Source organism: Accipiter gentilis, unplaced genomic scaffold (genome assembly GCF_929443795.1).
Source record: "Accipiter gentilis unplaced genomic scaffold, bAccGen1.1, whole genome shotgun sequence".
NCBI classification, from domain to species: domain Eukaryota; kingdom Metazoa; phylum Chordata; class Aves; order Accipitriformes; family Accipitridae; genus Astur; species Astur gentilis.
The window spans coordinates 703649-762254 of record NW_026061048.1 but is presented as its reverse complement, the minus strand read 5'-3'; the positions used below and the strand labels follow the sequence as shown (position 1 = coordinate 762254).

Genomic DNA, 58606 nt, shown 5'->3' with positions numbered 1-58606 from the left:
CCAAACCACGCTACACCCGCACAGGCTGCACAAACCTGAACGGCACCACCCAGCTGATCACTGCGCCCACCCCACGGCTGGACCTCCCAGACAAGTGGCCCCCAGCCCCTCACTGACCATCCCTGACCCGTCACTGACCCCATCCCTGACCCCCTCATCGACCCCATCCCTGACCCATCACCAGACCCCTCTCCCCCTCCCCTTTCCCCCTTCCTTCCTTCCTTCCTTCCTTCCTTCTTCCCCCGCTCCCCCGTTCCCGTCCCCTTCCCGCCCGTACCCACCTGCCGGCCCCGCCGCCGCTGCCGTCCGCCTTGCTCCCCGCTGCTGGGCCGAGCTCGCCGCAACGGCCCGACCCGCAGCCTCCCGCTGCCCACCGGCCTCTCGCCTCACCTCCCGCCCGTCCCCACGCACCGACCCCTCTGTGCCCACGCCACCTCGCTCCCGGCCCCACCACCCCGGGCGTAGCGCGTCCCCCAGCACCCCGGCCCGGGCCCCCGCGCCCGCTCAGACGACCCAGCAGGCCCGGGCTGAGCCCAGCGGGGGCGTAGGCCCCGGGGAGGGGGGGAGGGGGGACTCCCCCCCTCCCTCGTGCCAGCGAACGGCCGATGGAACCCTGCCGCCTGCCGCGGCAGCCGTAACCAGGGCAACCCAGCAGACCCCAACGGTCGCAGATCGCTGTGGCTGAGCGCACAGGAAGGCCTCTGGTGTCCCGGTGTGCCCACCTGCCTTCGAGCGAGGGGAGCCCGGCGGGCCTTGTCCTGCGCCTCCTGAGGACGAGGGAAGAGCCTCGGCGTGCCTGAGGGGCTGGGGGCTGCTCCCCGGCTCGGCCTGGCCATAGGTGGGGGTGGCACCAGGCTCTGGGAGGGAAGGGACAGAGGACAGAGGGGTGTCTGCGACAAGGGGGATGCCCCCATACAGACAAACCCCAGCCCCATAGCGGGAGGAGGAGGAAGAGGGAGCCAGTCCCGTCCCCCCAGGGCGAGGAGGGGTCCATGTGCTCCGGGGCAGCCAGAGGGCTTCTGGGGAGGGGGGATCAGGGGGCTTAGGGGAGTGACATTGGGGTACTTTGCGACACCCTGTGGCAGCCAGCCCTGCTCCCGCAGTGTCTGGGAGGACAGTGTTGGGACAGGATGGGAGCGAGGAGCCCCTGAGCACAGCCACCTCTGCCCCCACCACCCCTGGGGTGGCAGGGGGTCCTCCTCACCCCTTTCCTCCCTCCCTCCTGCAGGATGGCGGAGAGACCCCCTGGCCACGTTAGGCAGGCCTGGGTGGAGAAGGCTGGAGCTGCCCCGGCTCCCAGATCCAGGCCAAAGCCCCATGAGATGTCCGAGGTCCAGCTGCTGCGGGCAGGTGAGTGTGCGGGTGCTGTGGAGCAGGGGGCTCCCCAGCCTGCCCTGCCTTGTCCTGGGCCAGGCTCACATCCCCCAGCCAGGCTGGCATCAGAGCTCCCACAGCGCAGTGGCCGGGAAGGGAGCTCTGTTCTGGCGTTCTGGGACAGGGACTCTCCCTGTGCCCTGGTGCCAGCGCATCCCTTACCAGACCACAGCAGGGCCCCCTCCCTGTGCTGCCCTCCAGCATCACACCCTCTCTCCTGGGGCACACAGGGGACACCGGTGTCCCAGCCTTGAGCAAGGGCTTGTGGCATCCCTGGGAGCTGGGCAGAGGGCTCGGGTTTTCCCTGCTGCTTGCCCCCCAGCCCTTCCTGCTCTCTCTTGGCCAGATCTGTGCTGCTCTGCCTTGGCTTTGCCCAGGGAGGAAGACAATACCCTGGACATCATTCGAGCCTTCCTCAGGAGCAGACCAAAGGTATCCGTGGCCACTTCTATGAGGCTGTGCCCGTGTCTCCCAGCCTGTCTTTCGGCCCCTGTCCCGTGCTCAGGAGGTGCTGGGGGCTGTGCTGGGCCCCCCACCTGGCTGTCTCTCCCCCCTGACACTGTCTGTCTGTCTGTCTCCTCCCTGGCTGGCAGCAAGAGGCCCAGAAGCTGAGGTTTCTGGCCTCCATCTGCACCGTCTGCAGCACCACCAGCGTGGACTCCGCTGTGTGGGACATGCTTTACTTCTGCCAGCCGGAGGTGGTGGAGACCATCGAGGTGAGGGGACGGCCAGTCAGGCTGAGGCAGGGGCAGGGGCAGGGGCAGGGGCAGCAGGCAGCGACACAGCCCCGGGGGCAGATGAGAGCTTGGCCAGGCAGGGGGGTTGCGGATGAGCACTGCTCCAGGTCTCCATCCTTGGAGATGCTCCAAAGCCACCTGGGCGGCCTGGCTGGATGTTTGCAGGTCCCTTGGCCAGCCTGTGGCTCTGTGACGGGCACAGCCCTTCCAGCCATGGGGCTTGGGACCACTGGGTGCCAGGATGGGGGCACCTGGGCTCTGCCAGCCCCACAGGCTCTTGCTGGGCGAAGGAAACTGCCCCATCCTGAGCTGTCCCACGCTGCTGTGCTCCCCAGGTGCTGCTGCAAGAGGAGCCCGCTGGCCCCCAGGGCATTATGGTGCAGCAGCAAGCCATGCTGGCCATCATCTCCATGAGGTACCTGCCCCAGCCCCCAGCTTGGTGGCCCCGATGGCACCGGTCCCAGGTGGGGGGCATCCCCAGTCCTGGGTCTGAGAGGGAGGCAGAGAACAGGGCAGGGGGTGCCACAGGGTTTTCCCCGCAAAGGCAAGTGCCAGTGTGATGGAGGGTTGAGGGGTCCCCCATGGCATGGGGCTCAGCTCAGGTCTCTAAGCCCAGGGTCTGCCTCCTCCTCTGTCCCCGCAGCAGAGCGGGGCTGCTTCTGCAGGAGAAGAAGAACAGCCTCCTGTATGCCTGCTTCTGCAACATCTTCCACCTGCCTCCTCAGGAGGACACTCAGGGCCCTGATGCTTCACTCTACTCCAAGGTGTGCCAGGGGGTGAACCATGGGGAGTTCCCTGGCTGCGAGGCCCCTTCCTGGGCACCGCAGGGCCACGGCCGTCCCCTGCCAGGCTTCCAGGGCTGCCCCCAAGACTCTGTCCCCCTCACAGACCCTGGCCACGATGGACAGCATGCTGCAGGTGCTGGTACGCAGTGCCGGCACCCTTGGCATCGTGGAGCTGCAGAACATCTTGGAGGTCTGACCTTGGCACAGGGTCCCCATGGGCAGTGACCCCTGGCTTGAGCGGTGCCCACCCCCAGCACCTGGTGCAAGGAGGGGGGCAGGGAATGTCTCTCCTTACCAGCCATGCCCCCCACCCACCCCCCTGCCTCCTGGCTCCCGCCAGAGCCCCTTCTCCTGCCCCAGCCCACGCCACCTCTGCAGCCTTGCCCGCTGCCCGTCCTCCCCAACACTGCCTCCCAGATGGACCTGCCTGTCTGGCAAGGGGAGCCCAGCCCTGGGGCTTTCCCCCTCCAGCTTCACCATGGGCCATATCCCAGAGCCCCCACCACAGGTCCCCAGTGAGGTGGTCACCCCAAAGCCTTGGAGTCCTTGGGTGGGAGGCAGAGGGATGTTTTTTGGTGGGGAGTGAGTGAATGGAAGGCAGCAGAGGCAGCAGCAGAAGCGGGATGCAGTGACCTGCCTGCCCGCAGCAGGTTGCTGTGAGGGGCAAGAAGGACACATGCCCCATCCCAGGCACTGCCCCAGAGCAAGCCTGGCTGTGCCATGCTGTGCCATGCCACCTCCCTGGCACACCAGCAGCTTTTCTCCTCCCAGCTGCTGCTGCCCTTCACCGATTCCCAGCTGGCAGAGGTGCAGGAGAGGGCCATGGCACGGATCGCCAGGCTGGTGAACTTCATCACCACCTACTCCCTGCCGCAGGTACCGAGCTCCTGGTCTGGGCAGCCCCAGTGCCCTGTCCCTGTGCCCCTGAGCCCCGGCACCTCCCAGGGAAGCTGGGCACCCAGCCAGCAGGTCGGGAGCAGGGGTCTTTGCCCTGCCCCTGTCCTGTCGATGCTCTCTCCCAGGGCAGGGCAGGGCAGGGCAGGGCTGCCCCGGGCACAGGCAGGAACCTGGGTCCGGCAGCCCTGCCCTGCTCTTGGCTGCTGCCTAGCTGCTCTGGGAGCAGCTGGGGCTCCCGTTGTGCTCACACTGCCTCTCTTCCCCCAGGTCTGCCCCTGCTTTGCCCAAGCCACAGTCCGCAGGCATCAGTGCTCCAAGACACATCAGTTTGTAATGCTGGGGAAGCTGGTGGGGCACCTCACCCTCTGTTGCACCTGCAAGGACAAGGGGATGCGTCCTGAGGCTGCAGAAGCTCTCTATCACCTGCACACGTTTGTCCTGCAGCAGAGAAGTAAGACAAGCTGTGTCGGGCTGGATCCCCCAGGCATGGGCAGTCAGGGGCCACTCTCCTTGACGAGAGAAAGCCTCATCCAACCTGCCTGCCTGCCTGCAGTCTGAAAAGTCATCTTGCCTTGCCCCCGCTCACAATAGCCCTGGACCCTCCCTGGGTATCTGCTCCCTGGACCTGTCTGGTGCCCTTTTTCTTTGCCAGCAACTTTTCTGCCCAATGCTCTCAGACTGCACTTCCACTTCTGCACCCTCTCTCTAAGCACCCCGTTTTTGCTCCCCCCCAGGCAGGTGGCCCTGGCTGCATGGCACAGAGCAGCTGCAGCTCCAGGAGGACTGGCAAGCAATGAAGCCCTGGCAGCTTTTGAAAATCAGCCACACCCGCAAAATCTTCTTGGTAAGAAGTGCCTTTGGCTCAGTGTGAGTGAAGGGACACCCGATGCGTGGGGATGACAGGGGCTCACGCTGTTCCCTAGGCAAAGGCCCTCAGGGAGCTTCAGTCCCCTGCGGGACCCTGATGCCCACCATCAGTCTCCTCCCCAGCGCAGCCTGGCTCCGTGCCCCGCTCTCACTGCACAGTCAAGATGCTCTGGGTGATGCTCTGGGTGAGGCAACAAATCTCCCCTCCTCTCCTTCATCCTGCAGATGTTCACAAAATACCTCCAGTCCTCCGACCAGGCAGACATCATCCTCATGGCTATCAAGAGCTTGAGACACCCAAGCGCCTACAGCATCAGGCTGGCTGCCCACATGGTGGATGTCCTTGTGGCGGACCGTGCCTTCCAGCCCGGGCAGGTGAATAGCCCATGGGTGGCACAGCTGATGCTCCAGCCCACTGGGGGACTGTTCCTCCCCTGGCTCTGTGCCTGGCTAGCACTGACGCCGTCTCGAGCTGGCATACCGCACTAGGAACGGAAGCAGCTCCCAGTAGGAGCTGGGGAAATGGCCGCGCTCACCATGCTGACATCCCCACTCCCACCCGTGTCTCCCCTCCAGGTGCTGAACGTCGTGTGGGCCATCTACAGAAGCCGGCCCTCCGTCAGGGCGGTGGTAGCCCGCAAAAGCCTGGACAGGGCCCTGGTGGTGCTTGTGCGCAAACACCCCAGGGAGTTGGTGGCCAGCCTGCTGCAGTGCTCCCCGACGTGCACCCGGTAAGGGGACCACCAGCCTTTGGGGGCTCCTCTCACACTAGGAGAGGGGCCCCAAGACCCTCCCGAGGGATTTCAGCCCGGCCATCCTCTGGGGTGTCCCTGCTGACAGAGCCCCGTGTCCCTGCAGTGTCGCCAGGGCCATGTGGAGGGCGATGATGTCTGACCTCCGGGCTGCGGACAAGGTGCTGAGAGAGCTGCTCAGCTTGCTGGTGAACCAGTCACTGCGCAAGACCTCCACCTCCACCAAGGACAACCCGCGCATCCTCTCCCTGGCTGTGAGTTGCTGGACGAAGCCTTGCTGACCTCCGGGGCTGATCTCAGCTGTCCGGGGCCCCTGCTCCCCTTCCCTGCCCGCCCCAAGGCTTGACCTCCCCAGGGATGAGGGGACATCTCAGCGTCCGGGTGTCTTCTGCAGGCAACCAGGGCGATAAGCGAGATCCTCCTGCAGTCTGTCTGCCTCTGGCAGGTGGAGGCAATTTTCCCCCAGCTTTTCCTGGCGCTGCTTTTCCAAGCGTCATTCACCACGGAGCTGACGCTGCAGGAAGTGCACATCTTCTGGACGGAGCACCGACAGGATCAGCTCACTCCCATCAGGTGCTCCATCCCTTTCCTCTCATCCCTGCCAACCACCCGGAGCCAAGCCAGGGTGGGAGCTAAGCATTTCTCCTTGTGCAGGTCTGCGGTGCAGTCCATGAAAGTGCTGCTCTGCAGCATGGGCTTTGAGAGCCAGGTACTGGCCATCGAGGCGCAGGGTGGCTGGGACACCCTGCTCAGCTCCCAGACCCACCTCATGGGAGCGCGCATTATCGCCAGGTGAGAGCCCCTTCTCCCTGCTCCTTGGGGACAGGGTACCCCATGCCACCCCCTCCCTTGGGGCTGATGGCAGTGGGGTCCCCATTACTTGGAGAAAGTGGTACAGACTGGCGATGTCCAGGCTGGTGCAAACCCCCAAAAGATGTGCCTGCCTGGCTCAGGCCTGACAGTGCCTCCTTCCCCGTCAGGGAGATGATGAAGATGCCAAGGTGCCTGCGCTCCGCCATCTTCTGCCATCTGGTAGAGCTCCTCCGGACAGAGGACCCCACCTGGCAGATGGTCGCTACGGTCTTCTTCATTGAGGTGAGCCTGATGGCACCACTCCAAGCTCCCCCCGATGCTCGGTTCTCCCATGCCCACCACTGTGGGGAAAGCTGGGGCAGTGGGTGGGCTCTGGTTGGTACCATGGAGGAGCAGATGAGCAAGCAATGTGCTGTGGTGTGGGGCACGGGGACTCTCTGCAATCCCTGCTGCCTCTCTCTGTCTGGGCTTGGTCTTGCCCTGCGTCCTTGTCCTGAGCTGATGGTTGGAGCCAGCACCACACCTCAGCAGCTCCCACTGCCTGTGTTTCAGATGCTGGACTTTACCAACATCAGTGAAGAGCTGGTCCGTGCCCTGGAAATCTTCCCCATTTATCTGCAGAGCCAGTGCCTGGGGATGCCCAGCCTGGTGCTCAGGGCCATCCTCAGGCTCACCGAGAGGCCTGACACAGTGAGTAGGGGGCAGCCGGGACAGCAGCCCAGGGTGGAACAGTGGGTAACGTGGCAGCTCAGGCTTTCCTGGGCATTGTGGGCTGTGCTGGCTGCTGCCAGCTCTCCTGCCTCCCTGGCCCTCTGCCCCATGGCTGTGCCATGCCAAGGAGAGAAGCAGCAGTGCTGACGGGAACGGGCTCCCACTGCCAGCACGTCCCAGCAGGGATGCTGGCGGCAGAGCAACCGGCCTGAGCGTGGGGTCTGCAGGGCCTGGCCATGAGGTGTTGAGCCCCAGCGTGAAACACAGCAGCCATGGCAGGGGCTGCTGGCAGCTTGGGCAGCTTTCCAGGCAGCGCCAGTCACCCACCAGCCTATCCAGGGGGGGTCTGGTGGAGAAGGGGGCAGCCGAAGGGCTGGCAAGGAGCCAGTGCTGTCTGTCCTCCCCCTCTGTGCCCTGCTCTTCCCATGGGCATGCTGGTGAGCCCTGTCTGCCGGGACCTTGCCCTCGTAACCTGCACTGCCTGCAGAGAACCCAGTGGGGAGGCCGGTGTTCGTGGAGAGGGTTTTCACCCCTGTGATCGGTGGCTCCTTTACAAAAAGGAGGTGGCATGTCTCACACAGGAAAGGAAAGCCCTTATCCTGCTGCCGTACGTTATGGACCAGCTGCTGGATGATGACAGTGATGCCAGCGCCGCGGCCCTGCCCGTGCTTGGCAACATGCTCTGGCTGCTGGAGGGGAAGAGACTCAGCCTCACTGCCCTGGCACTGGCTGGAAAGCTCCTGCTGCTTTTCAACAATGTAAGGCTGGGGGAGAGCCCCATGTCCCCCTTCCTGGGCACCTCCATTCACGCCTCCCACTGCAGCCCCTGTGCTCTGCAGGGGGATGCTTTGCCCTGCAGTCCCCAGACCCCATTGCTGCCCTTGGTGGCTCCGTGCTGTGTCACAAACCCCCCACCAAGGACTCACTCCGGCTCGGCCTCCCTGCCGCAGCGGGGGACAGTGGTGGCAGGATGGCAGCAGGCGTGCTGAGCCCCACCAATGCACACCCTGCTCTGGCAGCATCCTCCAGCCTTCTGCAGGGCCTCCCTCTCTGGCCCTCAGCCCCGGAGACCCCAGTCTCCCTGGGCAGACCATCTGCATGCCGCAGCTCGCTGCCTTTTGCAGCAGGGCTGCCTGCAGCCATTTTGGGGATGTCTGTCTCCATGTCAGCCCCTTGCTTGCCATGGGCTTGTGGCTGAGGTCCTCCTCCCCTCTTCCCCCAGGAGCTGGACACGGTGCGGGAGCTCTCCATCCATCTCTTCCAAATTGCAATGGGGCTCGTGGTGGGTGCTGAAAAGAAGAAGATGAAGAAGGTGGTGTGGGACAGCCTGCTGCCGCTGCTCTTTCACCTGCATGACCAGGACGAGAATGTGGCCAAGGTGGGATTCCCAACCTGACTGGTCCTTTGGGGAGGGCAATGCTGACACTGCACTGTGAGGTCTAGCTTGTTGAGTCCCTAGGAACAGGCAGAGCCCCCCTCCCTGCCCACTGCTGCCTTTTTCCTCCTGCTGCCTGGTGGATGGGGAGGTGGGTCCCTTTCCCACCCAGCTCCCTCCACACAGCCCCTGGCATGGGTCCCTGCAGCCCCAGAGACTGGACTACGGCTCCGCAGCAGCCTGGGGCCACCAAAGCTGAAACGCTGAAGCCCCGACAGGCTTCCAGCCAGAGAGGGTGGCTGCCCTCCTCTTCCCCTGGGGTGCTGAACCTGCTGGCAGCATCAGTCCCCAGCTGGTGCGTCTTCCCTGCATGGGCCAGGACAGGCTCTGAGCCCCACCAGGAGGGAGGACACAGGGTCCTGTGCCCCCCATGGTGGTGGTAGCATCTGTGCTGCTCACCAGGCCTCCCAGGAAGCCCTCCGCAGCGCTGGCCAGTTCCTGAAGTGGAGGCAGCTGGTGCGACTGGCCGAGACGGCGCAGGCATGGAGGATCTGCGAGTGCTTGGTAAGCATAGCCCGAACACCCCTGGGATCTGCCCTGGGTAAGCCCTGCCCGTGCCCAGCAGAGGGGACCAAGGGCAGTGTCCCCACAGCTGCATGCACCCTCCTGGAACAGGCTCTGCTCCAGGCTGTCCTCACCTCCGGGGTCCCAAAGGGGACCCCGCCACCAGGATGGCACCCTAGCATTGCCTGGGAGCCCTCTGCTCCCTCCGAACCCCAATGCGGAGAGCGGAGAGCTGGGAATGTCCTGCTGGGGAGAAGAAGGGTGGTCCTTGGTGGAGGGATGGCCCAACGGGGGGGCCATCTCTGTGCCAACTCTGCACCCTTCTCTCCAGCTGGCCAGGAAGAGGAGCAGGGCCACGTACTACCTGTGGAAGAGCCAGACCTACCTGCGGAGCCCGCAGGAGTCCCTGCGGCTGGAGGCTGTCAGGTTCATCGGTGAGCCCCTAGCCCCAGGGTCCCTTTCTCTCCCAGGGTCCCTGTGTCCCAGTGCAGGACCTGTGGGGCACCCCTTCACTCTCTCCCACTCCTGCCTGCACAGGTAGGGCTGGCAGGAGGCTCATCCATCCCCTCCCCGATGCTGCACCCTGGGGTCAGCCCTCCCCAGGGAACTGTGTGGCCAGACAGGCTGGCTGGTGGGTCCCTGATGGCCAGTGGGTCCCTGGCATGCTGTGTCCCCCCAGGACTCCTTGGATGGGATGTGGATGAGCACGAGAACGAGCACAAGTACATCAGAGAGAGTGAGTGGGGGCAGCGGGGAGGAGGAAGGACCTTGGCATGGAGCTCCCCCCCCAGCCTGGGCAAGGGGGGCTCTGCTCCCAGCACATCTGTGGGAAGAGGGGTGTTTCGGGAGGGGCGTATTCCTAACCAGCAGCTTCCAGCTGAGCCATCTGCCCCCTGGTTCCCTCCTGGCCCTGGGAATCGTGAGGTGCAATGTGCCCTGCCTGGAAGGGATATGGGGCTGTCACCTCACCTCTGCTGCTTTGTCCCCACAGTCCTTCAAGGCCCAAGCAAAGACACCAGCCCCTTGGTCTCCTCCCTGGCAACTCAGACACTCCTCATCCTGGGACGAGGAAGGCTGAAGTCGAGGTTTAACCTACCACGGCTGAGTTTACAGATGACGAGGGCACGGATGAGGTCACACTCAGTCCCCAGCGAGGACTCTGCTCAGGCAGAGACAACGCTGGAGCCCCAGCCCTAGGATGCTCTGCAGGCTGGGGTATCTCCTCTTCCTGAGGTCTAACAGGAAAGGAGACACCTCAGCTGGAGGAGGACCCGGCAGCCTCCGGAGAGTGGCAGGACAGCCACTCTTTCCAGTGGTCTAGGACAACGCCTGTCCACGCGCTTCATCTTTGCCACAAAGCACCAGCTGCTCTGCTGGGCTGTTGAAACAGAGGGAAGGAGAAGGCCACGCCAAAGCTGAAGCCAAAGTTGAAACTGAAGCCTTCCCTCCCCTCTGCGGGGCCACGCCGGGGCGAATCCCTTTTTCTGCCTCCCACCGTCCAAGGATCCTGTGCTGCTTTGGGCTGACGTGGCCGAGCTCGGGAGCTACAAAGCCACCAATGCTCTGACTCCAGCAGCATCCTCCCCTCCACGTCCCCAGCAGGAAGGGCAGCTCTGCCTCCTGCCCGCACCGCAAGCTGCGCAGCCACTCCTGCCTGGGGATGTCAGAAGTCACAAGAGCCAGCAGGCCCGGGGGAGTTGTGGTAGCAGAGGGCCCTGCTTGCCACAGCACTTTGCCATCTCCTTCTCCAGGTTCGGGCACCAGGATGTCATCACGGGTCTGGACAGCCTGAGCCGGGAGTGCTGTGTGACGGCAGGGGGCCGGGACGGTACCGTGCGGCTCTGGAAGATCCCGGAGGAGTCGCAGCTTGTGTTTTACGGGCACCAGTAGGTCTGGGGCGGGAGAGGGGGCTGCAGGCAGGGGGGTCAGGCTGGGGCAGCGGTGTGCAGGTGCCAAGCATCACTAGGAGCCTGCCGGCACTGTGGGGATGCTGATGCCCCGGTGAGCCCTTGTCTCCTAAATAGGATCCCAAAGCATGCTCATAACTGATGGCAGTTGCCCCTTCTCTTCACAGGGGCTCCATCGATTGTATCCAGCTCATCAGTGAGGAGCACATGGTGTCAGGCGCCGATGACGGGTGAGCACAGGGCCGGGGTGGTGCCTGGGGTGCGCAGGCGGTGCCCCCCTCGGCCCCCTCGCCCCTTCCCTCCCTGGCAGGTCCCTAGCCCTGTGGGGGCTAACGAAAAAGAAGCCGCTGGCACTGGCCCGGCAGGCACATGGCATGCAGGATGCCCAGGGCCTGCAGCAGCCATACTGGATCTCAGCAGTGGCCGCCCTGCGCAACAGGGACCTCCTGGCTACAGGTGTGTGGCAGCTGCTTTGGAGTGGGGGTGTGGAGAGGGGGGCGTCCTGCTCCCTTACCTGGGTGGGAGTGCATGGCAGTCTTCTCTCTCTGCCCCAGGCTCCCACAGCGCCAGCGTGAAGCTCTGGAAGTGCGGTGAGGGATTTCGGAAGCTGGAGCCCCTCTGGGACATCCCGTTGGTATGGATGGGGAGGTGGGGGATTGGAGCTGGGCTTGGGGCATCTCTGGGCAGGGGCTCCCCTCCCTGGGCGGCAGGAGGAGGCTGCCAGAGCCCCTCACCCTGCCCTGTCCCCTCCAGGTGGGTTTTGTTAACAGCCTCAAGTTCTCTGCAGCCGGTGACTTCCTGGTGGCTGGCCTTGGACAGGAGCACCGGTACTGTCCCCCCTCCCTGGTGCTGCCCAGGGGCACAGCCCCCCCCTGCTCCTCCAAGGGCTCGGCGGAGGGTAGCCCCCATCTCTCTCATCTGCAGGCTTGGCCGGTGGTGGAGAGTCAAAGAGGCCAAGAACAGCGTCTGCATCGTCCCTCTGAAGCGGAGGGCTGCAGCCCCCAGTCCCGAAGCCCCTGACAGCCCTGAAGCCCCCGACAGCTCCGAAGCCCCCGACAGCTCCTAGCCCCTGGCCCCAGAGGCGCTGGAGCCAGGTCACCAAACCCCTGTCCCTGGAGCTGCGCCCCGAGTCCTTTGTGCAACCATCTTCCTGGAGCCGGCAGGACGTGAGCAGGGGGTGTCGCATGGCCCCCTGATCCTGCTGGCCCCCCTATCATGATGTGGCTCTGCCCTCTGCGAGGGTCTGCCCCTTTCCCTCAGGTTCAGCCTGACCTGAGCTCTGGAAGAGTCTTATTTAAAAAAAAAAACAAACCAAACCCACTTTATTTACATAAATTACAAAATAAAATAATCACACTTTTGCTCACACTAAGAATCTACTCTTAAAAACGCGGTTGGGCTCAGCACAGCAAGGAGCCACAGCAAGGTCGTTGCTAGCAGAGCCTTGTGCTCTTAACACAGCGTTCCATTTTTATAGCTCTCATTTTTATAGCTTAAACCATGATAGAGACAGAGTCACAGCAGCACAGAATGGATGCTGAAAGAGACCTCTAGAGATCATCCAGCCCACCTCGGCTGCTCGAGCAGGGCCAGCTGCAGCAGGCTGTGAGTCTGCTTCTCGAAGGTTCTATTGGCTGCGTTGCTCCCAGGTTGTGGAGCTCGCATGGGAAATGGGCAATGAAGAGGGATGAAGTTTCCAGGCACTTTCTGGCCGGTGCAGTGATTTTTTTTTTTTTTTTTTCTTCTGATTTTTTCTCCCCCCTTCCTGGTCTTGCAGCTGCCCAAGGTGCAGCTAGACAAGCGGAGGAGGGTCCCTGCCTGGCCTGCAGCTCCCTCCCTCGCCATTGTTAGGGTGATTTGGCATTATTTTGCTGTGTCAGTGAGGCAAAGCTGGGCTCTTGGGGGCTGAGGTCAGTGGGACCCGAGGAAGGCCGTGATGGTCTTGAGGCTTTGAAGGGCTGTGCACCGAGCCCTGTCCCCGCTGGAGGGGACGCTGGTGGTGTTCAAGACGAAGGCCTTGCAGCCCTTGTTGTCGTGTGTGCCCGTGTCCCCCCCGGCCCCCAAGGTCTGTCGTTGTCGCAGGGGCTCTGTGCTGCTTTCTGCGTGGGGCCGTGTCCGTGAGTCCTGCAGGGACCTGTCTGTCCTGGCTTCCCCACCAAAGGGCTGCTTCCCCTGGGGAAGGGGACAGGGGAGTTGTTCCCGTTCCCGTCCCCCCCCCCACCATTGCCTGCCCCGCTGGTGGAGACTGGGCCCTGGGGGTGGCTGGGTTCTCCTCGTGGCTTGCTGGCTCGGATTTGGGGCTCAGTGGGGCTTTTGCACCTCTTGGGGGCTGTTTCTTGGTGTCCCCTGTGCTCCCTCCCCCTCCCACATAGGAACCGAGCGGTTCTGGAGAAACAGCTTTTAATTGAAAAGACAAGAGAAAATGTCCCATCAAAGCTGGTCTGACCCCTCCCTAGGCCCCCCCTGCCCACCCCCCCTGCCATATACCCCACCCCTCCTCTCCCACCCCCCACTCCCCCCATCTCCATCCCTCTCACCCTTGTCTAATCCCTACCCCCCCCTCACACCCTCACGTTGGCTGCCAGAGCCCTGCGCTTGCTGGGTGCCATTGGCAAGGAGCTCTGCGCCTGCCTCTTCCTCCGCTTGCCTGCCGTGGCAGGTGGGGACGGTGGCAGGTCCATCCCCGCATCCTGCCACGGCTCCTGGGGCTCCATCCCACCGTCATTGACTATTTTGAGGCTCGGCATGGCGTCGCTGAGCTCGGGGATGCAGTAGTCGGGGGTGAGCATCTCCTCAGGCAGCGAGAGCGAGCTGAATTCGCGGTCTGGAGTGTCTGCGCTGGTGCCACCAGCGTCCTCGGGCACGGAGCTCCTGCTGGGAGCATCCTGGCTGACCCCCACTCCATCCAGGGAGCAACCGAAGAGCCTTAGGGCCTCTTCCAGGACCATCTCCTCGGACACTGCAAGGTTGCCTGCAGTGTCCCCAAGGGCTTTGTTGTTGGTGGCAGCGCAGGGGCTGGTGTGGACATCGCCGCCCGGGGCTGCTCCCACAGGGGTGGCCGTGCTGGCGATGTTGATCTGTGCCAGCTGCCCCTCGCTGTGCTGGTAGCCAGGGATGGACACTGGCAGCTCCAGAGGGTCTGGGCCACCCCACTCCTCTGATTTTTGTAGGGTGTGAGGTATCATGGTTGGCCCTGGGGGGCCCCGCAGCCCCCGGCACCCCACAGGGCAGCACCTGGCAGAGAAGCGGCGCCTTGGCTGAGCGTGGCGGTGGCCGGTGGAGGCAGGTCGGTGGTTGTCCACTGGATGCGGAAGACCCGGGGGTCGAAGAGGCAGCCACATGGAGCCCTCTGCAGACCTGTGTGGGTGAGGGGGGAGCCGTGCTGGGCCGGGGGGACTGTCCAGGGGCACCCGCCGAGCCGGCACCGATGGCTGACATCCCCCAGCTCTGGGCCAGGGGCGTGGGGAGCTTGTGGCCGTGGCGATCCCCACGGGGTGAGCCGCTGCGCCGGTGGGACGGGGTTGCAAATCGGGGAGGAGACTGGCATCTAGGAGGTGAAAGGGGAGAGGTGGCCCCAAATATTTGGGGAATTCTCTGCAGATGGGCTGCAAGATTCTCTGCGGGTGCAAATGCTCTTGGCTTTCAACAGTATTTTTCCGGTGGGGGAAGAAGAACAAGTTGATTCAGCTGAGCCAAGCGGGGACCAAGCTGCAGCCGCAGCCTCCTTGCGCCAGATGGCAAATGCATTTGTGACCGTTGCCCGCGCTTCTGTTCGCTGCGTTGACCAGAGCGAGGCAGAAATAGGAAAAAGGACCTCGAGGGCACGAAGGAAGGTCACGCGGTGTCGCTTGGTGGCACGCTTTCCCCCAGCCCTCGCTCCAGTAGTGCTATCAGGTCTTTCAGTCTCCTGCTGGGAAAAGCAGCAGCTCTGGATCCCCCTGGGAGGGGGCGGCGCTTTCCCTGGGTGCGTGACACCCCGGAGGAGACAGTACCCGCTGCCGCGTGCTCCCAGAAAAGGACTGGATTCTGCCCAACATCCGGTGTCGGGGCACTGGGGCTGTTTGCGCTCTACGGGACCCCAGGGATGGGGTTAGTACATCCCCTCCTTGTGCTTGGAGGATTCGGCGCTAGCAAGGACACCCCAAGGGTACCAAGGACACAGGCCTCTCGCTCCCGCTGTGTGAACAGTGTGTGGCCTGGGGGAGTCGGGACAACTGCCGTGAACCGGAGGCCAAAGATCTCTCCTGGCCTGTATCCTGGTAATCAAAGAGATTGTGCTCTGTTCGTGAGGCACCTCTGGCTGCAAGATTGTGCAAGGCCATGTGCTGCGTAACTTGTGGCAGGGACCGATGCTTGGGGGTGTGAAGGCAAGCGCGCTTCTAAAACCATAAAACTCCATTTCATTTCAGAGCGCAGCTGAGCCACCCCGCTCCTCAAGACTCTGCCATCTGCACCGCTGTGGCTGGGACTGGGCAGTGCTGCACATCCCAAAGGCCACCAAGTCACACCCGTGTCCCTGCTGCTTTGCCGGGAGCTTCTGCGATGCGAGCGATAGTCTGGGGGCTGATCTCTTGGACTGCAGCTACTCTGTCCCTGACCGGCAGCTGGCCAGGAGGGTTGTGTCCAGGGTGGAATTCCACCTCTCTGACGAGAACCTGGCCAAGGATGCTTTCCTCCTGAAACATGTCCAGAAGAACAAGATGGGCTTCGTCAGCATCAAACCGCTGACGTCCTTGAAGAAGGTAGGCAGCGTGTTGCGTTGGCCAGCCGAGGTGGGAAGTGGCCTCCATGTGGAGGATGCCTGGGTGTCTGGGTGTGCTCTGGCTGTCTGCCATGGCCAAAACACTGCTGTGTTATCAACAGCTTTCTAGCTACCAGTACAGAGCACAGCACTACGAGGGCTGCTGTGGGGTAAAGGAACTCCAACTCAGCCAGTTCCAATACAGAAGGAAAGTGGAGGAACAACAGAGGGGGCAGCCCAGGGACACAGAGCCCCAGGTCTCATCTGGCCGCTCCTGTGACCCTACAGTGTATTCAAAATCAAATACCTGAAGTGCTCCCTTAGATGCAGTTTACAGCCAGGGGACAAGAAGGTGGCAGTTCTGCATTTTGCAGCTCCCAGGCTGATGGCAGAGCCAAAGCGAAAAAACACAAACCCCAAACCAAACCAACCAAGAGAGGTAAAACTGGAGCGCAGGGAGCAAATGCTTTTCTTTCACCTTAGGCCAACTGCTTGGATGCTTTCTATGCTGCCCTGCCACAGAGGGCATCCCTCCCGTACCAGTAAGAGACATAAGAGTGAATTAAAGCCAGGACCCCAAACCACACCAAAAACCTGGTCGTGATGAAGAAGAAAGTGGAGAATGCATCAAATATAACAGAAAATTTATTTTGGACATTCCCAGTTTACATTTGGAAAAAAGAGGAAAAAAAAAAAGAGGAGGAATTGGGTATTAAATGAAGAGCACTGAATGATAAAGCAGTAGCAGTCCCTCTACCACTACAAACCCACACCCCCACACGCACGTACGCACACAGACTTAACACCACCAAACTCCCCGTGACTGTGACGTTCCCCTCAGCTTGCTGGTCTAGAGATACTGAATGCCTGAAGCACACCAAGGATAACTGAAAACATCTGCATGGCTTTAATGGGAATCCTCCAACTGAAACAAAGCGCTTTCTCCCTCTGTCTGCGTTGGCACATCCCTGAGTCACGCTCTCACTCCTCTCCTTCAAAGTCAAGATTCCTAAACGTGAAAAGCGGGAGTGGGGAAAGGCGAAGGGAAGAGAAAAAGAGGGAGAGCATCATCAGTGGAAGACCTGCCAGCTGCTGCTGACGTTGCCCTGTTCGGGGGACCACCCCAGCAGAGAGGAGCTGGTTTGCATGCCACGGTCCTCCCTGCCTGTTCCCAGGGACAGGCCGTTTGCTCAGCCTTGCCGGCCAAAGCGTGGGAAAAGCGTAGGTGTGCGCCGTAGCTTGCAGAGGAGCACGGTCATGTTCACGTGCAATCCTTTACCTTTTTCCTCCCTGGATTCAAAGGGTTTCTGTCTTCAAAGTGAGAGCCTTCCATACGGTCATTTGTGACATTTCATCCAGGGCAACAATCTCAGAAGGATCAGTCCTGCAATAAATATTTTACATAGCAATCCGTGATTATGGGAACTGATGCCACCAAGGGCATTAGCATCAGCAAGAGGAACAGCGGAGCCCCGAGAATCAAAGCTCCGCATAAGCGTGGGAGGTTTTGCTGGATGAGGAGTTTTGGGAGGCAAGCTGGGGAGCTGCAGAGCAACAGCTCTGTGCAAAGGCTCTTGCTGGGGCTTAGCCCCGGTCCGGGTTCCTAAGCCACTGCTGGTACAGATCACGCCTGCAACTCCTCATGTGTAAGTATGAGGATCTCCAGCTACCGTAAAGGCACTGATGAGGCAAGGTTTGGGGGTCAAACGCGAGTGCTGCAGCCACTCTGCTTGGGGTCAGAGCCCTGCAATTGCCTCCTGCAGCCCTGCCCCCGAATTTTATTTTCCCACCAAGCTGCCTGCTGGTTTCTGTGGGATGCCCCACAAAGAGGCAAGTGGAGAAAACTCTGCCAAACACCTTCAAGCTAATCTTGCCGGGGCTTTACCCGTCACTGCTTTGCTTTGGGATATCCACGTCACTGGTCTTCCCCACGTTCAGCTGAACTGAACTTGCAGCAGCAGCAGCTTCCATCACGCTCCTGGACTCCTGATGTAAAAAAGGGACAAATCACGTTCTCTGTCTTTGATCAAAGTGGAGATAAGCTGAATGCCCAGCACAAACTTAGCAGTCTGCCCTCCGCTTCTGCCCCTTGGCAGCTATAGGTATTAGTGCAGCAGGGGAGAAACCGTTCACTCCAAAGATTTCGGGGCAGGGGGGTTGTGTGTTCAAAACACGATTATGAGCAAGTCTTGCCAGCAGCAGCAGCCGCAGCAGCATCTAATAATAATCATCATAATGATAATGACCTTTGTGAAAAACGACTCGTTTTAAAAATTACACCTGTATTCAAGCGTTCAGCTCACTGCTACTTGAGGAAACAAAGGTTACAGAAGTTACAGGCTATTGGGATCTATTTCGATTGAGTGCTGATCTTCCCCCAACGTTTCCAGACAAGCTGTAAGAGAAACAGGCAATCTCACAGACACACGGAGATGTCCAGCCCCGAGGACACAGCAAGCCTTACCTCTTCTTCTCCGGCTCATTTCTGGCATCGTCCAACTTCTTCTTCCTTTCTGGCATAAGGTCATCCAGAAAGCTGAGCTCTCACTTTGAGAAGCAGAAATCCATCGCTTTCCGGACAAAGACGAGAGCCAAAACCTTCACGAATAAGAGGGAAGATGCGGTGAGCTCAGAGACGATGCCACCTCTCACTCCAACGCTGCAAACACCCCGCTGCCGAGCGGTGGCAGCTCTTACCATCATGGGAAAGATGATGGCGACACGGGACACCTTGATGGTCCAGAGCAGGACGAGGCAGGTCAGCTGGATCGCCGTGAAGAAATGAACCTTTCGCAAGGGCACGTGCCGCAGGTAGATGAAATCCGGCTGGTGTTTCGCTGGCATCCAAAACAGCTTCAAACGATCAAAGAACTGTGAAATAAAAGGGAAAGGTTGCCACCTTGGGACTGCGGCAAGTTGCTGGCCCTCTCGAGACATGGAGGCACTTTGCAGCATCTCGCTTGCCGTCAGAAATCCTGGATCCCACCGCGTTCCTCCTGGGAGCAGCACCCATTTTCCCTTCGCTCCATCTAGCAACCGGCTTGCCCCTGAGAGCTGCCCACCAAACGGCAACTATTCCATGCCATTCCATTATTAGCATTTCTCGGCCCACTGAATCCCCCCAGCGAGGATTTCCACCAGTGGTAGAAACTGCCTTCCCTTTGCACTGAATTCCCCCGCTTTTCACGTAACCAAACACTGACCTGCCCTAAACCCTGCAACAGAGAGCGCTGAACTTGCCTGGTCCTCCCAGCCCTATATACCTCCTGTGCCTCCAGCAATCTTTTTCTTACACAAAAGAGTTTCATTGCTTGCTCTGCGAGAAGTTTTTCCCATGCCACTGCTTTTTTCCCTGCTGCTACGGAGACAAAATACCAGGGAGCTGACATGCTGCACGCTGTAAAACAGTCCGTACCTGAATTCCTCTGAGCAACGACACACCCATGTAGAGAAAGACGCCATAAAGCACAGGCATTGGTATAAACTGGGGGGGGGGGGAAGAAAAAAAAAAGAAAGAATGCAATCGTTTCTTTTTCTGTATTGCATTTTCAGTATTACCACCCTCTTCCACAGGCACTGCCTAAAATTGCTTGAAGCTTTCCAGCTTCCATTCAGGCTTAGAGATGGGTCAGATTTTAACCATTTTTTTGCCATTTTGTGCGCACGAGTGAGCTAAGGCTCTGCTTTAGGCTGAACTTGGGAGTTACCTCTCCTCAGAATAATCCTATTTTCCAGAAAGGTTGGAGGAAAATAGGTGATTTCACCCATGCTACCCTATGCCGCATTCTCTGGCGGTAGAAGAAACACTTCTGCCTATTCTTGGGGCAACAGGCAAAGGCCACAGGCCTCCTTTTAGCCTAGAGACGAGATTACTTTGTGGGAGGAACGTGCAAGGAAGACCACGGGGATGACCTCAGTGTGTTTAGCTCCTGGGAACGGCTGCTCCCGGGCATTTGGGGAGCAAATTGCAGCCACTAAAGGGCTGCCTGTTTGAAAGACAGCAGATGTGCTGGTCTGAATATGCTCAACTGTAACCCATAAACATGGGTGGGCCTGAAAGACACCCAAAAATTCAAGCAGTTGCGTTGCTCGCTCACCTCGAGCACACCAAACGGGGGCCTGAAGGGCTGCAAAGCCTAACTGAGGCTGATTCCCACCGTGGGTCAAGCCCCAAGGGTTAGGATCACCTCCTTCTCCTCCGCTCCACAACTAACTACTCAGGCCTGCAGAGAAGGGACTGTTTGTCTGTAACATCCAACAAGCTCGCGGTTGTTGGGTGGTTTGCATTTTCCTCTCACCTTTAACACAGAAGTGAAGAAGACAGAGCAGCCCATGAGCACAAAGATCAGCAAGCCAGTGACTCTCTGCTCTCGTATCCCCAGAAACTTGGGTTGTTCTCCTGGAGCTGAGCAGTCAGACTCTACTTTGAGGCTATTCACGTGGGTGATGGACAGGACGGTCTCGCAGCCACAAACCAGGGCAGCCCCATCACAGAGCACACCCCGAGCATCACGGCCACCACAAAAAGGTCCAGGTGGTACCCGCATCCTTTCTGCAGGCAGGAAAACAAGAAACAGAGCATCCCATAGCACAAGAGCAAGGATAACGTCGCAAGTCAGACTCAAACCCTGCTCGAGCACAAGTCAACTTCTTCAGAATTCAAAACAAGAAATGGAAACAAGGAAGGGTGTATGCAGGATTTGCACAAGCACCTGGCATGAAAATTTGGCAGGAGTTCAGACACAAGGGATACGCAGAGCTTGTGCGATACATACTTCTCCAAAAAAAAAAAACCAACCCACAACCCAAAAGCACCAAACCATTTTTTCCACTTACAAAGAAAATTCTACCACTTGCGAGGAAGGTGTGACTCTGAGTTATCCCTGGCAGCGCATCAAAACAATTCATTCCCCACACCTGCTGCTGCTGCCATTTTAAAACAAAAACGCAGTTCTCTATTGCTCCAAGATTAATTTGCTCTCCCAAAAGGTTGCTCATCTATACTGCCCTGTCACTTGCTCCCTGCATCATCGTTAATCCCGGAGAGCATCCTGCCACGCAGCCTGACCTTGTCCCAAACCAATGCCTTCAGAAAGCATCGGGAATAAGAGCTTCTCCCCAGACCTGCAGCCCAGAAGGGGCTGGGGTCATCTCTCGCAGGCCCTTACCTTCAGCTTGTGCTCCTTCCTGTTCACAATAACGGCACTGATCTGCTGGTCCATGAATATCAAGATGGTGCAGAGCAGAGCTGGGACGAGCGCAGCCAACACCGTCCACCAAGGGATGGGTCCTATGGGGTTGATGAACCACCCGCGGTCGTCTCTGGTAGGCTGCAACAAAGCCCACACATCAGCATCGTCTCCCAGCCCAGGCACTCCACTGGCTTTCATTTTCCCCTCCCTCCTTGTGTCAGAGCACCTCCCAGCCCTGGCTTCATGTCCCCCTCTCCCGGGGGCTTCAGCAGTGCCAGTCTCCTCTTTGCAAGCACCTCTAGATACTTCCCCTGTAGGTATCTAGTTTTGGGGCCATCTTCTCGTTTCCAGGAGGAAGCAAGGCACTTGGAGGTGGAAGAGGAGATGGTCACACCACCAGCATCTCCTCCAGACTCAGCCCTGCCCTGCCCCGGCATCACCTTGTGGCACCCCCACGTGCCAAAACACCCCGTTACCTTGAACGCATGGGGGACCTGGAGCTTCGGCGATGGGATCCCAACCACAAAGTCAAGGAGCACCATGATGACGATGGTGAGGAAAACAGCAAAGTCGCTCACTGTGGACCGTACCTGGGGCGAGAAACCAGAGGTGAGAGGGGCATGGCAAACAGGGCCCTAAGGTGAGATGCAAGAGTTGCAGACATCCACAACATTAAGGCTGCTTAACCAAATCCCACCACCCCTCTGAGCACATGCAGCCTGATCCCTTGCTTAGCTACTGCTGCTGTGTTTGTCCCTGTGAGATCTGGGGTCAGACAATAAAAAAAGCTTAACTAGGCCGACAAGGGTTGGTTTAAGTCAAAACCTAAAAATAATATTAAAATTAAGAAAAGAGATGTCTGCCACTACAGCTACATTCACAGCTACAATGGCAACAAGGCACTGAGGCATCCTTTAGTCCTCAAAAGGAAGCTCCTCATTCGAATCTACTTTCCGCTCGTGCACATAATGCGCAGAAGGTTGGGGGAAAAAAATAAACCGAAAACCCCAACCCCAAAACTTTTGGAATCCTGACTTCCTACTACCTGAGGAGAAAAAAAATAAAAAAAAATCAAACCCCAAAAATCTTCAATCTGGGGCAGGTCACAAGGCATGTGGGAAACGGTACGATGATTTTGCACTCATGGAAATGAGTGCGGGACATCCAAGCTCTTGGAGAGCTTGGCCTGCAAGGCCAACATTTCCCAGCTTGACCAAGGCAGGGCAAATACTGCTTAGTGCTCCAGGAAAGCCATTTTGGGAAACGAGTGTGGAGATGGACGCTGGCCACCTCCTTCTACTTACTCTGGTTGGAAAGCAGCGGCTGGTTTTAAACTTCTTCAAGAAGCTTGACAGGGCAAAGGTGGCGAAGAAGAGGATGCAGCACCAGAGGAAGACGTCAGGGGTATAGGGGCCGTCGCGTCCACAGGCAGGTCCTTGAAACTCCCCACGCAAATACCGACATTCCTGGAGAAACAGAGCGTCAGGACACAAAGGCAGTGCACGTGCGGCAGGGAAACCTCGCATAGCTAGGGGGTTTTGAGGATCTTGGTCCAAGATCCACGACCCTGTAACTGCTCCTGCCAATGGAGATTTATATTTAATGAGCAGCAGCAGCTGAACAAGTGACACATCGAACTACACAGCGGATAAATGAGATGTGAGGAGACACCATACGCTAGTAACACATTACAAGAAACACTCATCCAGGTGACACTCTCCCATCAGTTGCTTGCATTCATAGCATTGTGTTTCCTTAACTGCATCTGGCTTCAGTCCTGACATCTTCCCGCAAAAAACAACATGCCAGGCTCTCCCAACCCTGTGAAGAAAACCTCATCAGCTTTCCTAACTAAAAAGTAATTCTTTTAAATATTATTTTTAAACCTGAAAAGGACTAGGATTCACAGGACTAGCGTCATTACATTCACTTCACAGTCCTCCTCAAAATGGGAGGACAAAAGATAATTGACATGATAAACGCCACAGTTACAGACGTTCCTTCCTGGGGGTGCAGTTCGCACACCTAGGAGCTCATGCATGCACGAATGGGTGACGCCAGGCAGCAGCCTTCTTACGTGCCTCTGACCTCAGGAAGAAACAGGTAACATGAATACTTTTACTCCATTTGCATCCTGAGGACCAGAGATGAAGCCCAAGATTTGCCTAGATGACACAGTCAGTTCCTTTAAGGGATGAAATTGTTCGTTTGAGTTTGGCTTCAAGGACTCCCACAGCTGGCGATTAACTAAGAGGTATGCTACAGCGAGGAGCCCGACACACAGACTGCAGGACAACTCATCACGCCAGGCCTCTGAGCTTGCAGTTCTCCGCAGGGCCCGGTGCTGCCTGAGCAGGTGGATGGACTTCCCAGTTCCAGAAATACAAGCTCGTGAATCAAACCCTCCTCAAGCACGCAGGCAAAACTGGCTGCGCTTTAGCGAAGCAAACCAACAACGAGGCTTCCTTTGTTTGGGTGCCTCCTGTCTGACGATGCTCTGGGCTACTTTCTCTTCCTGGCAGCAACAGGAGTAAGTTGCTCTCATACCTACCAGCTTCTGACAGAGAAAGAGGATGATCTCGTTCTTGCCTGCTAGGACCAGGGGTGGCAATAACGCAGTCTGCCGAGACTGGAAGGGGATGCCTTGGAGGCGGAAACACGCGGGTGTTCATTACTCCTGGGCACTCGGAATCACGGGAGGAGATGATGCCGAAGGGCCTGATCCGATTCACAAACTGACGCACCTTAGGACTGAAAAGGCTTCTCCTTCCACTAACTTACTTTTCTCTGCAACAACAGCCTCAGGAGAGTAACTTCTCCGTAACCCTTTACACTACAGCAACTACAATACTTAATCCTAATGTACCTTACAAGAAAACTACTGCGGTCTTCTCTACTAGAGGGCCAACGCTGCTGCGCCTGTAAGGAGCGCTTTACGTTTTATTAACCTTTTGAAACAACGCACTAGCTTTCCTTGCAATCGCATTACGTGGGCTTCCTGGGACTTTATATATGCACGTTCGTTTTCTCTGGCTAAATCAGATTTGGAACGCAGGGGTGGCCATCTGAAAACACTGCAAAACATTCTTTTTACATACATCAGTTCTCTGGTGAAGGCAACAACTGAGGAGGATCTTCAGCTAATGTAAAACTGCGAAGCTCAGAGGAGTCGTACTCCAGCTAAAGATCTGCGCACTACTGGGCAGGAATGTCAAATTAAGCAATGCCCAACAGATACAAGTCATTGGACCTTTTCTTTTACAAGTAGGAAAGAAAGGGTACACAGAAAGATAGTGGTCTGTAGAAAATGCATGTAAATCATCAAGATTTCCGAGGATTACTCGAATCGCTTCCTGGAGAGGCCAAAACAAGAAAGGAAGGAAGAATATTAACAAGATAGCCACAATCCCACCGCCAAGTACAGTTTTCAGGCTTGGGAAAAAAAAATAACATTACAGTTTGCAGGAGTCATGGAAGAGTAGGTTCCAGATATTTTGCTTTTCCTCCTCCCCTTCTTCCCCCTGCTCCCTCCCATCACCTTAGAGCACGCTGCCCTAACAGATTCACAGAAACTGAAGTGAACGAATATCTTAACCCTGAATTAACATAGAAGCAATACTATGGAGAGTGGAGGTGTGCTTTTAAATTTAACAAGTTCTACATTTAAGAAGCCTCCTCCTTGCCAGCACAACACATGCAGTATTGACCTGTTTCAAAAATAAACATATTCCCCTTTTTCGGAATATTGACCCAATTCAGTTACAAAGGAACTGTAATTCAGCCCCAACAAACTCCTGCTTTATAAACGGGAAACTTTTTCTAGGAATACCTTTCAGTATTTTCAAAATTGAAACAGAAAGAGAAATTAACCAATAATTTTCTGTATCAGTTACAATCAGCACATTTTCTTCAATAATATTTGCAATGCTACTACTGTACTCTGAAGATTTGTTTCAACTTAACTGACAGGAGCATTTTTAAGCAGGCAGTATATTGGTCTCATTTCCTCGGGAACGGCAGGGGCTTTCTTCTGTCTCAGGAAGAAGATGACAACAACAGAACTCATCAGCTGTCACCAAGCTTGGCCACAAAGTAATGGCGTCATTAAAAGAACGTCCCCTGGCTTCCACAGCTTCCCAACTATTAACTACATCTTTTGTAAGCCAGCTTCTCAAAAGTTGTTCACTGCCAGGTATCGGCCAACAATAAAATGCACAGGGAGAGAAAGTCTCAAAGGAAAGCTGAACCCATTCAGAAGTAAACAAATGTCGCACAAGTGTCACTTGGAAATAAGGAAATAGGGTGGAGTGTAAGGAATTACAGCATGCAAGTGTTCTCTGGTATATGGTCTGGCAGGCAGCCATTCTCATATCCTCCACATTCAGGGGCCCCAGCCAGAACTCGGTCAGAGATGAGAACTCTCCTTCCTCTTCAGAAAGGCCCTCTCCTCGCTTAATATGGAACAAGTTAATGAAAGGAGTTACACAGCGCGCCACAGCAGAAGGACAGATATCACCCACCCAAGACTCACGCTGTGGTCATGAAGCCTTCATGAATCACCAGGGACACAAAAGTACGATTCAGGAAGGGACGCTGAAGAGGGTGGAAAGAATGGAAGAAAGCAAGGGGCGATGACAGGCTGCCAAACTCAAACAAATGCAGTGCTCTCTGTACCATCAGGAGATCAAACACCTGCAGGCTGCTCAGAAACGTACGCACACTACTGGCAGCGCTGTCCAAAGGGATTACGCTGAGGGAAAGAGCTTGGTCACAGACAAGAGCAACATTTCAAGCATCTTCTGAACACCACACGACACCACAAGACAGACAACACACCTTCCTCTCCAAAATCAACACAGAGAACAAAACAAGGAGGAAGGTTAATCCTCCTAGATCTGACGCTATTCCAGCAGAATGCTAATAAGCAAAGCTAAAGAAACAACTGCGTTTCAATTCATCCCAAAATAAAGTCATGCAGCAGAATTTCAAAGACTCGGCCTACTTCTCCAAAGGAAAAAGGAGACTAGTGTGGCACGAGATTTAATGCAGCTTCAGGTCTGGAGACAGCCTAATTGGCGTGGTGTTCATAGCACAGTCTCTTCAATTCTGCAGCAGCTAACAACAGTCACTTCCAGAGTAAAGCCAGGCCCTGGCAATGCCTGTGCACATCTCATTGCCAAAGCAAATTCACTCACACTCATAAAACCACTCTCTAGGCAGAGGCTTGAGTCATTGCCTATGGCATTTTAGCCCTGCTGCAACCTCACTGGCATGAAAACAGCCCTTTCGGGATGCCACGACACTGTTCTGTTCCTCTGATGCAGGGATACTTTCCTGGCTCAAAAGGATCTCAGTCCTAGTTTCTGCACGGGTGCCACCACCTGAAAAGAGACTTAACCTCAACAGTTCAGAACATTTTCCAAAAGCCTCTGAGGGCATCAACCTTGAACTGCTGTCTGATGATGATCACAGCCTTGCAACAACATACACAGGGAGCCAGATTATGCTGAGCCACGGCTTTTTTATTAATACTCATGAATACTATCATTATTCATTTTTTATCAGAGGCTGAGACACCAACAACAACTCATAAAGTTTCAGACCAAGTTTGAGCCCTACAGAACACTCCTTCAGCAGGACCCAATCTAGAGGCACCTGCTTAAAAATACAACCCTTAAACCTAAGCAGCTCCAGCTCCTTTTTCAGAGCACCTCAAACTTCTGGAATTATTACAGATCGCAGCCTCCAGCAATTCCCAGTCCCCTCTCAAACTAAAAGCTCCAGAGCTCCTCGACTGAGCTGGTCAAGGTTTTGCCCACTCACAGAAGCACTTGCCCATCATCTCTGTCTGCCTGCCTGACTAGCAGACACAAGCAGATTCCTCCAGGGCAATACCCTCAGGGAAAGTCTCTTTTTCACTTCTAAAGGACCATCCTCCTCACTTGTTTTACATCTTCCCCAGCTGACCAGGCTGCTCAGCACCCTGTGCTTTAGTTACTTTGCTGGCTGCTAACTCAAACTTCCCATTGCAGCCTTACCACACAACTGTTACCTCCCACAACCTTCCTATTCATTGTCCCCTGCACACCCAAAGGCCGCTTTCCTTTCTCTGCCTTGCATGCCAGCAGTACCACAGACTAAAACACTCTCCCTTCACTCTCCTTTCTCAGGCTTGACACTACAGTGCCTTCTAGAAACTGAGAGCAGCAGTTATCCTGAAAGGCCTGCTCAGCCCCTCTGCCTGCAGCAGAGACACGCTCTTCTTTCCAAACAACAGGACAGGTTTGTCACAAAGACGTCGGAAAGAGGAGTGGCAGCGCAAGGGGAACCTCGTGAAAGAAAAAATCCCAAGAGCACAACAAACAACTGCTGCCACTGAGAGTTTCCAAAGACTCTTTCCACATCCACACTTGAGCGCCAGATTGCCAGGCCAGCAAAAGGCACATTGCTACCAGCAGACAGCCCAAGAAAGAAGGACATACTTTGCGTACAGAGCTCCACGGCTGTGCTGGTTTTGACTGGCAGAGAGTTAATTTTCCCCACAGTAGCTTGCACGGGGCTACGTTTTGGATTTGTGCTGAAAGCAGTGCTTACACAGCATCAAGGCCTTTTCTGCCCCTCACCCCACCCCACCAGGGAGTCGGCTGCGGGTGCACAAGAAGCTGGGGGGGGCACAAAACTGGGACAGCTGACCCCAACTGACCCAAGGGATATTCCAGACCACAGGATGTCACGCTCAGCAATATAACTGGGGGAAGAAGGAGGAAGGGGGGACATGCCCAAGTAACTGTTAGGCGTGATGGAACCCTGCTTTCCTGCAAACTAAACACCTGCCAGACAATGGGAAGCAGTGACTGAATTCCTGACTTTGCTTTGCTCGCGTGCACAGCTTTTACTTGTTAAACCATCTTTATCCCAACACGCGAGTTGATTCACCCTTCCGATCCTCTCCCTCCTCCCACTGCGGGGCAGCGAGCGAGCGGCCGTGCAGGGCTTAGCTGCCGGCTGGGGTTAAACCACTACAGAGGCTCGAGAGCTTCTCAGCTGAACGCTTTAAACAACATTTCAAAACACCGTCAGTAAAACCAGCCTCTTTTCCCACTGAAGCACGAAACCCACCCACGGCACTGGAACAGGAGCGCTTTTTACAGCTCCCATTACTCCCATTACACTCCCGTGCAAGCGCAGTAGCCCCTCGGAAGCGACCGCTTTCACGGTCAGTGAAAGAGGGCAGGAAAAGAGCAGCCCCCCCAGTCCCGTCCGAATTGAGGGTCTCCTAGGAACCTAGGAACCTCCTGGTTTCAGGCAACCGACAGGTAGGTACCTGCTGTCGAGGACGTCCTCCGTTCTCCCAGCCGAGGGAAGGAAGCAGCAGAGCCAACGGGACGCGACTGCTCTGGAAACGCCACTGCCGACCTCCCTGAAGCTCCCTCCAGGGCCTCTTGCCCCAGGGGCTGCCAAGAACGCCCGGGCAGGACTGTGTCGCAGCCCGCCACCCACGCCAGGCTGGGAGGGAGGGAGGGAGGGAGACCCCCGGCGGCTGCGGGTCCCTTCCCTGCGGGGACAGCCGGCAGAAACTCCTTTCTCTCCACACACAGCCGCACGTCTCCGCGGTGCCCGCCGGCCTCCGCCGGACAGCCACCAGCGGCAGGCAGTCCCCTGCTGCCCCCGCAGCCCCGGGGGCGGCAGGGAGGGGCCGGGGCTGGCCGGGCCTGCGGGGGGAAGGCCGGGACCCGGCGCCCCGGCCTGCCGCGAGGGGAGATGCCGCCACCGCCGCCGCCGCCGCCTCAGCCCCGCTGCCGGCCTGCGAGGCCCCCGGGCAGCCCCGGCGCTGGCGACCGCCGGGCAGCCCACCGCTCCGCGGACGGGGAGGAGCCCCCGCCACGGCCACCGGCCCCGCCGCGCCCGCCGCCCGCCCTTGCCTCAGGCGGGGCCGGGCCGGGGCTGCGGCCGGGGCGGAGCCGAGGGCAGCCGAGCGCAACCGAGAGGAACCGAGCCCAGCCGAGAGGAGCCGAGCCCAGACGAAGAGATGAGCCGAACCGAGCCGAGGGGAGTCGAGCCCAGCCGAAGGGAGCCGAGCCCAGCCGAAGGGAGCCGAACAGAAACGAGATGAGCCGAAGGGAGCCGAGCCCGGCCCGGGCGCCCCCCCCCCCCTCTGCTCCAGCTCCCCACGCTGCTCTGCACTGGCTGCTGCTGCTGCTGCGCTGCAGAGGCAGCTGCATTTTGGGGCTTGGAGCGCTTGGGGTTCCAGCGTGAGCCCGAAGCATCAGAGGAGTTGGCCTGTACCTCGTGGCAGGTCTTGCAGCTGCTTTCAGGGGGGTCTGGGCTCTGCCCAGGCCTCTCGAGTCAACGTTGACTCTGGTGCCTAATGACAGTCTGCTGGCAGTGGCCCTGGTAGCTCAGCCCTTTCTCTCCCCAGTTGCGATGATGTCAGCAAAAAAGGACCGTGGTGGTTTCAGCCCAGCCGGCGACCAAGCACCACGAGGCTGCTCGCTCGCTCACTCCCCCGTGGCTTTGTCCCCGCGGCAGCTGCAGCTGCAGCAGGATCGCGCCGCTTTCCATCCCCAGCGTGCGGGGCAGGGCTGCCCAAACGGAGCCCGAGCGGTCGCGGCCCGCGGGCCGAGACCAGCGGAGAGCCGCCAGGGAAACCGCCACCTCCGTCCATCGCACGGACGGGAGCCGCAGCAGCCGGAGAACGCTCCCGAGTCGTGCCGCTCCCAGGGCAAGCCCAGGCACCGCTTCACGCGTGGGACGGGACGTGCCGTCCCGAGAGCGGGGCTAGCGGTCAGGATGCTGACCAAGCAGGAGCTCTCCTTCGGCGGGTCCCGGGACATCCCCGCTGAGCTCAGCCGAACCCTCCTCGCTGGGCAGCAGCTGGCAGGACAAAGAAACCCGGGTGGGCGCAGGACAGAGACACGGCGAGAGCGACCTGCCCTTCCCGGGAAAGAGGAGTCAGCCACGGCTCTCCCGGGACTGATGCCCCATGCCCACCCGTGCCTTTGCACCAAACAGGCTGGAAAAGGTCCCTGGCTGCCGACCCCAAACGCGCTCCCCCGCAGGAGCTCCCCGGACCCTGCTCGGGGCACCAGGGCTGGGCTCAGGAAGGAGTTTTTTCCCCCGGGCAGATTGGCACAGCTCCCGGGGGCAGTTTCCCCTTCCTCTGCAGCACTGAGCACAGCCCCTTGCCGGGGTCCTCGGGGCCATTTCTGGCCAGCGAGTCCCTGCTGTTGCAGGAGCAGGAGTCCAGCTGTGCCCTCCAGCCCTCTGCCTCTCTTGGCAGGGGAACCTCACGCACCTCCACGTCTCCAGGTCACCTGCAAAACAAGGAGCCTCAAGGAAGCCGACTTTGCCCTGGTGCTTTTAAGCTGGCACACTGCCGTGGGGAGAAGAGAAAGCCGGGGGGTGTCTTATCTATCTATCTATCTATCGATCTATCAATCTATCATCTATCTATCCCTGCTGGGAGGGAATGAAGATGAGGGAGCCAGGCTCTTCTCAAGAGTGCCCAGTGAGAGCACCAGCGGCAACAGGCACAAATTAAAACACATGATATGCTCCAGCTGCACATGAGAAAACAACTTTTTCCTGTCGACGTGGTCAAACACTGGCACAGGTTGCCCAGGGAGTTTGCGGAGTCTCCGTCCTTGGCGATGTTCAAAACCCAAGGGCACATTGTCCCGGGCAACCTGCTCTAGGTGAGCCTGCTTGAGCAGGCGGGTTGGACCAGAGGAACTCTACAGGTCCCTTCCAACCTCCACCCTCCTGTGTGAGTCCGTGCTTTGGTTTCACTCCTAAAGCACCTGAACTCAGCCCTGATGCCTGCGGGAAAGGATGCTGGGACAAGGCAAGATCCCAGACTCCTCCCCGAGGACTCGTCACAAAACCCCATCTACCTACTCCAGAATATCGTATGGCAGACACACTCAGAAGAGAGAAAAGATCCTTTTATTGCAAACATCAACTGCGGCGGGGGGCGGGCCTGGGAGTCACAGGGCTTCAGCCAGTAACAGGGAAATGGCACCTACAAGGACAGAGTCAGAGAGCACTGATAAACCCATGAAGGCAGGAATAGGCATGACTCGCTTCCCCTTTCTTTGGGGAACACCGTTGACAAGGAATTGTTCATAGCCCAGAAGAGAGAGCTATGGCTGGCATCAACCAGGGGACGGCTCTGGCGCCTTATCCCCACGGGAAATGCCCTTAGAGACCTGCATGCGTGCACAGATGCACAGGGCCCCTGTGCCACGCAGCAGGGCTCGATGGGGAGCCCCTGGGGAGCGGCCATGGAGTTATTTCCAAGCCCCGCGCAGCACCGTCCCTTGCCAGCAGGTCAGACTTGCAGCAGCGCTGAGAGTTGGGAAAGATGGGCAGCAGAGCCTGGTACACACCTGGGCTTCCTGAACTGCTGGACCTTCCTGCTTCTTTTAAGTCCCCATCTCTTTCTCTCTTCCTTCTTTTCTTTTCTCGCTGGCATTCCTCCTCCTCTGCCCAGGTCTGTTTTCTCTTTCTTTTCTTTCCGTTTTCCTTTTCCTGGGGGGAGCCTGCAAACCTTTTCATCCCACAGTATGATCAGGTAGGTAAAGCCAGGATCAACTAGAATCAGTTCTTGATTTACCCAAAGCTGACTCATTTTACCTTCTTTCCTCTGAAACGCTCTTTAGTCCTTCTGTGCATCCCAGGGAGTCTACTGTGGTCCCTGGGGTGGCTGGAGCCAAAGCAATGGGTGCCTACAACAGAAATGTCAGAGTCAGCAGGTGGCAAGGGACACCCTGGAGTAGCAGGCGACTCTTTGGCAAAATGCTGCCTTAGCCCTACAGAGAAGATCCCTTTGGCTGGTTTGCATTAGCCCTTTCTTCCAAAGGCCTCACTTTGGAACACAGGATTCACACGGGTGTGTGACACTCGGTTTGTTTCTGGCAGCTCAACAAACACAGGGATACCGTGTCTTGGGTAGGAGGGTAGCTCCTGATGGAGCTGCCATACCTCTGCCGTTTCGGACTCCAGCACCGCGTCTCCCCCAGCTTCTTTGAGGACGTCCAGCACAGAGGCAGGTGGTGTGTGCAGCAAGGCCTCTGCCTGGTGGTCCTTGACTGCTCTGCCTGCAGGGCCACTTTGCTCTTCCAAAGGCAGGTCTAGAAAGGAAAAGCACGTGCAGCAAATTGACTCCTTGGAAGTAAAGCACACCTAAAGCAAAAGCCACCCAAAGCCCTACACCAGCTGTCTTCTCGACATTGAGGTTTCTGTTACCCCAAGCCCCAGCCTGTGACAGCCCTCAGTTCCTCCTCGTACCTGTGGCTCTGTCCATGGGTGCTGGCGACTCCCTGGCTGATGGACAGGAGCGGCCAGCCATCTCCTCCACAAAGATGTCGCCGCAGTTTTCAATGAGAAACGCCACCAGCATGTTCACCTGTACACATCAAACCCTCAGTCTCAACTCAGGTGCCTGAAAATGTGTCACGCAGCCTTTCCCACTCCCGACCCTTGCCTCTGCGCAGGAGGCTGTGGTTGTGGGGCTGCTCTTGCAGGCAGCCACCCCACCAGCATTTGCTCAAGAGAGGAGGCAGCCAGGGCCCTCTGAGCAGCCAAGCTCGGATGGGCCGGCAAGGCTGCAGCCGCCTGCTCGGTACAGCGCACCTTCTCAGTCACCGCCAGCATGGCCTCGAGGGGGAGCAGGTCCTCGCGAGGTGGGCTCAGCAGATTTGGCCCAAGGCAGATGGCCAGGTTGCTGGCGGTCATTCTGCTGCTGGAGGCGTTGTGGCCGATGTGCTGGAGGAGGGCCAGCAGCCGCTTGAGGAGGAGGAGATTGGCTCCAGGCAACTTCTCGGCCACCCTGAGGGAACAGGAGGAACTCAACGTTAATAGAGAAGATGCTGCCCACAGCCATCCCTGAAGCTTGCCCAACGCAGGTGGGTTGCGCAGCTTTCCGGGTGCTCTCAGCCAGCGGTCAGTGCTCCTGCACTTCAGGAAGGAAGCACAGCGTTGCTGCCCAGCTCCTCATTTCACCCAAGCCCAGGCAAGGGAAGGCTCCCTCTCCATGCCCTTTCCCCTGAAATCTAAGCCCACCCCAGCAAAAGCAAGCTGTCAGAAGACACATCTGTTTAAGGAGACTGTCCCTCCTCAGGCAAGTCCTAGGCGTCAAACAGGAACATCACATCATAAGAGCAAAGAACTGCAAAACTTATGAAGATTTACTAGGTAATCACTTGACTACACTCTTGTAATTATCTCCCCAGTTACCCTTTGCCTCTTGTTTCAACCATAATGTTAATGCATGATCATTTATCAAATCTCACTTAGACAGTCATCTAGCAGCAAACCAGTTTTCATCGAAGGTACAAAATACTAAAACCATAAAAGTTTGAACAAACCACATGAAATGTATGGACATATGCTATCAAGTTCAGTTATACACGTTCGATTTCCAAAGTTCTTCCCCAAAACTATTACCGGGAGTCGCTTATCTCGCACAGTTTCTGTCGGGTTGAAGTTCCCCCGCTTCGAATTAAAGGTCCAGTGTTCTTTTCTTCTACAGCACATGCCCAAGGCGGGGGGTGGGGGGGGGGTGGGTAAGTCTTTTGGTCGTGAACTGAGTCGGTGGTCTGATCTGCCCCCGCTGCCTTTACCTTTCCTCCGGTTATCCAAGATTTTTGCTGACTTTGTGCCTGTTAGCAATTTTTCAACTTCTCGGCACCTCCTGGTGTAATAAGTAATTATAGGTAATTTGCTGATCAAAGAAGTTAAGCAAGGGAAACGAACTTGTTACACCAGATGTGAGAATATCCTGTTTTGACAAGAAAAACTTAACTACAATGTTATTTACTGCCGTGAGAACGGAACCTTACAGTCTAGCAGTTGTTTAAAAAAAAATGATATTGGGCTGCAGTATTCTGATACCATGACAACCTATATTCTTGTTTAAATTTATGTAAAATATGTAAGCTTTTGATATACCTTGTGAATTTACCAAAAGTGAGCATAAATCCTGAGGAAGTCATGATTACGGAAGAAGGCGAGGGATGTACTGAAGATGGGAGACCGACCTCGGTGAAAATAAGAGACTGCTCAGCTTGCCTAATTTTGCGAGCCTTGGTGGAGCTGCGACTCCCCGGCCGCCCAGCGCGCTGCTTTGTTTTCCTACCTTAATAAATACATAGTGAATACAATTTGAACTCGATTTGTTTCAATTCAAATAGAACACTATAAAAGAAGCTGTCTTGTTTTTCACGGCGCGCGTTGTGGTAGAGCAGAAGCTCCCCGCGTGCCCAGCACTGTTTGCTTGCCTTTATTCATTTAATAAATTGTTAACTTTGTTTGGAATCCTGTTTGGGACTAAATTAATTTATAATAGTTACTCCTTTGGAATCCAGTAAGATGAAGGCTTGCTGCACCTCTGCTGAGAGAAGCCTCTTGACTGAGGTGAGCACCATTGCAGCCCTTCGCTGCTCTTCTCGGCATCTGCTCCCTCCCTCTTTCGGGTTTGGGTTTTTTTTTTCGTTTGTGTGTTTGTGGCAGGGTTTGAGGGGCCGCAGGGCCGGCTCCTGGGAGAAGCTGCTCGAAGCTCCCCCGGCTCGGAGCCGGCCCCGCCTCTGGCCCAGGCCGAGCCCCTCAGCGACGGCGGTAGCGCCTCTGGGAGAAGAGATTTCCGAAGGGGAACGCCCCGTGAGGGAGTCGGGGGAGTGGGACGTGAGAGGAAGCCCTCTGCGGATCCCGAGGTCAGGGAAGGAGGAGGAGCGGGGGAGGAGGGGATGCCCCCGCAGCCCGCGGGGAGGCGGCAGGCTGTCCCCCCCAGCCCGTGGAGGGGAGCGGGGGAGCGGATGTCCCGCAAAATGGCCGCGGCTCCCGCGCTGGAGCAGTCTGTGACGGCAGGACTGCACCCTGTCTGTGGAAGGGACCCGCGCTGGAGGAGTCTGTGAGGAACTGCAGCCCGCGGGAAGGACCCACGCTGGAGAAGTTGGGGAAGGGCTGTCTCCCGCGGGAGGGAGGGAGGGAGGGAGCCCAGGGCGGAGCAGGGGCCGAGCGCGGAGTCCTCCTCCCCCTGAGCAGGAAGGAGCGGCAGAGACAAGGGGTGAGGAACCGACCCCAGCCCCCGTCCCCGTCCCCTGTTCCCCTGCGCCGCCGGGGGGAGGAGGTGGAGAGAACGGGGAGTGGAGTTGAGGCGGGAAGGCGGGAGGGCTCCCCGGGGGGAAGCTGTTCTCAGGCTGGGTTTTGCTTCCTCGTAGCCTTGTTGTGACTTGATGGGTAGCAGATTACAGGGATTTGGTTTCTTCCCCAGGTTGAGCCTGTCTTAAGTGGGGAGTGACCCCTCCCTGTCCTTCAACTTGATGAGCTGTAAAGCAGGTATTCTGTTCTTGAGCGGTGGGGGGGGGGGGGGGGGAGGGATGAGATCTGACTGAAGGGTGCTAATTGTACTTTGTCAGTGGAGCTAGACTTGCAGATGAGGATGGGTTCTCTGAATGACATGCAAGAGGCGCCTGGCGACTCTTGGAAAGAAATGTACAAAGACCATCCCTAGAAATACTTTGGCATTTGAACGTCTGCTGGGAAAAGTTGATATTTCAGCAGAGAAGAAGTATGTTTTTTGGATGCGAGTCCTTCAGTGATCTCTCAAGTCTGTAATTTAAGCACTAAGAAACTCAACGATTAATATTGTATGGATTTGGTACTTTGTTTTGTGGTTCGTTCTTTGGCTTGAAATACAGCCACGCCACTACATGCTAAGCTCTAAGTTAACGTGGAGAGGATGGTTTTTACCGAGATGTGAAAACTCCCTGTTCTGAAACCACATCTTTTTATGGGAAGCATTGTGGTCTTGGGCTTGGAATGAGCTGAAAGGTAGTGCTTATTTCCACTTGGAGCTTTATTTTGGGTTTTCAGGCTTAATCCCAAACTGGTGGTGATGCAAAGGTGAAAAGTTCAGAGAGCATCTTTGTTTTGCAGACTGCTGAGAGGCTGGACAGTAGGCCTGGGAATGTGTTTTGCTGACTGTCTGGTTTTGCAGGGTCTAAATGACAGAACTGCTTGTGGAACACCGTTATCGGTGGGCTGACCGGCAACCTCAAGGAAAGGCCAAAGCCGAGGATCCTCAGTGACCCTAGACCTCCTGAAGAAAGCTCAGCGGATGAACTACCAGCAGTGGACAGTCCTGAGGCATTGGTGAAAACATCTTTCAGGTCTGGCGGATATGAGCTTACTTTGTTTATCCTCGAGAGGATATGTTTTTAAGATTAAGTCTGCAGTGTGGGTTTGGTGGGAGAAATCAGTCCCGAAGGATTCCGCAGTGCTGCGTATCTGTACTGAACAAGAGTGAAAACAGAGGTCCATAAATAATACTGGCTGGACTTGTCCTTTACTTCTCCAACCTCATTAGCCTTCCTGAAAGATGAAGAACTAGACAGATATAAAGTCTGTAAGTAGTCAAAATGGTCAGGAAAGACAGCTCATTCTAGGAAGATGTCTTTGAAGGTTGGCACTGTTTCTTCTGAAAGTGGTGTAGTGATGAAGACTTGTGCTTTAGGTCAGATGATGCGCTTTATTGATGCGAGGGAGGGCTAATCCTTTTCCTGTTGATGTGATGTCTTGAGAACTGTCTAGCATTAAAATTTATTTTGCCAAGGAGAAGGATTCTGGCCAGGGGCTTGCAAGTAAGCGGTCGCTGCTGTTGTAAAGTGTGTGATAGATCCTACCTCTTATTTAATCATGTGGACATACAGTTGTCCGATGTTTATGGAGGCATGTCTTCTGAAAATGATTTTCTCAAAGTGAGGTAAACTGGAGAAGCTGCGTGATCTTTGACCAAAATGTGAAAATCGGCGTGCCCAGCAAAAGCGGAGTGAGTGGCAGAATTTATTTTTTCCAAGTGTTTTTCGAGCCTTTTTTTGGTCGTTGTTGAAAACCTATGCTCTACTTTTATAGTAAACACACATGTGTGCAAGCATGAAATGGTTTTTGCTTTGGATAAATTTCTCTTGACTACAGTGATTTTGATTATACCTCAGTCTGTCAAACTTATTTCAGTCTTTGGTTAAGTGTGATTTTGAAGGCGCTGAAGTTCAAGTCGTTGTATTAGGTGGTAATTTCAGATACCTTGTTTATACTGCTTGACATTTAAAAACACATTACCACAAAGTGCGTTTGTCAGTCTATATAAATGAATCCTGTAATTCCCTGGGGCGTTTTCATCCTTTAATATTTCCATTGAAATGATTCAGGACAAGTGTTTCAGAACCTTTGATGGTTTTATGGTTTTCTGGTGAGGCGTGGTATTGAATGGCTTTTAAACACTTTGTGTCTCTGGTATTTAAAATGTGTAATTTCAAGAGCTCTAACTCTTTTTCAGCTTTCACTTCTCATACCAGATTCTGGGTATCTGCAGTCCTTAGGTTGCCGTCGTCACGATAATTTCAACCTTTTTATATGCCAAAATAATGTCGGAGCGTTTCAAGTGGCATGATTTGATCATGTGAGTAGAGGTGACTCTTGGAAGCAGTGAGCTTGTACATAGCATGAAGGGTTGGAAAATGTAATTAAGCAAAATAGTTTTGCTCATGCAGTTTAAATGTCTTTATAAACATTACCAAACCTTTGTATTTCAGCAGTAGAGCAATTACTGTACAGTGTGGCATTTTTGGAGGCTTTTATAGATGGGAATCCAAACAAATTGTTGTTACAAAGTAGATTTTAATTGTCTAGTTTCATAATGAAAGGAAGCCCCGTGCACGCTTGAGCTGTGCAGGGGAGTGGAAGAGAAGAGGGTATGTTGCAATTACTGTCTAAAGACACGAGAAAATAGAAACACTGTGGTGTTTTTACTGAGTTTGGGATCTTGTTGATATTATGGTGCAAACTGGGGCTTAGGAGGCAGTAGCATTGGCTGCATGTTTGATTCCTCAAGGTCTTCTGTGGGTGGTGATCTTCAAGTGCTTCCGTGACAGAGTTTGCCTGGTGTGTCTGAGGGTAAGTGATTGCCTGGCAAGCATGGGCTTTCCTTGTTTCTTGTTTACTAGACGCTAGTGGAAGATCTTGCTACCCTGTTGCCTTTTGGGGACTGAAATGTGCTTTCCAAGTTGTCCAGTTCAGCATGTCTTAATTGGGAATCTGTTGGCTGAATCTCAGGGGGTGCGTGGGGCCACGTTGGGCTTGCATGAACTGATTTTACAGAGAGAAAAACCAGGCCTTGCTTTCGAACGTGACTGCTACGAACTGTAAAATGCAGCGACTCCCTTACTAGTTCTGATTGACTGCTGTTGGAGCAGTGTATGGCAAAACTATCCCTTCCATACACAGCTAGAGAGAGAATGCCTCTCCAGTGTCAAAGGAGTGACGCTTGCTTGTGATTGCGTATCTGTTTATGTGAATACATACAAGCAGCATGAAATCCCAGCTGCCACCTCTTGTATTAGATCTTGTTTTCTACTGTGCGGTACTTATTGTTCGATAGCTTGGAATATTCGGAGGAGATCTATGTTTGATTTTGTTCTGCTTCCAGATCTGAGCTTGAAACGCATTTAAACATGGAAGGAGGAACGTGACTATTTCAATCATTTCGGTTGTACTTTTCCTGCGGTAATAATCCATCTTTAAGATGTAAAGCAAAACCCAAATGAAACGAACCCCCTCTCTATACCTCTCTTTATATTGCAGTGAGCAAGCAGTTGTAAGTAATTTTGTGTCTTGACTAGTTCTACTACTCCAGTGCTTAAAATGTAGATTTAAAATCCATTCTCCCTGGCATTTAGTCTTATTTGCCTAGTAAAGGCAGGGGAGGCCCCAACTTGAATTACATTTGAAAATACAGTGGAATATGGAGAATGGTGGATTATCCCCTTTTGACAAGGGAAAAAAGTATCATGAGACACATAGAAGTGATTAGCTTCTTGGCCCACACTTTATGCAACAAACCCGATATACTGTCTTTCTTTGCACCAATATGCAAGTTCACAATTTCAGGGGCTGTGATTCCTTTCTTTTTTGAATAGCTGTGTGTGGATCAGCATCCATGTACGCACAATCGTTGGCAGTGGCTGTGGACTGATGCCAGTGTGGAATATTAGGTGGTGGGCGTACAGCCTTGGGAGGGCTGCGTGATCTGGCTGTTGGCTGGAGATGTCAGCGGTTGCTGACACTGAAGCCTGTAACTCGGAAACTCTCTTCCCGGATCTGCTTTTTGATCTGCTTGGTCCCTGTAAAGAGTAGTAGTGCTATTGGTCTTGGTAAGAATTAACAGTGGTAATTACTGAGCTCTTTGGGAGACTGTGTAGTAACTTTACAGGCTGCTTTAGCTTCCGTGTGCTGCTGCCTGGCAGCGCTACCCGAGCAGGCATTTTGATAATGCTGGGCTGGCACCCAGCAGGGGGAGCAGAGAAACGGGAGACAGTTTGGGTGCTGTTCTCCCAATACCACCTAGAAGTTTGTGGAAGTGCTTTATATTGGAGGATAGGAGAGAAACTGCTGCATTTGTCCCCAGACTGCTGCCTGGAGTGAACCAAGTCACCAGGGTGGCACTGTTCCAGCGGAAAACTTGATGTGTCCAAGATGTCATCATTTCTGCTAGACTTGTTTGGTTTCGATGTACGGGAGAGACGGGCTGTTCTTTTGAGTCCGAAGACCTGGGGCACTGGATTGGGGTGTATGACTGTGGTGGTGCTTATGGGATGTAACGGCTGTGCTGGCTCTTGTGGGAGGAGAGATCCCATGGTACAAGGTGACGGTGACATCCAGGGAGGAGTGGAGATGCTCGTCTGAGACAAAATGTTCAGTGCAACCTGCCATCCTGGTCCAGGGCCTGTGTGACCGCTGAAGTTGGTCTGGAATCGTGGAGTAGTCCAGCTGGCTCCATCTAGCACGTGGGGGCTTGGGGCAGCAGTGATTCCAAAGTGACGAGTCAGGGTAGCAGGCAGCTGAACAGTCAGCAGGTGAGGCAAAGACCCTCTGTCCTGTACCAGACAAGCCTTACGGGATACCTGTGTAGCTATACTGAACTAGGAAGTGATATAGATCATCTGTCACTGAGGCCATATGTCCTGGGAACCAGAAAGGCAGATTGAGTTCCTTCAAGGTCAGAGTGTTTTTAAGCTCAAGGCTTGCATGGGTTCTTAATTGCTGTCACCTTTCAAAATACTTTTAGCTTGAGACTGGTAACACCCCTGCTTACCTTAATAGCTGCTTTTCCTGTGTCAGCTGCAAAGTTTGTTTATCTTTCTAAGGATGGTTTGCTTTGCTTTCCTTATCTGCTTCTGTTCTGCTTTGGGAGTCTTAAATCGCCCTGGCAGCTAATCTTCCTGTCTTTCAGGATCAGTTGTGAGTGATGTAAAGTGTTGCTCGTGCCAGCTACTGGCCATTTGATCGACAGGATAGAGAGGATGCTGCAGTGCTCCAAGTGCGAAAACTTCAGTCACAGCACCGCGTGCTGGGAGTCAGCCCACGAGGCTCAATCATGTGGGTCAAGGTGGCATCAGTGGGAATAAGGGGTATGAGCCAGCCTTCCCCCTACTTTGCCTGAGTCCTAGCAAGAGCCCATGTCTAGTGACCTGGTGGAGAGGGACCTACAGGACTCCTTTAGCACCTCTCACGTTTTGACACTCTCTGGGCAGCACCGAAGCTTGGCTGTAGCTACCTAAGCTAGTATGTGAGGTCTGAAAATCAGAGAGGGAGGTGATGCTGTGCGGGAGAGCTGTGACCATGACCGCAGAAGAACAGGAGTTGAGGGCTAGTCGTGGGGTAGAATAAAGCCCGCCTTCCCTCCCAGGTCTCAGTATTTGTTTACTGCCTTTTTTATTTGGATTTTCTTCTTGTTTTTTTAAAGAACACACAAAAATGAGAGATGAATCTCACTTGCCCTAACTTGTTAAAAGAAAAAGAAAAGACATTTTCTCCTTGTTTTTTGTACCCATCTACTGCAGATTCAGGTCTCGCTAAACATTAAAATGTAAGCAGTCTCTCTGAAAACCACCCTTCTCAGCATCTTTTTCAATCCAGACTTGTTATAAGGCACTTTACTTGGATTAAACTTAAATTCATCGGTGTTGTATTCAAACCTGTTGCTTCTTCCTGTTCTTTATTGGTAGTCATTATGACGAATAAGGAGGGAAAAGTGTTCTGTTCATTAAGGAAATGGCTCCCATATCATTTGTCTCTCTTGTCTCTTGTTTTAATTGTGCCTCCCTTCTAGGTGCAAGTCATGCTTTGTGAGAGCTGTGCACTATTTTCTTGGTAGATTGAGATTTATGAGTCAGAGGGGGAACGATCAGAGGAGAAAGAGATTTATCCCAGTTACTGTTCAAAGGCTGCATTCTCTCTCTCTTTGCGTGTATCCACAGGGGTCCAGGAGGAAGGTGTTTTTTCAGGCAGTTGAAAGAGAAATGGACTTCTCTGTCTTTTGGGTTGGGGTTTTTTTTTGGTGTCCCAGTCTTCTTGTTCTTCAGAGGATAGATGTATTACTGATGACAAGCAAAGCCAGAGATTCTGTCCCTGTAAATATCAGACACATGAAAAGACCCAAGTTGAGAAATTCAGATGGACTGTGGGTGTCCTAACAGAGCTGTGCCTCGGAAAGGCAGGGAAGAAATCCACTTCCAAGATGGGGATGAGAGTTTGAGCTGAAGCTCCATGGCTAAACAAAGTCCTGGTAGTAAAGAAGTCCTGCTTTGAGGACTGCCCAATGCCTGTCCTTGACCACCCTTCTCTGCCTGACGTACGTCACGTGAATCTGGTACCATAATAAACTCTGAGCATTTGTTTTGCAGCTGTGCAAGGCTTCCAGGTCTGTCTTTGTAAGCATGCAGATCACCCCCAGTCCTTGACATGGACTACGGTACCCCCACCACACACAGAGGACAAACATATTTTTAAATCCAGATGGTGGTATACCTCTCCAACCACGTGAGTCTCAAACGTCCGTGCGGCACTTCTGTGGGCATACAAGGCTGTTCCCGGGTCTGTGCTTAGTTGCTTGGCTTACCGAAGTTGCTAGCCCAGTCTTCCTTGCAGGTTTTCAGAAGAAACTGTATATGGTCAGGGAGTTGTATACAGGAAAAGACACTAACTTAAGGATAGCCTTTATTGTGATAAGGAAGTGTTTAATAATGCACTATTTAGTTGTCTCCACCATGAGCGATTAAAAGCCTCTACATACTAATATCAAACTGGGATGCCTTGCAATTCCTGTTGACATAATTTTTAGCCTGGTTTCCTAAGGAAAACTGGCTATCCTTTTCCAAGGGAAATTGCTGTATATCTCTCAGTCAGCCTTCCCGTTAAGTTGTTAAGCATAGCTGAACTTGATCAGTAGCTTAACAAAATGGTAGGCATCTCAAAGGTATTGTTGTGGTTTAACCCCAGCCAGCAACTAAGCACCACGCAGCCGCTCACTCATTTTCTACTGTATTTCCTCCAGCCCTGAGATAAGACAAAGTGATAGGAAAGCAAATAAGTCCGTTCTCTCATTAATCTTTCAATTGCTGAATTTGTGTGTCTATTGACGTGCAAAATGTGATTATACTTTTCCTTTGTCTTGTCAAAGGTGAAGTCATCTTAGTGACACTCCTCTGTCCACAGACAGTTTCTTGGGAACTACCTGTTAAATACTTTCAGCAGCTGGCTTCTAAAATTCTCTGGTTTTGTTTGGTTTTGTTGGCCCAGGGGTGGCCTCAGATGTGAGACCAGATTCTCTGCCAGTTTTATGGGTGCAGTTTTATCAGAGTACCTGCCTTTAGCAGGGCTGTACCAGTATATGCCAAAGGCAACTAAGATGTCACAAGCTGAATGGCATTAGCTAATGGAGGGCAATTCAGATGGAGAGCAAGGTAATCAATCAACCAGTTCTCTGTTCTCTTCTGAGTGCCTTCATACTTCTGTGGGAATTTCAAGGACTCTGGTGATAGAAACAAAGCACCAAAAGCTAACTTGACTCAAAATTTCAGATGGGTAGCATGAACAGCGACCATCTGTGGTTTGTTTCTTTGTTTTTGAACAGGAGATCTTTTCTGGAGAGGAGGTGAAAGAAACAGGTTTGCTATGTGACCACATTGAGCTAAACACTGGCTTTGTTGAACTCTGAGACAAAATGCTGGCTTTTGAGGGCCAAGTATGTGCAAATTTTAGAGTAAGTCCCCATGGCTGTAGCTCTGGCTAGACAACTGCACCCATGTTCATGCTGTTTGACATCCCCAGTACAGAAAGGCTGAGTGCTGCGAGGGATCCTTGCTATTCCATAGCACCTGACTACGGTCTGCCTAGTCTTGGAGAGCATTTGTGCCATACTTGACTTCTCTGTAACCATGCGGACCCCAGGGCCACCTCACTGTTACCTTTGTCAGTGGCTCTGCCCCATGTCCTCCTTGGCTGTTCTCTGGTGACCACGGAGGGATTATTTTTCAGTGGGATGTTACTAGCAGGACAGGAAAGGCAGGAGGGGTTCAGCTGTTTTGTGAGGGACAGCCAGAGCTGCAGGTAGAGAGCTGAGGTGACCTGCGGTGACCTCCTCGTGGTCATGGATAACCAGCTGGTTCACATGCAGGGGTCTAGCTCCTGTGCCAGTTTTATGTTGTCTGTGGGATTTTGTGTGATTTTGGTTTTGTTGTTTTTTGGGGGTTTGGTTTTTTTTGCGATTCTTACTGAACCAAGGCCTGTCACCTCAGGCTGTTTCTGGCAGAGTGACACCAGCATCCCTTGGCAGGACTGGATTTGCAGGACTGGACTGTGGGCTAAATGAGCTGGCAGAAAGTCTGGAGTAGTGCCAGGTCTGGGATGAGCTGCCCAGTCCAGAAGAAGAGGGTTGTGGTCATCATCCTCTGTCTGCACCAAACTCACATTACCCTGTGGCCTTCCTTGCTTGGCACCCGCCTGTTCAGTGTCAGCATTGGAGCGTGCAGGTGTGTGAAACTACAGCCCTCTGGCTTGTCCTCGACTCAGCGATGAAACTCACAGTCGCTTTCTGACAGAAGGCCATCCTTGGCTGGGCTGGGCATGTCCACGGGTTCCCTGTTGTGTAGCATCTACTGGAGGATAGTGTCCATTTGTGTGGCACTTAGCATTTTCCTGGGATGACTGCCATAAGCATTCCATTTATTCTAGTGTCACTGATCAAGTCTGCGTGTTTTAGGGCTTTTGTCTGTCCCGAACTTGTAAGCAGTCAAGACCCAGGTGTTAGTTTAGTCTTGTGAAGCCCGGTGGCAGTTACCTGATCAGCAACCTCCTTGCTTGGTGCCCGTGTTGAGATGACGTCATGACTGGTTACGGTGAGGCATCGTTGCATCTAGTTTTCTGGGTCACACTGGCTATAGCATCGTGCTGACCTGGCCATGTAACTACAGTGTTTTGGGCTATGCCTCTTCTCCAGGTGTACATTGACTAGTGATGCTTCAGGTGGCTTGAGTCCAGAAGATGCATTCAAACTACATATGAATGCCAACTGGAAAGTGCATCAAAAGCCTTCCAGCGTTACTGGAAGCGTTTTTCAAAGCGTTACTGCTTGTTGAACAGAGGCTGCTGCCTTGCTGCAGCCTAGGCAGTGTGGACATATGGCCAACTTAGCCTGCAAAGCGGCTTTGAGAAGATCGTCTCAATAGAAGCAATGGAGAGTTGAGAGGGGATCGCTGCGTTCATTTTAAACCTATTTCCTGAAATTTCTTCTTCTCAGCTTTATTCTTTTTGGTCGTATATTCTTAAAATGAAACTCTTCTTTACAGGGAAAAAAAAAAAAAAGTTCTGGCTCTGTAGTTTCCAGGCAGCATGGGTTATAAAATGAAATAACCCAATTTAGAAGTATGCAAGTATATTTAGAAGCATGCAAGTAAATGTCTTGTAGCTAAACTTAATATAAAGGTACAGTTAATTGGAAGTAGTATGTTAACACAGAGAATAATGGTGTACTTATTTCCCATTTCACAAGGTAGAAAACAGACTTCAGTTAAATGAAATTGCAATGAAAATGATTATTATTTTGTTGTATTTCTGAGGAAGAAAGTAAACCTTGGAAATTTCTCAGGTGATTTTGGAACTTTCTTCTCTTGTGGGTGTTCTTTCAACTTTAAAACATTTTCATCAGAATTTTCTGATGCCTGTAAAAATAGTAATAACGTAGGAGACTAGCAATATTAGATAAACAATTGCCAATTAAATCAATCTCACTGCTAAAACACAATATGAAAATGTACACTGCAAAGCAGCATGAAAAAATGCATAGAAAAATGTTAATGCATGATTTTCAGAATCATGTGCTTTGTGGTTTTTACATGCCTGTTTAGTGTTTTGTCCTAGTCCTTACCAAACAGTCGTGTAAGGAACCAGCTTTGCCAAGGACCTTCCTTGCAACACTCTCCTTGGGATACCTAGTTTGTGACAGCAAAAATGGGAATGCCATGGAAAGGAAAATGAGGAATGAGAGGAGATGGATGGTTTTCTGTGTGTGTGCATGTGTAGGTAGGGAGAGCCCTGGACCATTTCCTGAATGTCAGGCCAGGATCCTGCTGAGAGATGCTGGTGGTCCTGCAGGATAACTCAGCCCCGCATTGTCTTTGTTCTTCAAGTGCTCTGTCTGTGAGAAGCCTGAAAAAGGTGGCATATGTTGGAAAAGCAGGGCGTGTGGTACCAAGTACCTGCTTTTTTTTTACCCTGACAGGAGAGGAGGATTTGTGGCCTGTCACAGACTGCAAGTTTCCTCTCTAGTGTCAGCAAGTGGGAATTTTGCTCCTTCCAGGGCAATATCGTAGGTTGAGACCTATGACCACACTGCCACAACTCAGCCAGGAGGGAAGCCTGAAACCATACTGAGGGACAAAACTTAGCTGCTAGAAGAAGCATTAGAAACTGGCAGTGAAGTTTGTCATGAACAGGTCCAGTGAGGAACCGGCTATGTTGTGCTCATCTCTGAGGAGATGCAAAACCCACAGCTGAATACTAAGCAAGAAGGGGGAAAAAAGGAGGAGGAAGAAAAAACCAAGCAGCGTCGTTTGGAGGAAAGCACGTATTTTTCACTCTCCTGTAGAATACAGGAAGTTGGTTTCAAATGTTTTGTTGTTGTCATTACCTCTTTGATAGGAGTAGTTCATGCTGCTACAGGAGAATCACAATTAAAACTGATGAGGGTGTGAGGGTAGCGTCCATGATAGGAGGCAGCGCATTCCCCTCTCTCTGTGTTGGCTTGCAGAGCCTCGCTCCTCACTGAGGGCAGCGGGCTGCCACACTGCTCTGAGCGTGGAGGCGGGTGATTTTGATGCTGAAGGTCATGCCCAGCTCCTCTTTCATGTGCCACAGGTCTGTGACTAGCTGATGAGTGTAGCTGCCCATTATGTATATGCAACGGGAGAGAAGAGGGCTGTTTTGCTGGGGCTCTACAAAAGCTGTGGACAAGAAGACCCAATGACAGAGGAGCGATAGCTCTGGTAAGCCAGACCTCTACGCAGTGTCTAATGTTAGTGTTTATCTGACCAGTGGGTAGCTGGAAGTGTTGTCAAATGGCAGATAAAACCCTAAAAACGTGCACTATGACCATCCTTTTACCATTCGTTGCAAGTAACCATGGGGCTAGGGATGCAAGAAGTCCGTTTTTGTTTCCCCGTTGTTCAGTTCAAGAGTGAAATCAGGAATAACTTTTAAGTGAGAGTCAAATGGACTGCAAGCCTGTAGATGAACCGAAATACAGGGATGGAGACTCTGACCTTGTCTATCCACAAAATAGCAGTGATTTAGAGATCAGTTTATGAACTTATTACTTGCATCTATTTCATTGAATTCAGTAACTGATGTGTGCAGCATTCCCTTTCTAGCACACCTGGGTGGAAGAAGATGTTATCATGCCAGTTCAGGCACTCCTGCAGCAGCAGGAAATGATGAATAGAATAGCTGTTGTTTTCTTCCTTCGCTTCCTCTAGATGAACATCTGAAGTAAGGCAGAGGGGCATCTTTCCACACTGTCATTCTGTGTATTTCTCTTTCTTCAGCCTGTTTCCATTGTACTTTAATTTTGTGCAGAAGTGATGGCTTGCCCATGACCCCTGGCTGATGGTTGTTCTCTCATTTGGCCCTTGTCAGGGCAGAAGCAGGCGTACTGTGATTGCTTTACTCACCACATTAGGCTATCAACCAGCATTTGTTGATCACTTGTGCGCTTGCAGATTTGAAGTTGTCATTCCTTCCATTTGCCACAGTTCTCTTTTCTTTTTTTCTTTTTCTTTTTTTTTTTTTTTTAAAGCTTCTGGCACGGGACACAGCCCTCGCTATACTTCAAGTAATCCTCTCTGCACCCTTCCCAAAATTCATGGCTATTATTCAAGAAAGCAAAGAAGGGCTCAATGAACAACACTGAGGCAGAAAGAATGAAGTCCTGACAGTTTATATTTAACGGATGGCATTTTTAAAAATTCCTAATTAAATACCCCAACCTTTTCTCATTTCAATTGTTGGCGATAGTTTTGCAGTAGCCCAGTGTGCATTTACTGTTCTCAGGCAAGAGAGGAGCCCTGTTGGTGGGAGAATTGTGCGGGTGGTGTAACACATAGATCTTCCAGCTCACCTTCCTGTTATTCAGATGCCAGAGTTTGTGATCAGTTGCATACAGCAAGTTGCCTATAGTTGTGTTTCACATTTTGGTGGCACTTGCAAGATACCTACTGCTATGTGTTAGTCTTGTATTTTGCCACTAGTATGAGATTGCTGCTGAGCTGCTTCATCCTTGTGGAGAATGAAGTCATATATGTAAAAAGTAAATTGTTTGGCATGTGCTTGACTTGCTACCCTGACTTTTTATGATGTTGTGAGTCAAATTCAGAGTGTTTGTCCTTACCTTCAGTGATCTGGATTGGCTGTAGTTCAAGCTGCAAACGAAGGCTGTGGTCAACAGCCTTCTGGACAGTGGAGCTTTTTCTCCAAGCGTACCAGTCTGTATAGAAAATGGAAATAACTCTAGCTTTCAAGGTTTTTCTGCATTTTAATGGAAACTTACAATTCTGGACAAATCCTGTGTGCAAAGGTGGCTGGGTTAAAATCTAAGAGTGACTCCTAGGCAACCAAGAACAAGGGGAAGTTTGACAGAAACTGGTCCAAATTCATGCAAGCATTGGGACGAGTTAGCACATTTTTTTTTTTTTAATAAACTTGAGGAGATCTTCTTGGCCTTGTTAAGGTATCTTTCAAGGTTGTTAGTTCCTGCAACAGAGAGGTTTCCGTAGTCATCCTGAGCCCTTTCAAGCATGGGCTATTTGGCTGAGCAACATTAATTGAGGAGTGAGGAGTTTGTGGAGTCTGCTATTAATAGCTGAGTACTAATAAGGTGATCCAGGAGAATGTAATAGTTTATGAGGTTGGGGGAAGGGGGGGTTATAAAAGAGGTGCAAGGGGGGGGGAAATATTCCTCAGGTGAATCATTCTGATTTAGATAAATGGTTCTCATTCCACCTCCCAAAATGTGGGTTAAATATTCAGAACAAGTAATTGTGAAGTAATGGACAAAACCTGACATGCACCTGCTGCATCATGTCTACCTCTTAATGAACAGTAAATGATGCAGCTGCTTTGCCACCCTGGGTGTGTTTAGCTACAGAAGTGAGGAGATGGCAATAGAGAGCTGTGATGAGGCTGTGGTAGGTTTCTGTTTTTAACAAAGGCTGCCAAATGTCAATGTGTAATTTATGATCATTTCAAGAAAGGCTGCTTTTAGATTGAATACAGAGGGGAAACAGGCGTGTCTTGTGTGGCAGATTTATGCCCGAAGTCCTGTACTTTTAAGAACATAAGTGAAATTTGAGAACAAGTAATTCTTAAACCATATTTACTCTGTCCACTGTAAGTTAGGAGTAAGTAGGTGTGTATCAGACTGATAAAGGAGAAGTCAGATGCTGTTACCGGGTTTTACTGAATGAACGTAGTCTATAGCGTCTCTCTTGGTTCTTCTGGAGACAACCTAGTGTTCTCTGTTTTGCATCTGCATGGAGATACTGTTGCATTTGTTTTTTCCTTGTTGGCAGTTTTGTTGCCCAGTTGACAGCTTAAGAAAATTTCTTCTCTAAGCAAATTGCCTGCAGTTTGCCAAGGGCAGGACTGAGGTTTGTGTGGGAAACCATCTTGGTTGTTGTTCATTGCTGATTTTGTTTGGTGTCAGAGGTCTTTGCTGTGCTGGAGGTCTCACTTTCAGGACAGAGTGACAATTAGAGCAGTCAAAAATTCCCTCCTCCTTTTGAGGTTCCTCGCATGTTGATGCAGCTCCCCAAACGTTTTCCAGAGGCGGGCAGCCATATAATTTGCTGGAAAAGCAGTAAGGTAACCTTCCAGGTGCTCTCGACATTGCTTGTCTTCTCAGATCTCTGAGAAGGGATTTGATGGTGGGGAAAAGAAAGCAGACTAGAAGCAGAGAGTATGTGTCATTTTTGCATAGCTTTTTTTTCGGTACCATGGTTCTAGAAGAGGGCAGGGTGTGGTGTGTGAAAGCCAGGGCAGATAAAATGTTAGTACACAAACTTCCTAATTTGTCTTTCCTTCCTGTACAAATAAGCCAGTACTTTTATCATGCATGAACACAGCTAATGTTGATGAATGGTGAAACCATGTAGCATGGAGGCAGCAGTGTTTTGGGATTACCATATTCCCCAGTGGATACCTGCAAGTGCTGCAAAAGAAAGAAACAACACGGAGAACATGTAGGATGTGACTGATGCGCCGTTAGCCCACGTGCTGCCGAGCAGAGACAGTCTGTGACTTCTGTGTCCAGAGGGACTGTTTATTAAGGAGAAAATGTACAATTGTTTTGTGTCTCCTTCAGGTGGCTTGGATTACGCGGCTTTGCGTGCTCACAGCAGCATAATTCCTCTGGGAATGTCCACCCAAGGAGAACCGATGTGGATGTGCAGAGCTCTGAGGTGTCCCGGGAGTTGTGGAGTGGCAGGGCTGCAAGGCAGCAGGAGCATATCTTTGCTCCCGCATGATGCAGAGGGCTGCATGCAGAAACATAATAGCAAATTATAGATCTTTGTGGGTCCCAAGCAGTGTGAAAAATCTGCCCGTTGTCCTTTAAGGCAGTAGTGGGGTGGAGGAAGAGATCTCCATAGCCATACCTGGTCTATGGGTTTTTTCCGTGTGGGCAATGAAAGGATATGCCTTGGCATTTTTGAAATCAGCATTTTCTACTTGTGTGTTTTTCCATCCAGCCTGAATTTTCAGTGATATTAAAGCATCCTTTTACCTTCCCTGGTAATGGAAAAGAGTCTACACTGGCACATATCGCATTGTACCCACCTCAGGAACATTGCGCTCGGTGAAAGACCTATAATGTAAATGAGCATCTGACTGGTGGATTTACAGGCGAGGGATGTTTTGGAGTTGCACATACAACTGGACTGCTGTAAAACTTAGAGATGTTTTAAAACTCAAAAAGTGTTTTCAAAACCTGAAATCAGTTGTTTGTTTTGAGTGGGCCCATGTTTAGAGATGGAAATATTGAGTACAGTGTAAACCAGTTGGAATTACAGAAATGAAGGGTCTCACCCAACCGGCTTACCAGTCAGTGGTGGAGATGTAAGGATAAAAATGAAACAAATTGCCAGTTAACCTCTTAACACTTTGTTGTACGTGTGACAGACAAATCACTGACCTACCTGTGCTGATTCCCATTTCTCTATGATTCATGTACAAAACCTTGCACTCTGCAGAGTGCGTGAAAGATGTTCAGCCTTTCAAGCCATATCACTGTGTAATCTTTGTATTAATCACAGAGCAATAACTGGAAATAACATTCAGGGTAGGTGAAAACAGCCTTGGACTCTAGCCTTTCTTGTTGTCATCTTCACCTCTGGAAAGAAACTAAAACTATAAGGTGTGTTGCAGTGAAGCTTACAACTTGCAGTTGAGTGAGTAGGTGTATACTTGTTTTCTCACGTTGAGATATGTTTCTTCAGCTATGAAATGAATAATTGATCATTTGAAATGAACACATGCATATGTATTTTATAATCTGAGGTATATATTTACAGGACAGGAAGTTCCATGCTGGTGGATAGCAGTGTAAAGATAATATACAGCAGGTTTTTCCAATAGCTCAGTTAACTTTATGACTAGAAAACTTGCTTCCAACAATTACGAACTGAGTTTCAGAAGAAAAAAAGCCATCAGTTCAGTGTGAAGTATTTTCAATGCGAAACTGTGTGCATGTGTTTTTCCTTTGGAGGCAGGGCTACAAACCATGCAGAAACACACAAGCATACTTGAAGAGCTGCTGACATTTACTACTTCCTGGCAATTTCTTCTGGAGAAAGAAACAAAACCCCCATCAAGCCAAAACACACCCTAAGGGGCAATACCCTGTATTTGTCAAGTATGTACAAGTGGAGAAGGACTGTTAAGTACTCAGCTCAAAGGAGTCCTCTTAGCTGCAGATTTTTGAAAACAGTTAATAAAAGCAGCAGCTCTTGCTCTTGAGAAGAGTACTGTCCCGTTTCAGAAGGCAAATCCTCTTCTGCTTTCTCCCTTCTCACCCAGTAAATTCACTGTATCACGTGCATCTTAGTCCTGTGTTTGTCTGCGCTGTGGATAGAGGATGCAGCACCCACCCTGGATGCACCAAATGAGACTGTTTTAGCCACCTCGTTAGCCTTTGCACAGGCATTGTCTTACAAATGCCAGATTCTGTAGGTGCGGGTACCTGTGGGAATCCTATGTATACCTAAGGGTTGACCAGCTGATGTTGCCAATGAGATGGTATTCAAAGCAAGCTGTGATGAAAATAGCCCTACTAAGATAAGTTGCTTGAAATGAGTATGCGTATATGAAGGAATGAATACTGATAAGCAGTGCAGGTAATTAAGAAAGTGCATAAGAAAGGTCTCTGTGCATACAGAGTGTCTGGCACAGGATGCACGTTAGGCACCTATCCATCAGGTAATTTTAGCAGAGCTTGAACCAAAGGAGACTCCTTTTATTTTCTTTAAATCGCTGAGCTTTATTTTTGTCAATACATCTGCCAAGGTTTTGATTAATTTTAGAAGTCCTGATCTCTGACTTGCCTAGTTTTTCAAGCTAAGGAGAAGAAGCTTAATCTATGACTATTTACCTTCTGCAACGTGGTAATACTTTCTACATCAGCTTTTATGGTATGCAATTTGATTATGGAACAGCTGCATAATAGCTTGACTTAAAATCCATTTTACATGAAGAGGACAACTTTAGGAGTACAGATACGTAGAGCATATCCATGATGTTTTGCTAACTGAAGGGGACATGCAAGAGCATGCTGTGAAATACCATTCACAAAGGTATTTCTAAGTGTACCAAGGCGAAATCGTACTGTACTCGGTGAGCAACCTCAAGTAGGATCCATGGTTCTAGTGTGAGGCAGAGGGGCATATGTGTAAAAGCGATGAAATATGTACCCCAAGAAGTTATAAATAATAGGGAAGTTTGGTTAATTGGTGTAAACGGTGAACATTGGCAAACATAACTGCAATACTCTGTCTTGGGAAACGGAGAATGAAAATAGCTCTGGTGCTATTTTGTTGCGAGTTTCTTTGACCTGTGAATCAGTCTGTTAAGCCACAAGACAGCTCTGGAGTAAATTATTGGAATTAAGTTTTTTCAGTTTTTCCCTGGTCCTGTTCAGAGCAGAAGGGATGTACAGAGCAGATATATACATAGGTATGTATGTTAGAGTTTTGATAAAATGCATTTAAATCTTGAGTCTGTTAGAACATTTGGTCTCGTGGGGAGCAAAGCTTGGGTCAGTTAATGGGTTCTTGGGTTAGATGATGTCTGTCTGGCATTTGATAGCATTACTTGAAAACCAAATGCATGATTTATTTATCCGCTTTAGAGAAGGAGACATACAGGAACATAGGAAGGCCAAGAATTACATGGACTGCGAAGTATTTTATTTGGGCTTTTGTCCAAAAAAAAAAGTGCCTTTTCAGTAAACTGGTAAGATGTAAGGGCTCAAAAAATCATCGAGAGGGTAAGTCGACCAGACTGAGTGGAATTCTACCAACGATGCGTTCTGTGTTAACTCTAGTAATATAAGAGGTAGTTGTACCCATGTAGCAGTGCTATTTTTATTTCTTTAAAAAGATGCTGTTGCCTCGTACTGGGAGGAATCCAAGTCCCATAATGGCCCAACATTCCGAAAGTCGAGGTGGGGAAGATCTGCTAGTGCAAGTAATTAATGAACAGGCAATACCTGGTGAGGGTGTGTTGGTACGGCTGGTGGAAAGCGCTCTCTGTATGTGCAGTGGACAGTCTCAGCAGTACCCCGCTTCTTTGGAGGCAGAGAACTACACTGTCGCTCTTGGCATCTGTTTTGTCTGGGATGTTTTTAGAGGAAACGCGTTTCAAAGTGTACTGCCCTGCTTGCACGTGCTGGAGAGGTAGCTTATGGCTGTTGCTTCCTTGGTAAGAGAAGGAGGCAGCAGTGCTGTGCGTGGGGTAGGTGTGTAAGCAGGGGGTGAGCTGGCAGCAGGGCTCCTGCCTGCGTACTCCAGCCCCAAGTGTAGCCCTGGCCACAGGTGTCCAGATGTAAGTGTGGGGGCACAGCACGGAGGGAAAGGCCTTGCCCCTGTTGCTCAGAGCCCTTCTGCAAACCCCACGTGTCCCCCACGTCCTGTCCCAGACTGCTTCCCACAGGGAGAATCTTGCCGCCCCGCTCCTTCCAGAAGGTGGAAGGGGAGTGATAACGGAGACTATAGTCGCTAATACAGACTTGCCCAGTGAGTCGTCATCGCAGGCGTCTTTGCGCCTCGCCCTGTTTGGCAGCCCCTCACTGCAGAGCCCCTCGCCCTGCTGCAGAGACCCTCTTCTGCCCCCTCCCAGGCTCCCGCGCCTTCCAGCTCAAAACTCCTGTCTTCTCTTCCAGCCCCAGCTCCTGGCACCGATTTCCAACACTCATCTCCCAGCTGTACTTAGAAAAATGTCGTTCAGAAAAGAGCCCCGCAGCTTAAAAAAGAGGACAAGGCTGAGAAAGATGGACCCATTGTAGACTTTGTCAGGCCCTTTATTTATCCTGTGATTAAGGTTGGGGTGACAGAGGTGTCGAACTCTGCAGAAGAACATTGCTGCTGTGGCAGAAGGTGCTTCAGAGGTAGGAGACAGCTGGAGCCCGCACGGGCAGCATTTGGAGGGGGCCAAGGGAAAAGGTGCTGGAGAAAGAAGGATGTGTTTCTGCATCTGGTGACCTCTGTGGGATTGTGCTTGTTGTCACAGGGTCATTTACGGTGTTGTTTCAAGGATGGGGTCTTCATGCTTTTAGTCGGTTAGGAAACCAGCAGTACTTTAGCTTACATTTCACCTCTTGTTTTTTCTTTCATACTGTCTGCGCAGAGAAAGCGCAGGCTGGATTTAAACTGGGGCTGCTGTTTTCTCCTGGAGATTGGTGAAACTTTCCTTGAACAGAGAGCAAAAGGAATTTGTTGGAACTTTTGCAATAGCAGTGATGTGTCAAGGTTAGAAAAAGTCTAACCATGCATCAGGCTCCAGGGTCTGGCGGTACAGGAGAAAAAAGTTTGCCTGAAAATCAAAAATGTTGTCTCTGGAGTTCAGGAATGCATTTTCCTTTTGACTGTCGTGGGAAATGCAAAGCCAGGAACTGGCCCAGCAGTAAACTGATTTGGGGCTCGATTTCTTCACCCTTACACTGAGCACCTTATTTCAGAGGGCCTATTCGTGAAAGCAGCAGTAGTGCTCACGGAGGAGGATGCTGTTCTGTTCAGTAGAGGGGGCAGAACCATCCCTTCTGAGGCTGCTTGAGCTACTGCTTGCTTTGTAAAGCAGCACAGCAACCTTCCTTCCCCTCTGCTATTTTCTTTCTTTCTTTCTTTATTAAATAAATGGGATTTATTTATTAAAAGTGAACTGAAGGATGTGCTGTGAACACCAGATTAACATGGCTATGCAAACGAAGGCCCCTGGTATTTGATAACTTACCTAGTGAGTGTGATTGCCTGGTCACCAGCTGTTAGAGTGAATCCTGGCGGAGAACAGGCAAAGGGGAAAGTCATCACTAGATTAAATAAGAAAGAAGCAAATAAAACCATCAATAACTCGCTAACAAAATACTTACCTCCCTGTCATCCTCAGGAATGCATTTCTTGTAGTTCTGCAATTCACTGTTTTCTCTAGCTGAAGAAATGGTGTAATTATATTAAAAAAAAAAACCTGCTGAAAGGATATATCCATCACATAAAATGTGCATAGAATGTCTTCATATGTAATGTTTTTTTTTACCCAGGCATATGAAAGGTACCTTCTTCTAAAACAGCATGGTTGTAGATTAGTTCATGTATTCCTAAATACAGCTAAGCAAGCTGTCAACTTAAAGATTTGTCTAAGTTAGTAGCATTTCTCTTAAATACAGCCTGTTAATGTTAGCATAAATGAACGGAAGGAGATAAAGAATGCTGTGCGCAACTGTGACACAAGCTACGTTCAGGTGAGACTACTAAAAGAATTAGTAGCCTCAAACAGGAAGGGGGGAATTGATAGCATATTTCCATACATTCTGTATGGTATGTCTAAATATTTTGATGGTTTTAATATTTTGTACCAGCTGTGGAAACTGGTTTGCTGCTAGGTGACTGTAAAAGGGAGATTTGGTAAATAATTGAAGTTTGATTTCACCGGAGCTCTGATTCTTAAAGTCGCTTTCCTTTGCCGTTTTTTAAAATGATGGCTGCATCAGCCGGACAGATGGCACTGTCGAGGGGCTGCAGCTGAGCACCGCCGGTGCTGCTCCAAGCCTGGATGACTCATCTCTCCAAGGCAGCTGCACCCAGGAGCACTCTGCCACCTGCTCTTCCAGACCCGGCGTTTCTCATTCAAACTGAGATGACGCGTCGTGTTGAGCCACGTGCAAGTAATTTCTATAGGATTGGCTTAACATGCAGTAGTGCCGTCTGCCTGCGCACGGTTGGCTTCCACCGCTGGTCAATGGGAGTCTCTGCTGACAAATAAAAATGGAATTGAATAGAAGGGAATTGAAAGTCAAAAGGGCCCTGTAATAATTTTAGAGTGCCTGAGGCACCACGCTGAAGCCCTGGCATTATAAATAAGGGTAATGTACTAGAGACTGAATTGCAGTCAAAGCAGCTGTAAGAACGTGGAGTGTGTGCTGAGCTTCTTTAAGGTGCGTGGAGTTAGATTATGATCTGTAGGCAGTGCAGGCAAATCAATATTTGCTCACCGATGTATGTCGTGACCTTAAAGCCTGTGATTAGAAAGGCCGAAGGGATGTGGGGAATGTGAGATGAAGGCTCCAGAGCCAGGAGTGTGAGAGCTGTATTGGAGCAGCCCGACCCTCTGGTTTTCTCAAAATGTTTCCAGGGGCTGAACAGTGGAAGGGGCTGACTGTCGTCCCGGCTCACGGCGTCTCATCTCCTGGACCGTCTGTGTGATGATGTAGTCTGCTGACCTCTTGCTGCATTTCACAGTAATTACATCTACCTAAAATACGGCGTTTAAAAAAACCCCAAACAAACCCCTGTTTATGAATAAGGTTGGTGGGAGGATGGGAAGAATCCGAATGTCCTGGCTGAGCTCACTGTTCCTGACATAAACTGGAGTAAATCCAGTACTGTCACTGGGCCCGTGAGTGTTAACAGCAGCTCATGGCAAATTGCACGGGCTGCCCCAGAAGGGCTGGAGCTGAGTAGGAGGGTCAGGCAGGGGAAGCGTAAGGGTTGGCCTTGGTGCCTGCTGAAGCTGGGCAGATGCTGTGGGCCAGCCTTGGGACAGCTGGTACAATGGGACGGCTTTAATAGCTCGATGGTGAGGCGTGATGGCAGGGAGGAGAGCGAGCGCTTCTTGAGTTGGGACTCAGTGTCTGATTTCAAGTGCTGGTGGCTGAATTTACCAGCCCAATGCATTTATTCCCTAATGACCCTCTCAGCCACCATAGGCTGCATGTGTCTTGCTTTGTGCCATGTGCAGGATGACAATCCCTTTTGCTGCAAAGGTAAATGGGCTTGGGAAGAACAGCAGTTAAAGGATGCCACTTACTGCTGCGTTTTGGGTGCAGACATACCCACAAATCTTGCTCCCACCAAATTGTAGCATGCATGGAGAGCTTTACTGGTACATGGGTGTAAATCTTCAAGCCCCCAAGCTGAAATGTACCATTTGATAAAGTTTCCAGGCACTTTCTGGCTGGTGCAGTGATTTGTTTTTTTTTTTTTCTTTCTGATTTTTTCTCCTTCCTTGCTGGTCTTACAGCTGCCCAAGGTGCAGCCAGAGAAGTGGAGGAGGGTCCCTGCCTGGCCTGCAGCTCCCTCCCTCGCCATTCTTAGAGTGATTTGGGGTTATTTTGCTGTGTCAGTGAGGCAAAGCTGGGCTCTTGGGGGCTGAGGTCAGTGGGACCCGAGGAAGGCCGTGATGGTCTTGAGGCTTTGAAGGGCTGTGCACCAAGCCCTATCCCCGCTGGAGGGGACCCTGGTGGTGTTCAAGACGAAGGCCTTGCAGGCCTTGCTGTCATGCGTGTCCGTGTCCCCCCCGGCCCCCAAGGTCTGTCGTTGTCGCAGGGGCTCTGTGCTGCTTTCTGCGTGGGGCCGTGTCCGTGAGTCCTGCAGGGACCTGTCTGTCCTGGCTTCCCCACCCCTGGGGACGGGGAGAGGGGAGTCGTCCGCGTCCCGCCCCACCATTGCCTGCCCCGCTGGTGGTGACTGGGCCCTGGGGGTGGCTGGGTTCCCCTCGGGGCTTTCCCCGGCTCGGATCTGGGGCTCAGTGGGGCTTTTGCACCTCTTGGGGGCTGTTTCTTGGTGCCCCCTGCTCTCCCTCCCCGTCCCACACAGGCACGGAGCGGTTCTGGAGAAGGAGCTTTTAATTGAAAAGACAAGAGAAAAGGTCCCATCCAAGCTGGTCTAACCCCTCCCTACCCCCCTCCCCGGCCCCCCCTTCGACAGATACCCCCCCATCCACTCCCACCCCCCACTCCCCCCATCTCCATCCCTCTCACCCCTGTCTAATCCCCACCCCCCCCTCACACCCTCACGTTGGCTGCCAGAGCCCTGCGCTTGCTGGGTGGCATTGGCAAGGAGCTCTGCGCCTGCCTCTTCCTCAGCTTGCCGGCCGTGGCAGGTGGGGACGGTGGCAGGTCCATCCCCGCATCCTGCCACGGCTCCTGGGGCTCCATCCCGCCGCCATTGACTATTTTGAGGCTCAGCATGGCGTCGCTGAGCTCGGGGATGCAGTAGTCGGGGGTGAGCATCTCCTCAGGCAGCGAGAGCGAGCTGAAGTCGCAGTCGGGGGTGTCTGCGCCGGTGCCACCAGCGTCCCCAGGCATGGGGCTGCTGCTGGGAGCATGCTGGCTGACCGCCAGCCCGCCCAGGGAGCAATCAAAGAGCCTTAGGGCCTCTTGGAGAGCCACTTTCTCAGCCACGGCAAGGGCATCTCCAAGGGCTTGGCTGGGGGGGACGTCGCTGCCTGGGGGTGCCCCTGCAGGGGTGGCCGCGCTGGAGATGTTGATCTTCGCCAGGGGCCCCTCGATGTGCTGGTAGCTGGGGATGGCTGTCAGCAGCAACGGAGGGGCTGGGGCCACCCCACTCCTCTGATTTTTGTAGGGTGCGAGGTATTGTGGTTGGCCCTGGGGGGTCCCTGGGGCTGCCCAGGCCAGGGGGGCCCCGCAGCCCCCGGGACCCCACAGGGCAGCACCCGGCAGAGAAGTGGCGCCTTGGCCAAGTGTGGCGGTGGCTGGTGGAGGCAGGTCGGTGGTTGTCCACTGGATGCGGAAGACCCGGGGGTCGAAGAGGCAGCCACATGGAGCCCTCTGCAGACCTGTGTGGGTGAGGGGGAGCCGTGCTGGGCCGGGGTGACTGTCCAGGGGCACCCGCTGAGCCGGCCCCGATGGCCGACATCCCCCAGCTCTGGGCAAGGGGCGTGGGGAGCTTGTGGCCGGGGCAATCCCCACGGGGTAAGCCACTGTGCCGGTGGGACGGGG

The 58606-nt window shown here is 52.9% G+C and overlaps 2 long non-coding RNA genes across 2 annotated transcripts; one reads left to right on the top strand and one right to left on the bottom strand.

Annotated features, from left to right (window-relative positions):
• Positions 1–16150: 16150 nt before the first annotated feature.
• On the bottom strand, positions 16151–16882 carry LOC126037333 (uncharacterized). The gene is made up of 2 exons (XR_007505621.1): positions 16803–16882; positions 16151–16532 (listed from the first exon to the last, which is right to left on the bottom strand). It is a non-coding gene; the product is annotated as an uncharacterized LOC126037333 (long non-coding RNA).
• Positions 16883–34243: 17361 nt separating this feature from the next.
• On the top strand, positions 34244–35883 carry LOC126037337 (uncharacterized). The gene is made up of 3 exons (XR_007505625.1): positions 34244–34427; positions 34935–35052; positions 35714–35883. It is a non-coding gene; the product is annotated as an uncharacterized LOC126037337 (long non-coding RNA).
• The last annotated feature ends 22723 nt before the right edge of the window (positions 35884–58606 follow it).